Source organism: Leucoraja erinacea, chromosome 25 (genome assembly GCF_028641065.1).
Source record: "Leucoraja erinacea ecotype New England chromosome 25, Leri_hhj_1, whole genome shotgun sequence".
NCBI lineage: Eukaryota > Metazoa > Chordata > Chondrichthyes > Rajiformes > Rajidae > Leucoraja > Leucoraja erinaceus.
The window spans coordinates 32,168,955-32,240,491 of record NC_073401.1 but is presented as its reverse complement, the minus strand read 5'-3'; the positions used below and the strand labels follow the sequence as shown (position 1 = coordinate 32,240,491).

The 71,537-nt window shown below is 52.2% G+C and overlaps 1 protein-coding gene across 1 annotated transcript; it reads right to left on the bottom strand.

Moving 5' to 3' along the window:
- Positions 1 to 32,611: 32,611 nt before the first annotated feature.
- On the bottom strand, positions 32,612 to 63,796 carry galnt9 (polypeptide N-acetylgalactosaminyltransferase 9). Its single transcript, XM_055655519.1, has 9 exons — positions 63,715 to 63,796; positions 63,101 to 63,277; positions 62,022 to 62,219; positions 58,710 to 58,827; positions 51,162 to 51,347; positions 49,987 to 50,124; positions 49,432 to 49,527; positions 34,412 to 34,579; positions 32,612 to 33,094 (listed from the first exon to the last, which is right to left on the bottom strand). The coding sequence occupies exons 3-9, from the start codon at positions 62,078 to 62,080 to the stop codon at positions 32,948 to 32,950; spliced, it is 912 nt and encodes a 303-aa protein (XP_055511494.1). The 5' UTR covers positions 62,081 to 62,219; positions 63,101 to 63,277; positions 63,715 to 63,796; the 3' UTR covers positions 32,612 to 32,947.
- Between the last annotated feature and the right edge of the window lie 7,741 nt (positions 63,797 to 71,537).

Genomic DNA, 71,537 nt, shown 5'->3' with positions numbered 1-71,537 from the left:
ACAGCTCCACTATGCTGCTGCAAGTAAGAACTTCATTGATCTGTTATCGATACATATCACAATGAAACACTTTTGACATTTTATATAGTTTAATTTGGAGAGACAGTGTGAAAACAGGCCCTTGGATCCCGGCAACATTCAACGTTCAACGTTTGTTCACCCGCACACTAGCTCCATCCTACACTCACCAGGGACAATTTACACAAAGCCAATTAAGCTACAGACCTGCACCTCCACACTCCTCTCTAGTGTGTGGGAGGAAACCGGAGCACCCGGAGAAAACCCACGCAGGTCACGGGGAGAACGTACAAACTCTGTACAGACAGCACTCATAGTCGGGATCGAACCTGAGTCTCTGGAGGCAGCAAAAAACCTTGTCACTGTATCTACAATATACTACACTCAAACTCAACCCTCGGATGAGGGTGAGGTAGTTGGTGAATATTTGTCTCTAAACTAACCTGAACTGAACCAAACTGAGTTGAGTTGAGCTGAGCTGAGCTGAGCTGAGTTGGTGCAAGCGGTTCCCTGTCTCAGTGACCATAGACACAGTAGTTGCCGTTCCGGGGCCGTGTGTGTGTGTGTGTGTGTGTGTGTGTGTGTGTGTGTGTGTGTGTGTGTGTGTGTGTGTGTGTGTGTGTGTGTGTGTGTGTGTGTGTGTGTGTGTGTGTGTGTGTGTGTGTGTGTGTGTGTGTGTGTGTGTGTGTGTGTGTGTGTGTGTGTGCCGTGTGGGGTGTGTGTGTGTGTGTGTGTGTGTGTGTGTGCGCGCTGTGGAGGAGGTTCTACTGATGGACACAGTCTAGCAGACACATATAAAGAACAGCAAACACATGCTTGTCTTCCACAGAAGGGCTGCCACAAATGATTCTGACGGACTGCTGTAGATCTCGGCTGAGTGCCATTGATTAAATGCTGGGACTGACGGAAGTAATTACAGTGTCAGGTTTGTAATGTCGACGGGTTCACCACAGCTTGTCTGTCACACTCCACTGAGTGACACGTTGATAACATATGCAAACTGTTACCTGCTTGGTGTGCCGGAGTGTGCCGACTCTCACCTGTACCCAGGTACAATGAAAAGCTTCGAAAAGACCGCATGCTGCGCAAATAGGTGGTGGGGCAGGTAGTGTAGAGAAAGCAGGGGCTCTGTAGAAGGACGGACAGGTTGGGAGAGTGGCTAGAGAAGTGGCAGATGGAATACAGTGCAGCAAAGTGTGGAGTCGGGCTTTTTGGTCGTAGGAATAAAGGCGCAGACTATTTTATAAATGGGGAGAGAATCCAGAAATCGGAGATGAAAAGGGACTTGGGAGCTGGTGCAGGATTCCCAAAATGTTAAATTGCAAGTTGATTCGGTGGTAAAGAAAGCAAACGCAATGTCAGCATTTAATTCACGAGGGCTTGTGTACACAAACAGGGATGTAACGCTGAGGCTCTATAAGGCGCTGGTCAGGCTGCATTTGGAATATTGTGAGCAGTTTTGCACCCCATATCTGAGGAAGGATGTGCTGGCTCTGGAGAGGATCCAGAGGAGGTTTACAAGAATGATCTCAGGAATGAGTGGGTTAACCTATGATGAGCGTTTTGTCGGCACTGGGTCTGCACTCGCTGGAGTTTAGAAGAATGAGGGGGGACCTCATTGAAACGTACAAAATAGTGAAAGGCCCGGATAGAGTGGATGTGGAGAGGATGTTTCCACTAGTGGGAGAGTCTAGGACTAGAGGTCACAGCCTCAGAATTAAAGAATCCTTCTTCAGATGGATTATCTACTTAAGACAAAGGGTCTTGACCCAAAAAGTCACCAATTCGTTCTCTCCAGGGATGCTGCCTGGCCCGCTGAGTTACTCCAGCACTTTGTGTGCTTTTTTGTTAACCAGCATCTGCAATTCCTTGTGTCTACCTACATCTGACGTTTGGGGTTGGGGACCATGCTCTAGGGATGTGATTACGTCGGGCCAAGAGGGGAGGGGGGGCAGAGGGGAGAAGTGTTGGAGAGATACAGAGACCATCGTGGGGTGGAGAGTCTGTGGGGGGAATGTAAAGACTAGATGCAGGAGGAGGCCATTCGGCCCTTCGAGCCAGTACCGCCATTCAATGTGATCATGGCTGATCATCCCCAATCAGTACCCCGTTCCTACCTTCTCCCCATATCCCCCGACTGCACTATCTTTAAGAGCCCTATCTAGCTCTCTCTTGAAAGTATCTAGAGAAACGGCCTCTGAGGCAGAGAATTCCACAGACTCACAACTCTCTGTGAGAAAAATTGTTTCCTCGTCTCCGTTCTAAATGGCTTACTCCCTTATTCTTAAGACTTGCGACCATTGGGATATTGAATGGTGGAGACTTCATCTAATCCAGTTATGGAGGTCAGACAAGATAACGAGCCTATTATTATGAAATTAAACAGTCTTATATTCTTCCATTTAAGATAAAGAGGTGAGTGGATCCATTAAATCTTGGACTGTGAGACTGTGTTAAACCGTTAATAATATAGCACTTATCACAGCGTTAAGTGGATATTTTCTGACTGCTCATCCAGGCAAGTCCAGCTGAACACCGACTCTCTTTGTTCTCCCATTTCATATCATTATTTCTCATATTTCTTACACGCTCAATAAAATTACCTTGTTCTTAAAAATGGTTTATTGATAAAGGGCAAGGAACATGATAAGATTATTGAGATTCTTGAGACATGCGATAAATCTTGTCCCCATCGCAATGCGGTCTCCAGCTCTTCACTGGAGGTCCAGGGGTCCCACCCACCTCTGTGTCTAGATCTCAGTGGCACCTTCTGCTGTTTCAGAGCGGTTATCTAACAGCGGCGAACATTATTCACAAGTACAGGACAATCTGTGGGGGGCACGGTGGCGCAGCGGTAGACATGTTGCGTCCCAGCGCCAGAGACTCGCGTTCCATCAATATCCCCCTCACCTGCATCTGGCTATTACCTGCCACGCTTTGTCCTGCCCCTCCTCTCACCACCTTTCTTCCCCTGCTGTCAACAATCAGTCTGTAGAAACTCACCTATCCATGTTCTCCACAGATGCTGCCTGACCCACTGAGTTATGGTGCAACAGCATCTATGGAGCTAAGGAAATAGGCAACGTTTTGGGCCGAAATCCTTCTGGAAATAGGTAACGTTTCGGGCCGAAACCCTTACGGGTTTCGGCCCAAAACATTGCCTATTTCCTTAGCGCCATAGATGCTGCTGCACCCGCTGAATTACTCCAGCACTCTGTGAAACGTCACCTATCCATGTTCTCCACAGATGCTGCCTGACCCGCTGAATTACTCCAGCACTCTGTGAAACGTCACCTATCCATGTTCTCCACAGATGCTGCCTGACCCGCTGAGTTACTCCAGCACTCTGTGAAACGTCACCTATCCATGTTCTCCACAGATGCTGCCTGACCTGCTGAGTTACTCCAGCACATTGTGGCAATTTTCATGTATAAACCAGCATCCACAGTTCCTTCCTATGCATTTTGTCTGTACTGTTCGATCAATGTTTGATACTCTATGAAACACAATCTCACCAGCTAGGAGAAGCTTTGTGTTGTGTGTTAGTGTGCGGAACAAATAGCCACCTAGTGTGAGTGTGTGACAGTTAAACAAGTGTGCGGGTTTGGCTGACGTTGTAAACGAGTGTAGCTCTGTTTGTGAAGCCTCTACTGATTAGGAATGAAATGATCCTGCGTCTTCCAGATTATGCCGATACATTCCTGCCATTGCTGTTCCACTGTCATCCTCAAAAAATTCCAGAAGATTAGTCAAGCATGATTTCTGTTTCATAAATCCCCATTTTCTCTCTCGCTCATTTCTTGAAAAGTGGGATAACATTAGCTATCCTCCAATCCACAGGAACTGATCCTGCATATATTGAACATTGGAAAATGATCACCAATGCGTCCACTATTTCTAGAGCCACCTCCCTGAGGACCCTGGGATGCAGACCATCAGGCCCAGGGGATTTATCATCCTTCAGTCCCATTAGCCTACCTAATACTATTTCTCGCCTAATGAAAATTTCTTGCAGTTCCTCTACTCCCTTAGGTCCTCTGTCCTCCAGTACATCTGGGAGATTGTTTGTGTCTTCCTTAGCGAAAACAGATCCGAAGTACCTATTCAACTCTTCTGCCATTTCCTTGTTGCCCATAATAATTTCACCTGTGTCTGCCTTCAAGGGACCCACATTTGACTTTGCTACTCTTTTTCCCTTAACATATCTAAAGAAGATTTCACTGTCCTTTATATTCAAGGCCAGCTTCCCTTCGTACTTCATCTTTTCAGCCCGTATTGCCCGTTTTGTTTCCTTTTGTTCTCCTATGAAAGTTTCCCAATCCTCTGGCTTCCAAGTTCAAGTTCAAGTGAGTTTATTGTCATGTGTCCCTGTATAGGACTATGAAATTCTTGCTTTGCTTCAGCACAACAGAACATAGTAGGCATTGACTACAAAACAGATCAGTGTGTCCATATACCATTATATAAATATATACACACATGAATAAATAACTGGTAAAGTGCAAATAACAGAAAATGGTTATTAATAATCAGAGTTTTGTCCGAGCCAGGTTTAATAGCCTGATGGCTGTGGGGAAGTAGCTATTCCTGAACCTGGTTGTTGCAGTCTCCAGGCTCCTGTACCTTCTACCTGAAGGTAGCAGGGAGACGAGTGTGTGGTCAGGATGGTGTGGGTCTTTGATGATACTGCCAGCCTTTTTGAGGCAACGACTGCGATAAATCCCCTCGATGGAAGGAAGGTCAGAGCCGATGATGGACTGGGCAGTGTTTACTACTTTTTGTAGTTTTTTCCTCTCCAGGGCGCTCAAGTTGCCGAACCAAGCCACGATGCAACCGGTCAGCATGCTCTCTACTGTGTACCTGTAGAAGTTAGAGAGATTCTTCCTTGACAAATCGACTCTCCGTAATCTTCTCAGGAAGTAGAGGCGCTGATGAGCTTTTTTGATAATTGTGTTAGTGTTCTCGGACCAGGAAAGATCTTCAGAGAAGTGCACGCCCATGAATTTGAAGCTCTTGACCCTTTCAACCATCGACCCGTTGATATAAATGGGGCTGTGGGTCCCCCTCCTACTCCTTCCAAAGTCCACAATCAGTTCCTTGGTTTTGCTGGTGTTGAGGGCCAGGTTATTGTGCTGGCACCATATGGACAGTTGCTCGATCTCCCTTCTGTATTCTGACTCATCCCCATCAGTGATACGCCCCTACTCTTCCGGCTACTCTTTGCTGTGTTATACACCTTTTCTTCTAGTTTTATTCTATCCCTAACTTCTCTTGTCAGCCACGGTTGCCTCCTACTCCCCTTAGAATCTTTCTTCCTTTTTGGAATGAAATGATCCTGAGTCTTCCGGATTATGCCCAGAAATTCCTGCCATTGCTGTTCCACCGTCATTCCTGCTAGGATCCCTTTCCAGTCTACCTTGGCCAGCTCCTCCCTCATGCCTTCATAGTCCCATTTGTTCAACTGCATCACTGACACTTCCAATTTAACCTTCTCCTTCTCAAATTGTAGATTAAAACTAATCATATTATGATCACTACCTCCAAGCGGTTCCTTTACCTCGAGTTCTCTTATTATATCTGGTTCATTGGACAACACTAAATCCAGAATTGCCTTTTCTCTGGTCGGTTCCATTACAAGCTGCTCTAAGGATCCATCTCGGAGGCATTCTACAAACTCTCTTTCTTGGGGTCCTGATCCGACCTGATTTTCCCAATCTAAATCCCCCATCACCACAGTGGCATTACTTTTGTTACATGCCAGTTTTAACTCCTGCTGCAACTTACACCCTACATCCGGGCTACTATTTGGGGGTCTGTAGATAACACCAATTAGTGTCTTCTTGCCTTTACAATTCCTCAACTCAATCCACAGTGACTCTACCTCGTCAGTCCCTATGTCTCCCTTCGCAAGGGACTGAATTCCATCCCTCACCAGCAGAGCTACCCCCCTCCCCCCCTCCTCCTTGAAACAAGAGATATAGCCAGTGATGTAGAGAGATATAGAACAAACAAATGAAAGATATGGAAATAAAGTAACAATGATAAAGTAACCAGCTTGTTGTTAACTCACGGTGAGAATGAGTTACAGACAATGAAACTCCGCAGGACGACGGTGGGTGGGGGTGGGAGGGAGAGAGAGGGGACGCAAGGGTTACTTGAAACATAGAAACAGAAAAGAGGTGCAGGAGTAGGCCATTCGGCCCTTCAAGCCAGCACCGCCATTCATGGCTGATCATCCACAATCAGTTCCCCCGTTCCTGCCTTCTCCCCATATCCCTTGGTTCCGTTAGCTCTAAGAGCTAAATCTAACTCTTGAAAACATCCAGTGAATTGGCCTCCACTGCCTTCTGTGGCAGAGAATTCCACAGATTCACAACTCTCTGTGTGAAAACGTTTTTCCTCATCACAGTCCTACATGGCCGACCCCTTATTCTTAAACTGTGACCCCTGGTTCTGGACTCCCCCATTAAGAATTTTATATAGAACTAACGTGAATCTATTGCAGAAGTTAGAGAAATCAATGTTCATCCCGCTGGGTTGAAAGTTACTCAAGCAGAGAGTCAGATACACACAAGACTCATTGCCTGATGCTACACAACACTGGACTCAAGGTTCCTGTCTCGAGCAGTTACTATAATATACATCACTTGGAGGCAGCTGAGTTAGTTTGATTACAATGAAGGATAAAGTTGAGTAGCCACCTCTGGTCAGAGGTATTTGCACAGTTTTCTTCCTCTTGAGCGGCAGCTGAGAAAAACTAGTGTCACATTTCTGAAACGTTTTAGACTGGCGACATTTCAAACTCAAGACTATATCAACGTGTCACAAATTAGTTGTAACAATGAGTCACTTCTGCAAAGAGGTTGAAAAGCTGGTCTGACTGAGCAGCAGGAAATAGTCAGTGCCATTGAGTCAGTTCACCAGGTTGATTCCCGGGATGGCGGGACTGTCATATGCTGAGAGAATGGAGCGGCTGGGCTTGTACACTCTGGAGTTTAGAAGGATGAGAGGGCATCTCATTGAAACATATAAGATTATTAAAGGGTTTGGACACGCTAGAGGCAGGAAACATGTTCCCGATGTTGGGGGAGTCCAGAACCGGGGGCCACAAAGTTTAAGAATAAGGGGTAAGCCATTTAGACAAGGAAACACTTTTTCACACAGAGTTGTGAGTCTGTGGAATTCTCTGCCTCAGAGGGTGGTGGAGGCCGGTTCTCTGAATACTTTCAAGAGAGAGCTAGATAGGGCTCTTAAAGATAGCGGAGTCAGGGGATATGGGGAGAAGGCAGGAACGGGGTACTGATTGGGGATGATCAGCCATGATCACATTGAATAGCGGTGCTAGCTTGAAGGGCCGAATGGCCTACTCCTGCACCTATTGTCTATTGTTCTCAAATGTTATGAGAAAGAACTGCAGATGCTGGATAAAATCGAAGGTAGACACAAAATGCTGGGGCAACTCAGCGGGTGAGGCACTGACCTCCTTTGGACATTAAAGTAACGCATAATCGTTTAACTAGCAGCATAATACGATACCTCTGACAGACCTGCTAATAACTGTAGCAGGATGATTCTATACGCTGTCATTAATCACTGCTGGAGAGCTAGAGTTTGGGCAAGGCTTGGCTTTTCCCCGACACCCAATGCCATGGATATAAAAGCCGATTGCTCGACTGGGCCTTTCCCGGGATTGCGAGCAGATGTAATGTCCGCAGGCCGCGCGTGTTTTGAGCGATCCCAGGCAAGAGATCGGCTCTGATGTTAAGTCCACGCCCCGCAGAGGGGGCTAAAGGTCAGTCCAAGGAGGCCTCCAGCTCCATCGATAGTAGGCCGCAGATCGGCCGGAGATGCGACCCAGACAACAAACGCATGTTCGGCAAGATAAGAAACTGAAAAAAAGATTCCCCCAATCCTCCCCCCCCCCCCCCCCCCCCCCCAAACAACCGGGAACATTTACACCAACTAACTACACACTAAACATTAAACAGACAGACTGTTGGCGGGGCTGCCAATCGCACGGCACCCCCTGGTGGTGATAGTGCACAGAGTAGCAGAGGTAGCAGAGTAGAGATACAGTGGTGAAACGGGGCTTGCTGTCTCTCCCTTCGAGGGAATGCGACTTTTTTGTCGTATCCCCCTTCTCTGCCTCTGTCTGCGCTGAGGCCTAATGGCGGAGCTGGGGGCCTCGAGACTCCGGAGCCAGTCAGGACTTGCCCTGGGCTCGCTCCCGTGGGGGCTGTGACGCTCCCGTGGGGGCTGTGACGCTCCCGTGGGGGCGGCCCAGCTCGAGGGTAACGGCGCTCGCGTCGGGGCGGCCTGACGCGGGGCTGAGACGCTCCCGTGAGGGTGACCCAGCTCGAGGCTGGAACGGTGCTCCGGTGGCTGAGACGGCGTTCTGGCGTCTATGACCTGAGTCCGGGGTTCAGCCGCGGGCCAGTGGACGACGTCGTCAACAGCTGTGTCCGCTGGACTGGAGGGCGGCAGCTTCGACCACCCCGGGCCGCGGTGTTTGAACCGGCCCGTTTGCGGGGTTCGGTGAGCCGCGGGACTGTCTGTACCATCGCCCGGTGGGGAATCGCCTCAGCGCAGAGGGAGAAGAGGAGGGAAGAGACTGCAGCCCTAAGATGTTTGCCTCCATCACAGTGAGGAGGTGCTTGGTGGACTCACTGTGGTGGATGTTAATTTGTGTTTACTGTCTGTTCTGTTGTTTATTATTGTATGTATGACTGCAAGCACGAAATTTCGTTCAGACTGTGGGGTCTGAATGACAATAAAGGTAATTCTAATTCTAATTCTAATTCTAATTCTCTTCTAATTCTCCACAGATGCTGCCTGACCCGCTGAGTTACTCCAGCACTCTGTGAAACGTCACCTATCCATGTTCTCCACAGATGCTGCCTGACCCGCTGAGTTACTCCAGCACTCTGTATCTTTTATCCATTGAGAAAATGGCTGGGCTGTTAAATGTGTGACAAGGCTGACCTCTGCTGGCGAGCGGCAGAGTTGCAGCCTCTTCAGGACGTTCCCAGGTCCCAGGCAAACAAGACTAAATGATGTTTAAAGTCTCACTGCATGGAAACAGGCCCTTCGGCCCAACTTGCCCATGCCGGCCAACATGTCCCATCTACACTAGTCCCACCTGCCTGATATCCCTCCACACCTTTCTATCCAAGTACAGTACCTGTCTACAAGTTTCTTAAACTTTCTTATAGTTCCTGCCTCGTCTGAAGAAGGGTCTCGACCCGAACCGCCACCCATTCCTTCTCTCTAGTGATGCTGTCTGGCCCGTTGAATTACTCCAGCATTCTGTGTCTACCTCCTCTGGCAGCTCGTTCCATGCAGCCACCACTCACTGTGAGAAAAGGTTGCCTCTCAAGTTCCTATTGAAACGTTCCCCTCTCACCTTAAACCTACATCCTCTGGTTCACTGATTCCCCGACTCTGGATAAGTAAGTAAGTATGTAAGTAAGTTTATTGGCCAAGTATTCACATACAAGGAATTTGCCTTGGTGCTCCACCCACAAGTAACGACATGACACACAGTGACAGTTACGAATGACTCAGAAAACACTAAACATTAATAATAATAAAACATTAATGATAAAACACCATTGAATGCATTTCGTTGTCTCTGTACTGTACACTGACAATGACAATTAAAAATTGAATCTGAATTGATCATGCATGTGAACCAACAAAATACCAGATCAAAAGAAGGCTACACATTTTTGGTTATTGAGTAGAGCTACTGCTCGTGGAAAAAAGCTGTTTATGTCTGGCTGTGGCAGCTTTGACAGTCCAGAGTCGCCTTCCAGAGGGAAGTGATTCAAAGAGTTTGTGGCCAGGGTGAGAGGGGTCAGAGATGATCTTGCCCGCTCGCTTCCTGGCCCTTGCAGTGTACAGTTCATCAATGGAGGGAAGGTTGCAGCCAATAACCTTTTCAGCTGATTGGACGATTCGCTGCAGCCTCCGGATGTCGTGCTTTGTGGCTGGGCCAAACCAGACCATGATGGAGAAGGTGAGGACAGACTCTACGATGGCCGTATAGAATTGGACCATCATTGCCTGTGGCAGATTGTGCTTCCTCAGCTGTCGCACGAAGTACATCCTCTGTTGTCCAGGTTAGCCGGGAAGTGGTGTTGGGTAAATTGAATGGATTAAAGGCCGATAAATCCCCAGGGCCAGATAGGCTGCATCCCAGAGTACTTAAGGAAGTAGCTCCAGAAATAGTGGATGCATTAGTAATAATCTTTCAAAACTCTTTAGATTCTGGAGTAGTTCCTGATGATTGGCGGGTAGCAAACGTAACCCCACTTTTTAAGAAGGGAGGGAGAGAGAAAATGGGGAATTACAGACCAGTTAGCCTAACATCGGTAGTGGGGAAATTGCTAGAGTCAGTTATTAAAGATGGGATAGCAGCACATTTGGAAAGTGGTGAAATCATTGGACAAAGTCAGCATGGATTTACGAAAGGTAAATCATGTCTGACGAATCTTATAGAATTTTTCGAGGATGTAACTAGTAGCGTGGATAGGGAAGAACCAGTGGATGTGGTGTATCTGGACTTCCAGAAGGCTTTCGACAAGGTCCCACATAAGAAATTAGTATACAAACTTAAAGCACAAGGCATTGGGGGTTCAGTATTGATGTGGATAGAGAACTGGCTGGCAAACAGGAAGCAAAGAGTAGGAGTAAACGGGTCCTTTTCACAATGGCAGGCAGTGACTAGTGGGGTACCCCAAGGCTCAGTACTGGGACCCCAGCTATTTACAATATATATTAATGATCTGGATGAGGGAATTGAAGGCAATATCTCCAAGTTTGCAGATGACACTAAGCTGGGGGACAGTGTTAGCTGTGAGGAGGATGCTAGGAGACTGCAGGGTGACTTGGATAGGCTGGGTGAGTGGGCAAATGTTTGGCAGATGCAGTATAATGTGGATAAATGTGAAGTTATCCATTTTGGTGGCAAAAAACAGGAAAGCAGACTATTATCTAAATGGTGACCGATTGGGAAAGGGGGAGATGCAGCAAGACCTGGGTGTCATGGTACACCAGTCATTGAATGTAGGCATGCAGGTGCAGCAGGCAGTAAAGAAAGCGAATGGTTGTTAGCTTTCATTGCAAAAGGATTTGAGTATAGGAGCAGAGAAGTTCTACTGCAGTTGTACAGGGTCTTGGTGAGACCACACCTGGAGTATTGCGTACAGTTTTGGTCTCCAAATCTGAGGAAGGACATTATTGCCATAGAGGGAGTGCAGAGACGGTTCACCAGACTGATTCCTGGGATGTCAGGACTGTCTTATGAAGAAAGACTGGATAGACTTGGTTTATACTCTCTAGAATTTAGAAGATTGAGAGGGGATCTTATAGAAACTTACAAAATTCTTAAGGGGATTGGACAGGCTAGATGCAGGAAGATTGTTCCCGATGTTGGGGAGGTCCAGGACAAGGGGTCACAGCTTATGGATAAAGGGGAAATCCTTTAAAACCGAGATGAGAAGAACTTTTTTTTCACGCAGAGAGTGGTGAATCCCTGAAACTCTCTGCCACAGAGGGTAGTTGAGGCCAGTTCATTGGCTATATTTAAGAGGGAGTTAGATGTGGCCCTTGTGGCTAAGGGGATCAGGGGGTATGGAGAGAAGGCAGGTACGGGATACTGAGTTGGATGATCAGCCATGATCATATTGAATGGCGGTGCAGGCTCGAAGGGCCGAATGGCCTGTCCTGCACCTAATTTCTATGTTTCTATGTTGTGCCTTTTTGACTGGAGTCAATGGTGGTCTCCCATCTAAGGTCCTTGGAGATGATGGTTCCCAGGAACTTAGACTCCACAGATGTGACTGTGGTGTTGTTGATGGTGAGGGGGAGCTCTCCTCAAGTCTACAATCAATTCCACTGCCTGAAGAGCATTGAGCTCCAGGTTGTTGCGATGGCACCAAGACGCCAGCTGTGTCACTTCCTGTCTGTAGGCAGATTCCTCCCCATCCTGGATCAGTCCAATCAGGATTGTGTCGTCCGCAAACTTGAGAAGCTTGACAGAGGTGTCTGTGGAGGTGCAGTCATTGGTGTAGAGAGAGTAGAGGAGAGGAGAGAGTACGCAGCCTTGCGGTGCTCCTATGCTGAGGGTTTGCGGGTCCGAGATGTGCTTTCCCAGCCTCACATGCTGCTTCCTGTCTGTCAGGAAGCTGGTGATCCACCGACAGAGGGGTTCAGGCACAGTCAACTCAGAAAGTTTGGAGTGTAGTAGCTCTGGCACAATGGTGTTGAATGCAGAGCTCAAATCAACAAACAGGATCTTCGCACGGGTCCCCTGGCGGTCTAGGTGCTGCTGGATGAAGTGCAGGCCCAGGTTGGCTGCATCATCCACAGATCTATTGGCCCCGATATGCAAACTGCAGAGGGTCCAGCAGGGGGTTTGTGATATTTTTCAGCTTGGCCAGCACAAGCCTTTTGAGTGTCACCATGACTACAGAGGTCAGTGCGACAGGCCTGTAGTCATTAAGACCAGTAATCCTTGCATTATTGGGTACAGGGACAATAGTGGAGACTTTGAAGCCGGCAGGGACAGTACATGTTTGCAGGGACTGGTTAAAAATGTCTGTATAGACCGGTTCGGGCAAGCTGTTTGGCACAGAGCTTAATAGTAAAGGATTCTGGTCATTCACCCTATCTATTCCCCGCATGATTTTATACATCTTTAGTTTAGTTTAGAGATACAGCACGGAAACAGGCCCTTCGGCCCATCGAGTCCGTGCCGGCCAGCGATCCCCGCACACTAACACTATCCTACACACACTGGGGACAATTTACAATTATACAGAGCCGTTTAATCTACAAATCTGATGAAGGGTCCCGACCCGAAACGTCGCCTATTTCCTTCGCTCCATAGATGCTGCCGCACCCGCTGAGTTTCTCCAGCATTTTTGTCGACCTTCGATTTTCCAGCATCTGCAGTTCCTTCTTAAACAATTAATCTACAAACCTGTCCGTGTTTGGAGTGTGGGAGGAAACCGGAGCACCCGGAGAAAACCCACGCAGGTCACAGGGAGAGAACGTGCAAACTCCGTACAGACAGCACCCGTGGTCAGGAAGGGCAGCTGGGTCTCTGGCCACTGGAGTTACTCCAGTACATGGTGCTGTGTACAGGGCGGGTCAGACCGGTTGTGAGTGGCTGGCGAATAGCCGCCAGCGTCCACAATGACCCACCAACGCAAACCCCCTCTGGTGCTTTGAAATACGGGGACGTTCTTAACAAAGAGAAGAACATTTGTAATTTGTGCTGGGCCGTCTAGACAGGATGGGGAAGGACAGGGGCTGTGAAATGATTCACTACAAACAGCCCCAGGGACAAGGAGCCTGCCAAATCAATGCCGCAATCGCTTCAAGATGTGTAATAAATACACAGAGCTGCCGACACTCTCAGCGGTGGAGATCGGACAGGCTCTAACGTTGCCCCTCCCTCCCCAGCTGCCGACTGACCCGAGCACCAAGCTAGCGTTTGTAGACTTCCCTGGGATTGAACTGGTACAGAAGTGTGAAAACCAACGCACACCTCCAGATTCACCGCCAGCTGCTCCCCGGCTGTTGTCAGGCAACTGAGCTGTCCTCTCACCAACTAGCAGCAGCAGCAGCCATCACAGGCCATCACACACACACACACACACACACACACACACACACACACACACACACACACACACACACACACACACACAACACACACACACACACACACACACACACACACACCACACACACACACACACACACACCCACACACACACACACACACACACACACACACACACACACACACACACACACACACACACACACACACACACACACACACACACACACACACACACACACACACACACACACCACACACACACACACACACACCCACACACACACAACGCACACGCACACCACACACACACACACATCTACACACCCACACACACGTACACACCCACACCCACACCCACATACACACACACACCCACACACACACACACACACACACACACACACACACACACACACACACACACACACACACACACACACACACACACACACACACACACACACAAACCAACCTCCCTTCCATCGCCTCCATCTACACCCCACGCTGCCTCGGCAAGGCCAGCAGCATCATCAAGGACCAGTCTCACACCCTGGTCACTCCCTCTTCTCCCCTCTCCCATCGGGCAAGAGGTACAGAAGTGTGAAAACACACACACACACATCTCCAGATTCAGGGACAGTTTCTTCCCGGCTGTTATCTGAACTAACTAGAGAGCGGTCCTGACCTCCCATCCACCTCATTGGTGACCCTCAGACACCAATCTTTGATCGGACTTTACTTGCTTGACCTTGCACTAAACATTATTCCCTTTATCCTGTATCTGTACACTGTGGACGGCTCGATTGTAATCATGTGTTGTCTTTCCGCTGACTGGTTAGCGCGCAACAGAAGCTTTTCACTGGACCTCGGTACACGGGACAATAAACTCAACTAACCTTGCAGCCTTCTCAGGTTTTAGCTCAGGTGTGCAGCATAGAAACATAGACAATAGGTGCAGGAGTAGAGGCCATTCGGCCATTCGAGCCTGCACCGCCATTCAATATGATCACGGCTGATCATCCACAATCCCGCTTTCTCCCCATATCCCCTGATTCCGTTAGCCCCAAGAGCTAAATCTAACTCTCTCTTGAAAACATCCAGTGAATTGGCCTCCACTGCCCTCTGTGGCAGAGAATTCCACAGATTCACAACTCTCTGGGTGGAAAAGCTTTTCCTCATTTCATTTAGAAATGGGACCACAAGTGCTAGACTCTCCCACTAGTAGAAGCATCCTCTCCACATCCACTTTATCCAAGCCTTTCACTATTTGGGATGGTTTCAATGAAGTCCCCCCCTCATTCTTCTAAACTCCAGCGAGTACAGGCCCAGTGCCGACAAACGCTAACTCACTCAGTCCTGGTATCTGTGGACCCTCTCCACAGCCAGCACATCCTTCCTCAGATATGGGGCCCATTAACTGTGGTCTCTCTGTCTCCATGGTGAAAGAACTCTTTGTTCCTTCCTGTTCTAGACGGCCGTTGGCATTTCCAGTCTTGGACGGAGGGAATTTAAACCATCAAAGGGAACATACACATTGGCACCAATTGCACAGTTGGGTCGGGGAGGGAGCCCTGGGGAGAGGAGTTGATGAAATGCCATGCTTATGGTTATGGTTTACATGTGTTATCCATTCCCCTGGTTACGACACTGCCTCATATTTAATATAGACACTAAATGCTGGAGTAACTCAGCGGGACAGGCAGCATCTCTGGAGAGAAGGAATGGGTGACGTTTCGGGTCGAGACCCTTCTTCAGACCCCTTTTAGTTTAGTTTAGTTTAGCACTAGAGCGCAGAGACAGGCCATTCGGCCCATCTAGTCCGTGCAGGCACTGGGCCTGTACTCGCTGGAGTTTAGAAGAATGAGGGGGGAACCTCATTGAAACCATCCCGAATAGTGAAAGGCCTGGATAGAGTGGATGTGGAGAGGATGTTTCCACTAGTGGGAGAGTCTAGGATCAGAGGTCACATTTAGGACTGAGATGAGGAAAAGCTTTTACACTCAGAGAATTGTGAATCTGTGGAATTCTCTGCCACAGAAGGCAGTGGAGGCCGATTCACTGGATGTTTTCAAGAGAGAGTTAGATTCAGCTCTTAGGGCTAACGGACTCAAGGGGTATGGGGAGAAAGCAGGAACGGGGTACTGATTGGGGATGGTCATATTGAATGGTGGTGCAGGCTCAATGGGCCGAATGGCCTCTACTCCTGCACCTATTGTCGATGTTTCTATGACGTACCCAGGGCTGGGGCAACACACGGTTCCACCGACCCGACACAACAGACTCGTGTCCTGATTGTGAGAGACAGGCCAAGTAATTCCATCAGCAACCTGTCAGCATCAATAACATCACGTTTATCTCAGATAGACCGACCCAGCTCGCTGGCCCACAGTCAATGTCTGCTGTCACAGCTCACAGATCACCAATCCACTCAGAAACCTGTCCAACCATCCTGCTTACACAATATAGCTCCCTCTCTTCCCCTCTCTCTCTCGCTCTGTCCCTCCCTCTCTGCTGTCCTCTCTCTCCACTCTCTCTCTCTTTCCTCTCTGCCTACCTCTCCCTACTCTCTCTCTCTCTTTTTCTCTCCCTCTATCTCTCCCTCTCTCTGTCTCTCTCTCTCTCTCTCTCTCTCTCTCTCTCTCTCTCTCTCTCTCTCTCTCTCTCTCTCTCTCTATCTCTCTCTCTCTCTCTCTCTCTCTCTCTCTCTCTCTCTCTCTCTCTCTCCTCTCTCTCTCTCTCTCCCTCTCTCTCCCTCTCTCTCTCTCCCTCTCTCTCTGTCTCTCTCTCTCCCTCTCCCTCTCCCTCTCTCTCTCTCTAGCAGGTTTAGTCTCTACCCCGGGCTCTCTAGGGGCAGGAACGTTAGTTCGGATGGAGGGAGGTAACCAGGGGGTCACGTTGTTGCTTCTCCAGGGGCCAGAGGGCAGAGGTCGACAAGTTCATGATTAGAGCGGTTGTCGAGGGTTACGGGGAGAAGGCAGGAAAATGGGATTAGGAGGCAGAGATAGATCAGCCATGATAGAATGGCTGATGGGCCGAATGGCCAAATTCTTGTCAACGTGCGACTGAATTGAATTGATTGAAAGGTATAGCATGGAAACAGGCCCTTCGGCCCACCGAGTCCGTGCCGACCAGCGATCCCCGCACACTAACACTATCCTACACACACTGGGGACAATTTTAAATTGATACAAACATGGGCAGGCGGGACTGGCTTAGATGGGGCATGTTGGTCGGCATGGGCAAGTTGGGCCGAAGGGCCTGTTTCCGTGCTGTATCTCTAAACTAAACTAGTGTGTGATGGGCACGGACTCGGTGGGACTCCAAACTACCTGACCATTCTTAACCAATCTCTCCGCCCAGTTAAGTTCTTCTAAAAAAGTCTCCACTTATTAACACAAGAAAATTCTAAACCATTATGAAATTAAACCTCCTTATGTGACAAACGCAGACATATCTAGCAAAGGGGTCGGGCAAACTGGGATTGGAGCTTGGAGAATGTGGCAGAGATCAGGGAGGTTAATATAACTCCCCACAAACTATATTGTTATTGGAGACTGCCACCTTCAGTAACAACATATAACATGACAGGGCTCGTTGGCACAATGAACCACTACATGATGTCCCGTAGACTCATGTTCCTGCTGTATAAACCTTCAATCTCCACACCTTCATTTCATCTTGACGTTAATAATAAAACTACCTCTTTGCACAGATACAAAGCCCATGTAGCAGAATCATCCGTTAAAGGCAGCCCCACAATCTCAATGTGAATTGGAGTCATAGTCACAAGGTCATACGTGATAGCAGCAGAATTAGGCCATTCGGCCCATCAAGTCTACTCCACCATTCAATCATGGCTGATCTATCTCTCCCTCTTAACCCCATTCTCCTGCCTTCTCCCCATAACCCCCGACACCCGCACTAATCAACAATCTATTTATCTCAGCCTTAACAATATCCACTGACTTGGCCTCCACAAATTCACTTCCTGTTTATCGAGGATCAAGGGCGGCTGACAGATGTTGACTGCTGGCACCTCTGGCCAGCTGCTGGTTGTCGAGCATCTGTACACAATAGGTGCAGGAGTAGAGGCCATTCGGCCCTTCGAGCCAGCACCACCATTCAATGTGATCATGGCTGATCATCCCCAATCAGTACCCTGTTCCTGCCTTCTCCCCATATCCCCTGACTCCACTATCTTTAAGAGCCCTATCTAGCTCTCTCTTGAAAGTTTCCAGAGAACCGGCCTCCACCGCCCTCTGAGGCAGAGAATTCCACAGACTCACCACTCTCTGTGAGAAAAAGTGTTTCCTCGTCTCCGTTCTAAATGGCCGACCCCTTATTCCTTATTCACTCACCAACATTGTGTAGCTCCATGCATGATACGTGGGGAGAGATGTATTGGAAGCCAAGGTTGGTGGGGTGACCAGCAGGGACCAGCGCAACTCTGTCATCGATCCTAACCACACAAGGTTTCACACCTGAGAGACTTTGCCAGGATCTGGACCCATTCCCCGGGACAAATAATCCCAGCAATCCTTGAAAGGAAATTTGGGAAAAGTCGAATGTTTTTTGAATGTGGGAGAATTACCCCCTCATAAATGTTCTGTGTAAATTAATCCCATCGACATGTGGATTTAACTGTCTATCCGAGTTATAAATTAGTCAGCGCTGAGTGTGTTTTGTTAAACGCTCATTTTACATTTTTAATGAACCTGTCTCTCTCGGGGCTACAAGAGAGGCTCGCTGGTTAAAATCCACCCAGGCCTTCCCTCCGTTTGTTATGAAGCAGCGAAGGTTGACGATGTCTCTCTGGTATTTTCAGTTTGAAAGTCGTGTTTGTGTTTTATCTTCCTTCATGTCCGCTCAGTAACAGAAACGGAACGGCTGGTGGCACGGTGGTGCAGCGGGTAGAGCTGCTGCCTCACAGCGTCAGGGACCTGGGTTCAATCCTGACTACGGGTGCTGTCTGTACGGAGTTTGCACGTTCTACCCGTGACCCACGCGTGGGTTTTCTCCGGGCGCTCCGGTTTCCTCCCACATCCCAAAGACGTGCCGGTTCGTAGGTTTCAAGTGTGCAGGATAGTGCTAATGGGTGGGTGATCGCTGGTCGGCACAGACTCGATGGGCAGAAGGGCCTTTCGAGAGTAGGGGAATCGAGGACCAGAGGACACAGGTTCAAGGTGAAGGGGGAAAGATTTAATCGGAATCGGAGGGGCAATATTTTCACACAAAGGGTGGTGGGTGTATGGAACTAGCTGCCAGAGGAGGTAGTTGAGGCTGGGACTATCCCAACGTTCAACAAACAGTTAGACAGGTACATGGATAGGACAGGTTTGGAGGGATATGGACCAAGTGCAGGCAGATTGGACTAGTGTAGCTGGGACATGTTGACCGGTGTGGGCAGGTTGGGCTGAAGGGCCTGTTTCCGTGCTGTATCACTCTGTGACACTGTGGATCGTTGGTGATCGATGTCATGTTATAGATCAATGTAGCAATGAGTTAGTCCGTCAATGAAAGTGTAGAGGTTGAGAATGTGACAGCATCTTTAGAGGATTCGAACTTCATTAGATTGTTTACACAATGCAGGGTCCGGACTGTACAGATGCGTTTCTGCTGCCCTGACCCAAGGCTGGACATTCAAGAGAGTGTTTTCCCCGCAGAAAGTGGGATAACATTAAAGTAATGAGAATGGGTAACCGATGGCCGGCAAGGACACGATGGGCCGAAGGGCCTGTTTCCATGTCGTTTCACTAAACTAAACACTACACCAAACTAATCTAAATTAAACTAAACTAAACTAAAATTGTTCTGTGGATTTAAAAAAGGGTGGCACAGTGGTGCAGCGGGTAGAGTTGCTGCCTCACAGCGCCAGAGACCCGGGTTCCATCCTGACCACGGGTGCTATCTATACGGAGTTTGCACGTTCTCCCCGTGACCTGCGTGGGTTTCCTCCCACATCCCAAAGACGTGCAGGTTTGTGGGTTAATTGGCTTGGGATGAATGTAAGATTGCCCCTCGTGGGTGTGTGGGATAGTGTTAGTGCGCGGGGATCGCTGGTCGGCACGGACTCGATGGGCCGAAGGGCCTGTTTCCGCGCTGTATCTAAACTAAACTAAATTAAAATAAACTAGAATATGTGGGAAATCTGGGAGTGAAAAGTCATTCCCAAAACCGCTGCGATACTGATCCATGTGATGCTGCTCACTAGAGTGGGTGGACTGAGCTTGTACTCGCTGGTAGTTTGAAGGGTGAAAGCAGCATCTGCAGTTACTTGCTACATAGATAGATTCTTGATTAGTCATAGACTCATAGAGTGCTAGTGATATCGTGCTATTGGGGGAGTGCAGCGTAGGTTCACCAGGTTAAATCCCCAGGATGGTGGGACTGACATTGGGTCGGCTGGGCCTTGGATTCACTGGAATTTAGAAGGATGAGAGGATATCTTATAGAAACATCTAAAATTCTTAAGGGATTGGTCAGGCTAGATGCAGGAAAAATGTTCCCCATGTTGGGGGAGTCCAGAACCAGGGGTCACACAGTTTAAGAATAAGGGGTCGGCCATTTAGAACTGAGATGAAGAAAAACATTTCCACCCAGAGAGTTGTGAATCTGTGGGATTCTCTGTCACAGACGGCAGTGGAGGCCAATTCACTGGATGTTTTCAATAGAGAGTTAGATTTAGCTCTTGGGGCTAACGGAATCAGGGGATACAGGGAGAAAGCAGGAACGGGGCCTTGAAGCGCCGAATGGCCTCCTGCTGCATCTAGTTCCTGTGTTTCTCACAGGGCAACAGAACAGGAATAAAACATTACTCCTGCACTTTGTGTCTTTGTTTTAAACCAGCATCTGCAGTTCATTGTTTCTCAAGTGGTCCAACACTGGCACCTGCTGGTGGGAGACACACACTGCAGCGGCTCGGACAGTCAGAGCTGGTCTTGCCCTCTCTGCTCTCATCTCCCTGCTCTACAGGGCCGGCTCTACAGGGAACTGTTCAGGCAGGTGGAAGTGTCCCGGCCAACTGCGCACACAACTGTCCCATAGATCAGCTGGGCAGAGGGAAACGCAGGAAACTTCCCCTGCTTCAGGGAGAAAGAAGCTGGTACAGGCTCGATGGGCCGAACTGCCTCTTTCTATGCTGTGGGATCATAAGATCATGAGATCCTAAGTGATAGGAGCAGAATTAGGCCATTCCCCCAACCCCATTCTCCTGCCTTCTCCCCATAACCCCTGACACCCGCACTAATCAACAATCTATCTATCTCTGCCTTAAAAATATCCACTGACTTGTGGCCTCCACAGCCGTCTGTGGCAAAGAATTCCACAGATTCACCACCCTCTGGCTAAAGAAATTCCTCCTCATCTCCTTCCTAAATGAACGTCCTTTAATTCTGAGGCTGTGACCTCTAGTCCTAGACTCTCCCACTAGTGGAAACATCCTCTCCACATCCACTCTATCCGGGCCTTTCACTATTCTGTACGTTTCAATGAGGTCCCCCCCCTCATTCTTCTAAACTCCAGCGAGTACAGGCCCAGTGCATCATAGGTCAAGTCAAGTCAAGTTTATTTGTCACATACACATACGAGATGTGCAGTGAAATGAAAGTGGCAATGCTCGCGGACTTTTGTGCAAAAGACAAACAACAAAACAACCAAACAAATTATAAACGCAATCATAACACACATATTCTTTTACATAATAAATAATGGAAGGAAAAACGATCTGTAGAGTTAGTCCCTGGTTAACCCACTCATTCCTGGGATCATTCTTGTCAACCTCCACTGGACCCTGCCCAGAGCCGGCACATCCATCCTCAGATGTGGGTAGTGTTGCCGACTTCCTCACTCCCAAATAAGGGACAAAAGGTCGAAATACGGGACAAATTCCCAACGGCAATTCATTGACCGACTGGGCCGTGTCTGGGTGAATGATGAGTTGTCCCGGGTGCTGGACTGTACACAAAGCCCAGACGGCCAGCGGGCTGGTGAGGAGTTTTGTCTCCAGGCCGTGGGACGTCCCGCGCAAAGTCCAGCGCCCCGTCCAACTCACGGACCGATGATGATCGGCCGTGAGAAGGAACGGGCGGTGGTGATGTCGGCGGTCAGCGAAGGTCTGAAGGTCGGACAGCTGGCCGGGCTGGAGACTGACCGACGGGGCCACGGGCGAGGAGCTGCTGCTGCTGCTGCTGCACTCCATGGGCTGCACTACGTCAGGACGGGTGAGGCTGGGGCCGGACGTGGCGCTCCAACACGACAGTCCCCTCGACCCGAGTAGTAGCGGTCAAATACGGGACAAGGGCGGTCCCGTACGGGACAAACCAATTTAGCCCAATATACGGGATGTCCCGGCTAATATGGGACAGTTGGCCACCCTAGATATGGGTCCAAAATTGCTCTCAGTTCTCCACATGTGGCTTGACCAGCACCTTATTGAACCTCAGCGTTACATCCCTGCTTTTGTATTCTAGTCCTTGTGAAATAAATGCTAGTATTGAGTTTGCTTTCTTTACTACTGATTCAACTTGCAGATTGACGTTTTGGGAATCCTGCACCAGCATTCACAAGTCCCTTTGCAGGTCTGAATTCTGGATTCTCTCCCCATTTAGAAAATAGTCTACGCCATTATTCCTACGACCATATTGCATGACTCCACACTTAGCTTCACTATATTCCATCTGCCACTTCTCTGCCCACTCTCCCAACCTGTCCATGTACTTCTGCAGAGTCCCTGCATTCTCTACACTCCCTGCCCTTCCACCTATTTTCATATAATCCACCTCCCCTTCATAAAGCCATGAACTTTGTAATCTCATCCTTTATAGTGGATTCTAAAATCTTACCAACCATCAAAGTCAGACTAAGCGGCCGATAGTTCCCACTATTCTGCCTTGCTCCCTTCTTGTGCAGCGGGGAATGTTGGCAATTTTCCATTCATCTGGGACCTCTCCTGACTCTAGTGATTGTTGAAACATCACTATCATTGCCTCCACAATGTCTAACGCCACCACTAGTGTGCAGTCCATCAGGACCAGGTGACATCCACCTTCAGCCCTGTCAGCTTCCCAAGTACCTTGTCCCCAGTAATAGCGGCTCCACAAACCTCCACCCCCTGGCGCTCCTGTTGCTGGTGTCTTCCACTGTGAAGACTGATGCAAAAAAAGTTATTCAACTCCTCTGCCATTTCTTTATTCCCCATTATTCTCCTGCATCATTCTACAAACTCTTTCTTTAGTCTTTAGAGATACAGTGCGGAAACAGGCCCTTCGGCCCACCTAGTCCATGCCGACCGGCGATCATCGCATACACTAACCTACACACACTACGGACAATTTAAATAATTTCAAAATCAATTAATGTACAAAGCCGCACATCTTTGGAGTGTGGGAGGATTCTGATCTATTTGGATAGCGTGCAGAACCTCTGTACACCTGACAATAATACACATAAATCTAATATCATTTTTAGTTTAGTTTAGTTTAGAGATACAGCGCAGAAACAGGCCCTTCGGCCCACCTAGTCCGTGCCGACCAGCGATCCCCGCACACTAACACTATCCTACACACACTGGGGGACAATTTACATTTACACCAAGCCGATTAACCTACAAACCTGCACGACTTTGGAGTGTGGGAGGAAACCGAAGATCTCGGAGAAATCCCACGCAGGTCACGGGGAGAACGTGCAAACTCCGTAGAGACAGCACCCGAGGTCAGGATGGAACCCGGGTCTCTGGCGCTGTGAGGCAGCAGCTCCACCCGCTGCACCACCGTGCCACATTAATTGTACGATCGCTCCGATTTTCTATAAGTGATTAGTCACCTCCTTTTCGCTCTCCCCCCCCCCCCACCCCCCCCCCACACCCCCCCCCACCCCCTCCCCCACACCCCCCCACCCCATTCCCCCCCACATATTCCCCACTCCTCCCCTCATTGCGATTATCAACTTTATCACCTACCTCCGACAAAGGGATTTCACTCCGAAGCTTAAAGTTGAAGCATCGAGGGTTTTCAGGAAATTGATCTGAGTATTTTGGGCACTGATAGAAGTTTATAAAATGACGAGATTATAGACGGGGTAGACAGTCAGAACCTTCTCTTGTTCCAGACTGGAGGGCATAGTTTCAAGGTGAGGGGGCAAAGTTCAAAGGAGCAGGTGTTTTTCACACAGAGGGTGGTGGAGGCAGATACGATCGCGGTGTTTAGAAACTTGTAAGGGGAGGCCATTCGGCCCTTCGTGCCAGCACCGACATTCATGGCTGATCATCCCCAATCAGTAGCCGGTTCCTGCTTTCTCCCCATATCCCTTGATTCCATTGGCCCTAAGAGCTGAATCTAACTCACATGTGGGAATGGAGGGATCTGGATCACGTCAGTTTAACGGCGTCATGTCCAGCACGGACACTGTGGGCTGAAGGGCCTGTTCCTGTGCTTTCCCCTTCAACAGAATGTCCCAGATTTTTGTCGCAGTTCTCCCTTAATGCCACCAGATGGAGAAGTTGCTTCACTTTGCAGATGAATCGTAGCTCTATGTTTGTTTGTTTGTAATCACATCGTCTCGAAAATACGACGCGCTAACGGCAACATTTGTACATATTCCGGTGGAGATTTTCCCCCCGGCGGCAGAAATCCCCGTGTCTGAAAAATCCAATTTATTTCTCCAGTTTTTAATGAAAATGTTCAAGAATCTGAAAATACTTTGGCAAAAAACCGGCTGTCCTCTAGTTCGTGCAGCAAGTGACGTCACCCCCCCCGACCGCCCACGCCCCCCCCCCCCCCCCCTCCCGTACTTGCCCCTGTCTGGGGCCTGGAGTCTGGGGTCTGGAGCCTGGGGTCTGGAGTCTGGGGCCTGGAGTCTGGAGTCTGGAGCCTGGGGCCTGGAGTCTGGAGTCCTGGAGCCTGGGGCCTGGAGTCTGGGGCCTGGAGTCTGGAGTCTGGAGGCTGGAGTCTGGAGTCTGGGGCCTGGGTCCTGGAGTCTGGAGTCTGGGGCCTGGGGCCTGGAGTCTGGGGTCTGGAGCCGGCCTCCTGTGGGGGGCTGGAGTCTGGAGTCTGGGCGTTGGAGTCAGCTGGAAGTCTGGGGCCTGGAGTCTGGAGTCTGGGCGTTCGGGAACCAGCCTGGACCCTGGAGACGCCACCCCCCAGTCTGGAGTCCCACCCCCTCTCTACCCCCCCCCCCCCCCTGCCCCCCCATTCCCTCTCTATCTGGAGCCTGGAGTCTGGGGCCCCCCCCCCAATCCCTCTACCCCTGGAGCACAGGCACATCGTTGACGAGCAAACACTCTGTATCAAACACTCAAACACGTGTTGTTCAGCTGACACAAAGGGCTGGAGTAAAAGTCACAGAGTGATGGGTGTGGAAACAGGCCCTTCAGCCCCTGGAGTACCCATACTGGCCAACATGGGGCCTGGAGTCTGGGGCCTGGAGCCTGGGGTCATAGAAACATGGGGCCTAGAAATTAGGAGTCTGGAGCTGGATTCGGGGCCTCGAGCCTGGGGCCTGGAGTCTGGAGTATGATCTGGATCTGGGGTCTGGATCATCCAACTCAGTATCCCGTACCTGCCTTCTCTCCATACCCTCTGGGCCCCTTAGCCACAAGGGCCACATCTGGGGCCTGGGGCCTCTTAAATGGAGCCAATGAACTGGCCTCAAGTCTGGGGTCTGGGGCCTGAGAGTTCCAGAGATTGGACTCTCTGTGTGGGGTTCTTCTCATCTCAGTTTGGGGCCTTTCCCCTGGAGTCTGGAGCTGTGACCCCTTGTCCTGGACTTCCCCCTCCTGTCGGGGGCTAATGTTCCTGCAAGGGTAGCCTGTGCGTTGGGGTTAAGAATTTTGTAAGTTTCTATAAGATCCCCTGTCAATCACCTAAATTATAGAGAGTATAAACCCAGTCTATCCCTCTTTCTTCTAAGACAGTCCCCATCCCTCTGAACCCCCCCCTTCACTCCCTCTACCCCCCCATAACAGACACCTCAGATTTGGAGACCAAAACTGTACGCAAACACTCCAACACGTGTTGGTCAGCTGACACAAACCCTGGAGTAAAAGTGCACAGAGTGATACCCTGTGGAAACACCCTCAAGCCCAACTTGCAATGACCGGCCAACATACCCCAGCTTTCTTTCCTGCCTGCCAGCATGTGGCCCAGTTCCTTCCAAACCTGTCCTACCCATGTACCTGTCTAAATGTTTCTTAAACATTGCGATAGTCCCAGCCTCAACTACCTCCTCCAGCAGCTCGTTCCACACACCTTTTATGAAAAGGGTTGCTGCTCAGATCCCTATTAAATCTTTCCCCTTCACCTTAAACCTATATCCTCTGGTCCTCGATTCCCCTACTCTGGGGGTAGTTGAGGCTGGGACTATCCCAACATTTAATACACACTTGGACAGGTAAATGGATAGGACAGGTTTGGAGGGATTTGGGCCAAAGGCAGGCAGGTGGGACTAGTGTAGCTGGGACATGTTGGCCGGCATGGTCAAGTTGGGCCGAAGGGCCTGTTTCCACACTGTATCACTCTGTGACTTATTCTGTGTTTTAGATGGCTGCATTGAAAATGTGCCGTTGCCGGGCCACGGGGACGGGGGGGGGGAATAGTTAAAGTGACTAAACCAGGATTCCGTGCAGCAGATACGAGTAGGTCTTAGCACGGACGCTGTGGGCCAAAGGGCCTGTTCCTGTGCTGTACTGTTAGTTTAGTTTAATTTACAGATACAGCACGGAAACAGGCCCTTCGGCCCAGCGGGTCGGTGCCGACCAGCGATCCCCGCACACTAACACTATCCTACACACACCGGGGACAATTTTTATTTTTACCGAAGCTAATTAACCTACAAACATGTTCGTCTTTGGAGTGTGGGAGGAAACCGGAGCGCCCGGAGAAAACCCACGCGGGTCACGGGGAGAACGTGCAAACTCCACACAGACAGCACCCGTAGTCAGGATCGAACCCGGGTCTCTGGCGCCGTGGGGCAGCAGCTCTACCCGCTGCGGCACCGTGTTCTATTGTTCTGTGATGTGTCTCTCCTGCAGAAGAGACAGTCTAACCATTACCCACACCTCTGTAACACTCTCTCTCCCTCTTTGTATCTCTCCCTTTCTCTCTCTCTCTCTTGCTCCCACGCTCTCGCTCCCACGCTCTCTCTGTCTGTATCTCTGTATCTCTCTCTCTCTCTCTCGCCTGCTTGTGAAGATTAATTGCCTTGCTTTGAATTGGTGCAATCAGCAGTTTGCGATGATATAACTGGCCAGTGATTGCAGTCTGCAAGGTCAGATCCTGCAGGGAAACGACAGAACAGAACCATCGACGCTGGGACAATGTTCACCGCCCCCAACGTGCTGATGTCAGCATTATCCACAAACCAGTCGCTACCGATCTCGGCGCTCACTGCTCCTCTGCCGACCTTGACAGATGATGTACGGATGGGTGGACTGGGCTTGTATTCACTGGAGTTCAGAAGGATGAGAGGGCATCTTATAGAGTCATATAACATTTTTAAGTGGTTGGACACGCTAGATGCAGGAAAAATTGAATCAGTGGGTATGGGGAGAAGGCAGGAACGGGGTACTGATTCTGGGTGATCAGCCATGCTGTCGTGAAGGGCCGAATGGCCTACTCCTGCACATATATTCTATGTTTCTGTTTCCAAAGGGCGGGCACAGTGGTGCAGCGGTAGAGTTGCTGCCTCCCAGCGCCAGAGACCCGGGTTCTATCCTGACTACTTGTGCTGTCTGTATGGTGTTTGCACGTTCTCCCCGTGACCTGCGGGGGTTTTCTCCGAGATCTTCGGTTTCCTCCAAAGACGTGTGTGTTAGTCGATTAATTGGCTTGGTGTAAATGTAAATAATTGTCCCTAGTGTGTGTAGGATAGTATTAGTGTGCGAGGATCGCTGGTCAGCTGGGACTCGGTGGGCCGAAGGGCCTTTTTCCATTGTATCTCTAAACTAAACAAAACTAAACTAGTCCAGGCAACCTGAGGAAGGGTCTCACACTGAAACGTCACCCAGGAGGTTGAGGGGTGATCTTATAGAGGTTGAGGGGTGATCTTATAGAGGTTGAGGGGTGATCTTATAGAGGGTGTATACAATCAAGAGGGGAATAGGTAGGGTCCTGACACCAACAAATGCAACATGTCTATAGGTCATGGGGTTAGTGGAATCAAGGGATAGGGGGAGAAGGCAGGAACGGGGTACTGATTGGGGATGATCAGCCATGATCACAGTGAATGGCGGTGCTGGCACGAAGGGCCGAATGGCCTACTCCTGCACCTATTGTCTATGTTTCTCTGTCCAAGTTTGGGGCGACACAGTGGCGCAGCGGGTAGAGCTGCTGCCTCCCAGCGCCAGAGGCCCGGGTTCCATCCTGACCTGGGGTGCTGCCTGTACGGAGTTTGCATGTTCTCCCCGTGTGTACTCCAAAGACGTGCGGTTTTGCGGCATGAATTGGCCGGCTGTAAGTTGCCCCCTGGTGTGTGTAGGACAGAGGTCGTGTATGGAGTGGACTTGTTGAGGTCGACACTGTGAGGGGAGGCATCGACACACACTGAGTAATGAGTGATTGAAAACATCTGCTATATGAGGCCGCTCCGTAGCTCGATCACTCGGCTTAGTCGCATTAGTGCATTGACTGCTTTAATTATGGATATTGACTTCCTGCTTTGATTCAAACACTTCACTGCTCCTGAGATCGAATGAACAGTGAGACCTGATAGCAGGTTATAAAATGATGTGGGCATTAGCTACCAGGAGCTACAATCAACAGAGGTTCAGCCTGACACATGTATATAAATTCCTGAGGCACGGCACGGTGGCGCAGCGGGTAGAGTTGCTGCCTCACGGCGCCGGAGACCCGGGTTCGATCCCGACTACGGGCGCTGTCTCTATGGAGTTTGCACGTTCTCCCCGTGACCTGCGTGGGTTTGCTCCGAGATCTGCAGTTTCCTCCCACACGTGCAGGTTTGTGGGTTAATTGGCTTGGTGTAAGTGTAAATTATCCCTAGTGTGTGTGTGCAGTGTGCAGGGATCGCTGGTCGGCACGGACTCGGTGGGCCGAAGGGCCTGTTTCCACTCTGTATCTCCAAACCAAAATAAAACCATGTATAGGTCGACATAGAAATGATAACTTTGCATCGTTGAGTATTTGTCGGGTAGCTACATGAAGAATTTCATTGTCATTTGCCAGACTTTGTCCCGCCCCCACCTGCCTGCCAGCTTTCTCTCCCTCTCCTCAACTACAATCAGTCTGAAGAAGTGTCCCGACCCGAAACATCACCTGTCCTGTCCTCTTCACACCTCACCCTTCCATATCTCTAAACTCCCTCTCCTCCCCTGACTCTCAGTCTGAAGAAGTGTCCCGGCCCGAACCGTCACCAGACATTTCCAAGCTGCTGAGGAGTGTTGACCCGACACCGGAGTTCCATCTCTCCGGCAAGAGGGCCTGAAAACATCGGACTGGCTGCGGAGGCCACAAATAGGCCCTGACATCAGGTGGTCACAGAGGAAGTGGACTGGACTTTCCCCACAGTGGAACATTTAGATTCTGTGTGTGTGTGTGTGTGGGGGGGGAACGTTCTTGTTGAATAATGTGCCGTCTCAGTTTTTATTTTTCTATGGATGTACAGAAACTGAATTATTTCTTCAATCTAAAGCATTTTGGTTTCAACGCGAGTTGATTGAAACCTGCTATATAAATAAAACTTACTCACCCATTCCTTCTCCCCACAGATGCTGCCTGTCCCGCTGAGCTAGTCCAGCATTTTGTGTCTTATTTTTGTAAACCAGCATCTGCAGTTAGTTCCCTGTGTCGACTCTTGATGCTTCATTCACGACGAGCGTCACTGCAGAAGAATTTATCGGCCAATACAACGGTATAACTCCACAATGATAAAACATTAAATGATTGTGAAAGTATAATGTTGTTTCATAGTGCCTCTAGCTGAAGGAGTGAGATTCTTCCTTTTTTCTACCTTTGGGCTCCATGCATGGATTTTTGGAGGAGGCAGGATGGGAGCCTTTTCACCAAGTCAAAGACTATCAGTCGGAGGAAAACAAGGAGTTGTGTAGGAGGAATGTTTGAATCCACGTTTCATTTAAACCTCCCGTTGTTCTGGACCAAAGAGTGACAGAGATGCAATGCAAGGCTAAGAAGTGTTGAGGGGGAGATGGGTCAAAGGCCAGTGGGCAAATGTCCATCACTGTATACGCTGGAGTTTAGAAGGATGAGAGGGCATCTTATCGAAACATATAAGATTATTAAGGGGTTTGGACACGCAAGAGGCAGGAAACACGGGGGAGTCCAGAACCAGGGGACACAGTTTAAGAATAAGGGGTCGGCCATTTAGAACGGAGATGAGGAAACACCTTTTCACCCAGAGTTGTGAGTCTGTGGAATTCTCTGCTTCGGAAGGTGGTGGAGGCCGGTTCTCTGGATGCTTTCAAGAGAGAGCTATTATTATTATTATTATTATTAACATTATACTTATGGGCACCTTTCAAAGACTCTCAACGACGCCTTACAAAATGTAATAAGCAGATTACAAACATTGAACATTCACCACAGTAAGTGAACTCCTACACACTCCTCACTGTGGTGGAAGGTGAAATATAGTTCAAATCCTCGCCCTTGCTCTTCCGCGATCGTACGCCTCGAGCCCCCGTTGACGGGACGATCTTGACTCCCGTAGCCGGTGTACATGCCGTCCGTATCGAGGCGATCCACTCCTGCATCGGGGTGTTGTCGGCTGCCCCACGCCGGGCGAATGAACCTCGTGTCGGGGCTGGTCGAACCTTCCGCGGCATTGGAGCTCCCGACTAGCCTCACCCCGAGACTGCGAGCCCTTGGTGATAACGTGGTCACGGTGGGAGCGATCCCAGGCAAGGGATCCGCTCCGATGTTAAGTCCACGCCCCCACGGTTGGGCTCACAACAGTCTGAGGAGGCTCCCAGCTCCACGATGGTAGGCTGCAGAGCGCGGAGTTTGCGATCCGAAAATCAATCACATCTCCGGGAAGGTAACAACTTGAAAAAAGTTTCCCCTCTCCCTCCCCCCCAACCCAGTGGCACGAACCTCAATTTCTCTAACTTCAAGTAACCCCGGCATTCCCTCTCTCTCCGTCCCTCCCCCACCCAAGCCGCACCAGCTTCTCGTTCTCACCCAACAAACAGCTGACAATGGCCTGTTTAAGGAAGAACTGCAGATGCTGGAAAAATCAAATGTAGACAAAAATGCTGGAGGAACTCAGCGGGTAAGGCAGCATCTATGGAACGAAGGAATAGGTGACGTTTCGGGTCGAGACCCTTCTTCAGACTGAAGACAAAAATGCTGGAGAAACTCAGCGGGTGAGGCAGCATCTATGGAGCGAAGGAATAGGTGACGTTTCGTGTCGAGACCCTTCCGGGTCTCGACCCGAAACGTCACCTAATCCTTCGTGGTCTCGACTCGAAACGTCACCTATTCCTTCAGGGTTGAGACCTGAAACGTCACCTTCTCTCCAGAGATGTTGCCCGACCCGCTGAGTTACTCCAGCGTTTTGTGTCAATTTCTGAACGCATGTGTGACCACACTGTTTACCTTTAACGTCTGTACCAATTCTCCAAGAGAGACTGAAATTCCGTGACTTCTCGTGGCTGCGGCCCCTCATGGCAATTACGTATTTAATTAAATCAGCCACGTTAGCAACACAGCTTTCCCTCGACAGCCAACTGTGAAGCTGATCTACGCAAGAACCAAAATGCTCAACAGTAAGGCAGAACAGCTTCCTCCCACACTGCTGATATCAGCGGTAATTCTTAATTATTCCCCAAGTCTCTTGACAAAACAGAGGAAGGAAAGCTTGTTATTCCAAAGCACCGTCGCGGACCAGTCTCACCCTGCTCACTCCCTCTCTCCCCCCCCCCTCTCCCATCGGGCAAGAGGTACAGAAGTGTGAAAACAAACGCACACCTCCAGATTCAGGGACAGTTTCGTCCCGGCTGTTATCAGGCAACTGAACCGTCCTCTCACCAACTAGAGAGCGGTCCTGACCTCCCATCCACCTCATTGGAGACCCTCGGACTATCCTTCACCGGACTTGACCTTGCACTAAACGTTATTCCCTTTATCCTGTATCTGTACACTGTGGGCGGCTCGATATTAATCATGTATTGTCTTTCCGCTGACTGGTTAACACGCGACACAGAAAGCTTTTCACTGTACCTCGTGACACGGGACAATAAACTCAACTGGACAAATGGGACTCCAAACCAAAGTAACTTTGCAAATGGAACATTGTCACAAACGCTTTGCTGTGAAATGATTGCAAAATGAAATTAAAAGGAGGTTATTTTTTGTGGTTCTGGTTCATTGTCCAGATCCTTTACACAGAGCATACTTTCCACAAGATATTATCTAAATTATGTAGCAACACAAATGGAATAATAATCAATGGCAGGCTCTCTCACAGAGACCGTTTCATGTACTAATAGAACACTCAGCGCTTGGTGAATAACTTCATCACAGTACGTTTGTTCCGATGAGATTGTTAATAATTTAATATAATTCGGGGGGAACAAAGAATATTTTTTCAAGGCAGGAGTTTAAAACCTTTATGATCAATTCTCAGTCATATAATCATAGAGATTAGATAGATGCAGCTTCGACCCACTCAATAGACAGAGAAACATAGACAACAGGTGGAGGAGTAGGCCATTCGGCCCTTTGAGCCAGCACCACCATTCAATGTGATCATGGCTGATCACCCCCAATCAGTACCCCGTTCCTGCCTTCTCCCCATATCCCCTGACTCCGCTATCTTTAAGAGCCCTATCTAGCTCTCTCACAGACTGACCCCCCCCCCCCCCCCCCCACCTTAACCCTACGTTCCCCGGTTCCTGATTGCCCCACCTTGTTGTATCCTCTTCACAAATGTTCGTACATGACTCTTGGAACAGCCTGGCCCGTCACCTCTTCCAAGATCATTAGATCAAAATTGAATAGGTTAAATTAGTTTCAGACTTTATTACTTACAGTACTCTGTCCCGATACAACAGGTCACTCATGCTACCGAGACAGGTATCCAATCAGTAAGTTTATATGTGTGTGGAAAAGGCACATCACTACTGTCCCAGTCAACTCCTCGCAGACGCACGCACGCACGCTCGCTGGCTCGGTGGCTCGGCCAGCGTTGACCAAAGTTACTTCACCAAGACGGAGGGTGCAGCCCCCTCTCCGATCCCCAGGGTCACCTCTGGGCTGTCGGTCAGTCAGTCAGTCGGTTGGCCGTAGGGTAACAAAGGTGGGCAGGGCAGGCTCCTCTGTCCAGCTCTCAGTGTTTGCCCTGCTTGAACCAGTTCCTGATCAGCCACTTCTGGCCAGAGCATCGCTGCAAGGACAGTCTCAGGTCAAAGTTGGCGTCTTTCACCATCTCCACCTCCAGGCAGCGGCCTGAGTCTCTGTTGACGATCGGCCCGTTCTGCACGAGAGAGAGAGGCGTCCACTTTAGTTGAGCCACAGCTCGGGAAACGGGCCCTTCAGCCCATCGTACTGGAGTTTAGAATGATGGGGGTGGGAGGAGGGGGGGGGGGGGGGACACCTCACTGAAACTTACCGGTTAATGAAAGGCCTGGATAGAGTGGATGTGGAGAGGATGTTTCCACTAGTGGGAGAGTCTAGGACTAGAGGGCACAGCCTCAGAATTAAAGGACATTCCTTCAAGAAGGAGATGAGGAGGAATTTCTTTAGTCAGAGGGTGGTGAATCTGTGGGATTCTTTGCCACAGACGGCGGATATTTTTAAGACAGAGATAGATAGATTCTTGATTAGTGCGGGTGTCAGGGGTTATGGGGAGAAGGCAGGAGAATGGGGTTAGGAGGGAGAGATTGATCAGCCATGATTGAATGGTGGAGTAGAGTGGAACGGTCGCTCAGTTATTTAACACTATATTTGATATTGAAGAATATTTGTTTTACTTGTATTAGGGAGGTGGGTTTGGACTTGAATTATTTCGTAGTGTAAATAGTATTGTAAAAACTTCAATAAATCTATTTTTGGTTATTAAATAAAAAAAGAAAAGGAAGGGTTGCTAGGTGACGAAGCCGGTAATGGTTACCATGCCTGTTGCTAGGGAACGGTTGTCGGGTAACAGTTGCCATGCCGGTTGCCATGTAATAGTTACCATGCCTGTTGCTAGGGAACGGTTGCTAGGGAACAGTTGCTGGGTAACGGTTGCCATGCAGGTTGCTAGGGAAACGGTTGCCATGCCAGTTGCCGGGTAACGGTTGCCATGCTGGTTGTTAGGGAACGGTTGCTAGGGAACGGTTGCCATGCCGGTTGCCGGGTAACGGTTGCCATGCGGGTTGCTAGGGAACGGTTGCTATGCCGGTTGTTGTTAGGGAACGGTTGCCATGCCGGTTGCCGGGTAACGTTTGCCATGCGGGTTGCTAGGGAACGGTTGCCATGCTGGTTGCTAGGGAACGGTTGCCATGCTGGTTGCCGGGTAACGGTTGCCATGCCAGTTGCCGGGTAACGGTTGCCATGCTGGTTGCTAGGGAACGGTTGCGATGCTGGTTGCCGGGTAACGGTTGCCATGCCGGTTGTTAGGGAACGGTTGCTAGGGAACGGTTGCCATGACGGTTGCCGGGTAACGGTTGCCATGCGGGTTGCTAGGGAACGGTTGCCATGCCGGTTGTTAGGGAACGGTTGCTAGGGAACGGTTGCCATGCCGGTTGCCATGCGGGTTGCTAGGGAACGGTTGCCATGTGGGTCCCAGCGGTGGGAGGCCTGGGCCTACCTGTGTGAAGTCCCAGAGCCTTTGTCCGGGCCTGTCCACCTCCTCGCATTTCCTCAGCCTGGGGCTCCGGCCCTTGCCATCGTCCACTACACACTTGGTGTCGGGCAGGAAGCGCGTTGACCCCAACGGGCCCAGTTGCAGCAGCCCCTCAGTGGTGTAGCGGACCAACTAGGGGGTACAAGACAGGCCTGCCGTTAACCCCACAGCTCACTGCTCCAGGAGCTGCCGTGATGGGCTCTCACTGCTCCAGGAGCTGCCGTGATGGGCTCTCACTGCTCCAGGAGCTGCCGTGATGGGCTCTCACTGCTCCAGGAGCTGCCGTGATGGGCTCTCACTGCTCCAGGAGCTGCCGTGATGGGCTCTCCACTGCTCCAGGAGCTGCCGTGATGGGCTCTCACTGCTCCAGGAGCTGCCGTGATGGGCTCTCACTGCTCCAGGAGCTGCCGTGATGGGCTCTCACTGCTCCAGGAGCTGCCGTGATGGGCTCTCACTGCTCCAGGAGCTGCCGTGATGGGCTCTCACTGCTCCAGGAGCTGCCGTGATGGGCTCTCACCGCTCCAGGAGCTGCCGTGATGGGCTCTCACCGCTCCAGGAGCTGCCGTGATGGGCTCTCACTGCTCCAGGAGCTGCCGTGATGGGCTCTCACTGCCCCACAACCCAACCAGAGGTCAGACACACACCGTGGAAACAGGCCCTTCGGCCCATCTCACTGGAGTCTAGATGGATGAAACTTGCTGACTAATGTGGATGTGGAGAGGATGTTTTCACTGGTGGGAGAGTTTAGAATTAGAGGTCACAGTCTCAGAATTAAAGGACGTTCCTTTAGGAAGTTGATTCTTGATCATTACGGGTGTCAGAGCTTTTGGGGAGAAGGCAGGAGAATGGGGTTAGGAGTTAGAGATAGATCAGCCATGATTGAATGGCGGAGTAGACTTGATGGGCCGAATGGCCTAATTCTACACCCATCACTTACAGTATGTCATTATGACCCCCTGCTGCCTCTAACGCAACTTGTGCGGACCTAGTCTCACCATCCAATCTTTAACTGTAGGTAGAGAGGGCGGTCAACAAGGCTTTCAGCACATTGGCCTTCATCAGTCAGAGTATTGAGTATAGAAGTTGGGAGGTGATGTTACAGTTGTACAAGACATCGGTGAGGCCGCATTTAGAGCGTTGTGTTCAGTTGTGGGCACCGTGTTATAGGGAAGATGTCGTTAAGATGGAAAGGGTACAGAGAAGATTTACGTGGATGTTGCCAAGACTAGAGGGTGTGAGCTACAGGGAGAGGGTTGGGGCCAGCTGAGATACATTCCTTGGAGCGCAGGAGGATGAGGGGTGATCTTTCAGAGGCGAATAAAAGTCATGAGAGGAATAGATCGGGGTTGATGTACAGAGACTTTTTCCCAGAGTAGGGTAATCGAGAACCAGAGGGCGCAGCTTTAAGGTGAGAGGGGCAAAGTTTAAAGGAGATGTGTGGGGCAGGTTTTATTTACACAGAGGGTGGTGGGTGCCTGGAACGCGCTGCCAGGGGTGGGGGTGGAGGCAGATACGATCGTGGTGTTTAAGAGGCTTTTAGACAGGCACATGGATATGCAGGGAATGGAGGGATAGGGGTCACGTGCAGGCAGAGGGGATTAGTTTAACTTGGTGTCGTGTCCAGCACGGACATTGTGGGCCGAAGGGCCTGTTCCTGTGCTGGACTAATCTGTGTGCTATGGGGTTTCTTTTTCCTGTTTTAATTGGCAGTCTGTTAAATCGGCAAATTATTTCAAAGGTTAACGGCTGTTTTAAGTTATTACATTCTCGGCGCTGCTACCTAAAGTTTAGCAGCAACCTTCCTCTTAATAATTGGAGCCAGCAATTGGTCTTCAGTTAATTAAAACTGGATCTTTCAGCTCTCGAGGCAGCGAGTTTAACTAGAGAGCGGACGGGCAGTGTGTCTGAACCCTCTCTCGCTCTCTGGGTTACACCACAGGTTCCAGCCTCTCAGCTTCAACCAATGATATATATCATGGGTAGACAAAAATGCTGGAGAAACTCAGCGGGTGAGGCAGCATCGATGGAGCGAAGGAATAGGCGACGTTTCGGGTCGAGACCCCGAAGGATTAGGTGACGTTTCGGGTCGAGACCCGGAAGGGTCTCGACCCGAAACGTCACCTATTCCTTCGCTCCATAGATGCTGCCTCACCCGCTGAGTTCCTCCAGCATTTTTGTCATCAGTCTGAAGAAGGGTCTCGACCCGAAACGTCGCCTATTTCCTTCGCTCCATAGATGCTGCCTCACCCGCTGAGTTCCTCCAGCACTTTTGTCTACCTTCGATTTTCCAGCATCTGCAGTTCCTTCTTAAACATAAATAACATGGGGTAAGTTTCAAAAGTTTCGAAACTTTTTTTTGTTAATTCCCCCAAATAATATCCGGGCTCCTCGAGCCCTTCACGAGTAGTTTAGTTTAGTTTAGAGATACAGCGTGCGAACAGGCCCTTCGGCCCACCGGGTCCGTGCCGACCAGCGGTCTCCAGTTCTATCTTACACACTGGGGACAAGGAATCTACAAACCTACATGCCTTTGGAGAGTGGGTGGGAACCGGTGTACCTGAAGAAAACTTCTCTCACCAATAGCACATAGAACAGCACAGCACGAAGGCCCTTCAGCCCAACTTGCCCATGCCGACCACTATGCCCCATCTACGTATTAGATGTGGCCCTTGTGGCTAAAGGGATCAGGGGGTATGGAGAGAAGGCAGGGATGGGATACTGAGTTGGATGATCAGCCATGATCATATTGAATGGCGAATGGCAGTGCAGGCTCGAAGGGCCGAATGGCCTACTCCTGCACCTATTTTTCTATGTTTCTATCTACAGAACATGCCTTCAGAATGGAGATGAGGAGTAATTTCTTTAGCCAGAGGGTGGTGAATCTATGGGATTCGTTGCCACAGACGGCGGTGGAGGCCAAAACATTGGGTATTTTGACAGTCAAGAGTGTTTTATTGTCATATGTCCCAAATGGCACAATTAAATTCTTAATGCCCCGTCCCACTTACGCGACTTTTTCGGCGACTGCCGGCACCCGTCATAGTTGCTACAGGTCGCCGAAAATGTTCAACGTTGAAAATCCAGCGGGGACCAGAACAAGGTACGACTCTTTGGGCGACTACTCACGGCCATACAGGCTTCACCCCGCGACATGTCGCCTGTACGGTCGTGAGTCGTCTCCTCAGTCGCCCAAAGATTCGTCGCGTCTTTCTGGTCGCCGCTGGATTTTCAACACGGTGAACATTTTCGGCGACCTGTAGCAACTATGACGGGTGCCGCAGTCGCCGAAAAAGTCACGTAAGTGGGACGGGCCCTTAACTTGCTGCAGCAGCAAAACAGAATATGTAAAATTAGTACATCACAGGGGAAGTAAAGTAAAAACGGTTCTTGATTAGAAACGGTCAAAGGTCATGAGGACAAGGCAGGAGAATGGGGTTGAGAAGGATAATTACATCAGTCGTGATTGAATGGTGGAGCAGACTCCACGCACGCACACGCACACACACACACATGCACGTATGCACGCACACGCACGTACGCACGCACACGCGCGCACATACGTACACACGCACACACGCACGCACACACACACACACCACCCGTGGCCAGCATGGAACCTGGGTCTCTGATGCTGTGAGGCAGCAACTATTACGTGTGTGTGTGTGTACATGTGTGAACGTGTGTGTGTGTGTGTGTACATGTGTGACGTGTGTGTGTGTGTACGTGTGTACATGTGTGAACGTGTGTGTGTGTGTGTGTGTGTGTGTACATGTACGTGTGTGTGTGTATGTGAGCGTGTGTGTGTGTATGTGAGCGTGTGTGTGTGCGTGGTGCATGTGTGTACATATATGATCCATATATACGTACATTTGTGAGAATGTGTATATCCACACACACACACACACACACTGAACCTATTGTTGTCCCATATGCCACACATTGCCCACCAATGCTCTGGTTTATCACCATGTTTACAGTGCAGTATATACACTGTGTGGTGCAGCTGCAGCAAGTGGGAATGGCAGCCACTGTTGTCTCTGGGACCCACGGCAATGAAACTCTCTGGGCTGTGGTGGACATGACAGTCGGGGGCAGGTGTGCGCAGCGATGTACAGTTCATTACCATCAACAATAGCTTCATAAATTAAAGACTTAAACGCCCACGTCAGAGCAGCAAGGTCTGGTCGATGAAATATTCATAAAGCAGAGAGTGGTGCGTGCTGGATGTGAGCCGTCGTGGCCTTGGTTGAACGGGCCAATGCATCTAACAAGGTCACAGTCCATCAGCGTGTCAGCAGACTGGCAGATCTTTGCAGCAACTCACACAGCCGGCTGGATGAATTATTATCCACAGCCAAGTTGGTATTCCACTTGCCCGGCATTTAACCTTCCACAGCACAATAACAAGCTGTAGTTCGGCTTTTGTGTTTTAGAGCTACAGCGCGGAGAATAGGCCCTTTGGCCCACCTAGTCCGTGCCGACCAGCGATGGCCCCGCACACTAGAACTATCCTACACACACACACACACACACACAGAACCCCATTCACAACCGCCATCATGGAGGTGACCTTTCACCCCCCCCCCCCACCTTCTTCACCCTCACCCTCCCCCCTCTCTCCCTCTTCCCCGCCATCCCCCTCATTCTCTCTCCCTCCCTCCCCCCCAATCCCATTCCCTCTCCCTCCCCCTCTCTCTCTCCCTCCCTCTCTATCTCTCTCCCTCTCTATCTCTCTATCTCTCTCTCTCTCTCTCTCTCTCTCTCTCTCTCTCTCTCTCTCTCTCTCTCTCTCTCTCTCTCCCTCCTCTCTCCCTCCCTCCCCCCCTCTCCCTCTCTCTCTCTCCCCACACATGTTCCAGGCACAAGATGATGCAGATACCGAGAGTTGGATATAGGGAACAAGGGGATATGGGGAGAAGGCAGGAACAGGGTACTGATTGGGGATGATCAGCCATGATCATATTGAATGGCGGTGCTGGGTGGAAGGGCCGAATGGCCGACTCCTGCACCTGTTGTCGATGTAACTATCCTACACACACACACACTGGGGCAATTTGGCAGAGTGCCAATTAACCTACAGACCTGCAGAGTGTTGGAGGAAACCCACACGGTCACAGGGAGAACGTGCAAACTCCACACAGACAGGACAGGACCCCGAGGTCAGGATCGAAGCGGGTTATCTGGCAGTGGTTCTACTATTGCAGCCCGGACACACACACACACAACACACACACACACACCCACACACACACACACACACACACACACACACACACACACACACACACACACACACACACACACACACACACACACACACACACACACACACACACACACACACACACACACACACACACACACACACACACACACACACACACACACACACACACACACACACACACACACACACACACACACACACACACACACACACACACACACACACACACACACACACACCACACCTCCCTTCCATTGACTGCATCTACACCTCACGCTGCCTCCACAAGGCCAGCAGCATCATCAAGGACCAGTCTCACCCCCCGGTCACTCCCTCTCCCATCGGGCAAGAGGCACAGAAGTGTGAAAACACACACACACCTCCAGATTCAGGGACAGTTTCTTCCCGGATGTTCTCAGCATCCTGCCACAACCAGAGAGCAGGGCTGAACTACTATCTGCCTCATTGGTGACCCTCGGACACCTGTCCCGATGAGGTACTCCAGCATGTTGTGTCTCTCTTCAGTTTAAACCTGCATCTGCAGTTCCTTCCTACACATCTTAAGGGAATAATGTTTAGTGCAAGGTAACTCCAGCAAAGTCCGATCAAGGATAGTCCGAAGGTCACCAACGAGGTAGATAGTAGATCAGCGTCCACAAGTTGCTGCAATATCTTGTGGTCTTCCTTCCAATCCGTCGTGGAGCCTGGGATCTCTGCTGGGGATCGCCAGAGAAGAGCTCCGACCGACAGCCTCGCTGCGGTCTATATCATCGTGAAGCCGCCGTCTCCGGTGAGAAGCGGCAGATTCGGGAACGCCAAGCCGCGGAGTGCGTGCTCCATCCGTCCCGACATCGGAGTTCGGATCCATCCCGACGAGAGGGTCTGTACATTGGGCCCTCTGTAGCGGCAACTGCGGAGGGTTCATGGCCTTGACCGCGGGTGAACAAAGGAGGAAGATTGACTGAAGATTATTGCCCCCCGTCACAGTGAGGAATGGGGATTCCACTGTGGTGGATGTTTATGTTAAATTCCATCGTGTGTTTTTACACGTGAGGCTGCATGGTCACTCAAATATCACTCGACCTTCATTGGTGCAGGTGACAAATAAATGTGGACTTGAGCTTCAACATTGAGGGCAAGGTTGTTGTCTCCACACCAGGTCACAACGTTCTCAATCTCCTTCCTGTCCTCAGTCCCATCATCACGATACCTGGCCCACAACAGTGATGTCTTGTAATCGTGATGAGGGGGGATCTTATTGAAACATAGAAGATTATTAAGGGTTTGGACACGCTAGAGGCAGGAAACATGTTCCCGATGTTGGGGTAGTCCAGAACCAGGGGCCACACACACACAGTTTAAGAATAAGGGGTAAGCCATTTAGAACGCAGATGAGGAAACACTTTTTCACACAAAGAGTTATGAGTCTGTGGATTTCTCTGCCTCAGAGGGTGGTGGAGGCCGGTTCTCTGGATGCTTTCAAGAGAGAGCTAGATAGTGCTCTTAAAGATAGCGGAGTCAGGGGATATGGGGAGAATCATAGAAAATAGGTGTAGGAGTAGGCCATTCGGCCCTTCGAGCCTGCACCGCCATTCAATATGATCATGGCTGATCATCCAACTCAGTATCCCGTACGGAGAAGGCAGGAACGGGGTACTGATTGTGGATGATCAGCCATGATCACCTTGAATGGCGGTGCTTGCTCGAAGGGCCGAATGGCCTCTACTCCTGCACCTATTGTTTATTGTCTTCCCGCTGACTGGGGTACAAAAAGGCACAACAAAGGATGTACTTCGTGCGACAGCTGAGGAAGCACAATCTGCCACAGGCAATGATGGTCCAATTCTATACGGCCATCGTAGAGTCTGTCCTCACCTTCTCCATCATGGTCTGGTTTGGCCCAGCCACAAAGCACGACATCCGGAGGCTGCAGCGAATGGTCCAATCAGCTGAAAAGGTTATTGGCTGCAACCTTCCCTCCATTGATGAACTGTACACTGCAAGGGCCAGGAAGCGAGCGGGCAAGATCATCTCTGACCCCTCTCACCCTGGCCACAAACTCTTTGAATCACTTCCCTCTGGAAGGCGACTCTGGACTGTCAAAGCTGCCACAGCCAGACATAAACAGCTTTTTTCCACGAGCAGTAGCTCTACTCAACAGCAAAAAATCTGTAGCCTTCTTTTGATCTGGTATTTTGTTGGTTCACATGCCTGATCAATGGTGTTTTATCATTAATGTTTTATTATTATTAATGTTTAGTGTTTTCTGAGTCATTCGTAGCTGTCACTGTATGTCATGTTGTTACTTGTGGGCGGAGCACCAAGGAAAATTCCTTGTATGTGAATACTTGGCCAATAAACTTACTTACACGTGAACTAAACTGAACTACACGGACCACTTGGACAGGGGAAGTTTTGAGATGTTGTCAGTAATGGGCTCGACGTTATGAATGAACGGCCATGAGTTATTCTGCAACTGGGGATACTCTCGTGGGCCGAGGATGAGTCATTTACGGGGCTCAATATTTTCCCTTCATATTACGATGAATCAATTATCCATTAAGCAATTCAAGAAGAATATTCCGAGCAATCTCTCCGCAAACAAATGTCGATCCTGCCGTGGCGTTTACGCCAGAAATTCAATTTGCCAATCGGGATTTCAAGCGCCTTAATCATCGTTTTCATTGCAATCTCACGTATTAAATATTAAATAAAAGCTCCGTGACTATTTAATAAACACTGCGGCAGATTCTGGGCATTTTTGTTGTTAATTATTATCACTGAAGTATCACTTAATGAGGTTTGATCGGTTGTTTACGATTTCCCGCAGCGATATAAAGCGTTGGATTAATGTTCAATAAAATAGCACCAGCTTCTCACGCTGGTCATGCACGATGTAAACTCAGGGGAGCGTAAAACATACAAGGAAAATGGAAGACAAAAATGCTGGAGGAACTCAGCGGGTGAGGCAGCATCTATGGAGCGATGGAATAGGTGACGTTTCGGGTCGAGACCACGAAGGATTAGGTGACGTCGCCCGGAAGGGTCTCGACCCGAAACGTTCCTTCGCTCCATAGATGCTGCCTCACCCGCTGAGTTTCTCCAGCATTTTTCTCATCAGTCTGAAGAAGGGTCTCGACCCGAAACGTCAACTATTCCTTCGCTCCACAGACACTGCCTCTGGGAAGGGAAAGGGAAGGTCACATTTTTGCTGCTCCAGTTTCCTCCCACGTCCCAGACAATAGACAATAGGTGCAGGAGGAGGCCATTCGGCCCTTCGAGCCAGCACCGCCATTCAATGTGATCATGGCTGATCATCCCCAATCAGTACCCTGTTCCTGCCTTCTCCCCATATCCCCTGACTCCGCTATCTTTAAGACCTCTATCTAACTCTCTCTTGAAAGTATCCAGAGAACCTGCCTAGAGAGAATTCCACAGACTCACCACTCTCTGTGAGAAAAAGTGTTTCGTCATCTCCGTTCTAAATGGCTTACCCTTTATTCTTAAACTGTGTGTGTGTGTGGCCCCTGGTTCTGGACTCCCCCAACATCGGGAACACGTTTCCTGCCTCTAGCGTGTCCAAGCCCTTAACAATCTGACATGTTTCAAAACAGGTTAGTAGGTTAATTGGCTTTGGTAAAAATCACTCCATTCTACACTAGTCCCACCTGCTTGCATTTGGCGCATATACGTCTAACCCTATCCTATCCATGGACCCATCCAAATGTTTTCAAAGTGTTGTAATAGTCCCAGCCTCAACTACCTCCTTCGGCAGCTCGTTCCATACACCCACCACCCTCTGTGTGAAAAGGTTACCCCTCAGATTCCTATTAAATCCCCCCCCCCCTCACCTTAAACATATACGTTCAAAGCAATCGCTGTTCCTCCTAATTCTGCCCAGGTTCACAGTTATTAACCAGGAAATTGGCACAGTGGAAAACATCTAGTATGTGATCCAATCAGATCTGATCATACTAGACATGAATACAATCAAGTAACTCAAGTCCAACAGGTCGAGCAAAGGGGACATAGGCCATTCGGCCCATCGAGTCTACTCCGCCATTGGCAGATCTATCTCTCCCTCCTAACCCCATTCTCCTGCCTTCTCCCCATAACCCCTGACACCCGCACTAATCAAGAATCTATCTACCTCTGTATTAAATATATCCACTGAGTTGGCCTTGATTAGTGCAGGGGTCAGAGTCTATGGGGAGAGGGCAGGAGAATGGGGTTAGACTCTCCCTCTAATGGACACATCCTCTCCACATCCAGGCCTGCTTACTGATGTATTCAAGGGAGAGTTAGATTTAGCTTGAAGGGCCAAATGGCCTACTCCTGCAGTCTTGTACTGAAGTATGATTGAGCCTGTGAGTTGGAAGATTTTTACTGAACTGTATACGTCACGGTGGTGCAGCGGGTAGAGCTGCTGCCTCACAGCGCCAGAGACCCGGGTTCAATCCTGACTACGGGCGCTGTCTGTACGGAGTTTGCACGTTCACCCCGTGACCTGCGTGGGTTTTCTCCGGGTGCTCCGGTTTCCTCCCACACTCCAAAGACGTGCAGGTTTGCAGGTTAATTGGCTTTGGTAAATGTAAAACCCCTGTCCCACGGTACGAGTTCATTCCAAGAGCTCTCCCGAGTTTGCCCCGATTCGAACGCGGAGATTTACGGTAACGGCCACTCGTCGGTACTCGAGGCTCTCGTGGACATTTTCCATCATGTTGAAAAATCTTCACGAGTCTTCCCGAGTACCTGCCGTTAGCACTAAGAGACGTCCCCGAGCTCCGACGTACCCGCTACGTTCATTCTCCGCGCTTACCACGAGTTTGATTTTTTTTAAAACTCGGGAGAGCTCTTGGAATGAACTCGCACCATGGGACAGGGCTATTAATTGTCCCTAGTGTGTGTAGGATAGTGTTAGTGTGCGGGGATCGCTGGTCGGCACGGACTCGGTGGGCCGAAGGGCCTGTTTCCACTCTGTATGTCTAAACTAGACTAACAGACAAAAGAAACTTACAAAATTCTTAAGGGGTTGGACAGACTAGATGCAGGAAGATTGTTCCGATGTTGGGGAAGTCCAGAATACGGGGTCACAGCTTAAGGATAAGGGGGAAATCTTTTAGGACTGAGATGAGAAAAAAAAATTTCACACAGAGAGTGGTGAATCTCTGGAACTCTCTGCCACAGAAGGTAGTTGAGGCCAGATCATTGGCTATATTTAAGAGGGAGTTAGATGTGGCCTTTGTGGCTAAAGGGATCAGGGGGTATGGAGAGAAGGCAGGTACAGGATACTGAGTTGCATGATCAGCCATGATCATATTGAATGGTGGTGCAGGCTCGAAGGGCCGAATGGCCTCCTCCTGCACCTATTGTCTACGTTGCTATGTAACAGGATTGTCACTGCATAGTACACGTGGCCAGAATATAGCATTGAAGGGTTGAACACAGGAGATAAAGGCAGGTGGTGGGAGCAGAATCCGTAAACAGAGGGGATGGAATTGAGTTTTGAAGCACAGATTTTGAAGAGAATCTCTCTCTGACTGAGCGTGCAGGGATAATCCTGCCAGAAATTATTCTCCGCAGCAAACCACTGAACAATAATCCCGTGAACCAAATCCAGATTTAAATCATCATCTTTTTGAAGAAAAATAAATTGCTTTATGAATAAAGATTAAAATGCTTTCAACATATGCTCCACGTCCCAATAGCCCAGGGATAACACCACAAAGTCTGCAGGATTACTGAAATGGCAGCCGGCATTCAAGCCTCAGCCTCTTGCTACTGAGGGAGTGCAGCGTAGGTTCACCAGGTTAATTCCCGGGATGGCGGGACTGTCATATGCTGAGAGAATGGAGCGGCTGGGCTTGTACACTCTGGAGTTTAGAAGGATGAGAGGGGATCTTATTGAACCATATCAGATTATTAAGGGTTTGGAGGCAGGAAACATGTTCTCGAATGTTCAAGAAGGAACTGCAGATGCCGGAAAATCGAAGGTAGACAAAAGTGCTGGAGAAACTCAGCGGGTGCAGCAGCATCTACGGAGCGAAGGAAATAGGCAACGTTTCCTATTTCCTTCGCTCCAAACATGTTCCTGATGTTGGGGGAGTCCAGAACCAGGGGCCACACACAGTGTAAGAATAAGGGAGTAAGCCATTTAGAATGGAGATGAGGAAACATTTTTTCACACAGAGGGTTGTGAGTCTGTGGAATTCTCTGCCTCAGAGGGCGGTGGAGGCCGGTTCTCTAGAAACTTTCAAGAGAGAGTTGGATAGGGTTCTTGAAGATAGTGGAGTCAGGGGATATGGGGAGAAGGCAGGAACGGGGTACTGATTGGGGATGATCAGCCATGATCACATTAAATGACGGTGCTGGCTCGAAGGGCTGAATGGCCTACTCCTGCACCTATTGTCTATTGTCAATTGTCTACAGCCCAGGAACAGGCCCTTCGGCCTGCAATGTCTGTGCTGGACATGATGCCAAGACAAACTCCAATCTGCCCACACGTGATCCCTCCATTCCCTGCATATCTATGTGCCTGTCTAAAAGCCTCTTAAACACCACGATCGTATCTGCCTCCACCCCCACCCCTGGCAGCGCGTTCCAGGCACCCACCACCCTCTGTGTAAAAAAAACCTGCCCCACACATCTCCTTTACACTTTGCCCCTCTCACCTTAAAGCTGCGCCCTCTAGTCTTTGACACTCCCACCCCGGGGGAAGGTTCTGACTGTCTACCCTCTCTACGTCTCTTATCATTTTATTATTTTTGTTACTTTTATACTGGGATTCAGTACAAAGTACTCCAGAGATTTGTAGCCACTATTCTGAGCTTTTACATTCCAGATTTTCATTAGTCACAACGTGATACGGCACTGAAACTGGCCCTTCGGCCCACAATGTCCGTGCCGACCAGCGATCCCCGCACACTAACACTATCCTACACACACACACACACACACACACACAATTTGGGGACAATTTATGCTTAAACCAAGTTATTTAACCTACAAACCTGCACGTCTTTGGAGTGTGGAAGATCTCGGAGAAAACTCCGCGCTGTGTCTCTAAACTAACCATTGATTGAAGATAAACATAAATGCTGGAGAAACTCAGCTGTTGAGTTCCATAGAGTTCCATGGAACTTCGCTCCATAGATGCTGCCTCACCCGCTGAGTTTCTCCAGCACTTTTGTCTACCTTTGATTTTCCAGCATCTGCAGTTCCTTCTTAAACACATCGGAGAAAACCCACGCAGGCCACGGGGAGAACGTACAAACCCCGTACAGACAGCGCCCGTAGTCAGGATCGAACCCGGGTCCCTGGCGCTGTGAGGCGGCAACTCTACCGCTGCGCCACCGTGCAGTGTTTGGAGGGATATGGACCAAACGCAGGCAGGTGGGACATGTTGGCTGGTGTGGGCAAGTTGGGCCGAAGGGCCTGTTTCCATGCTGTATCACTCTGTGACTCCATAATAGTGGTACATAGTACCATAGTAGTACAGACACAGTGGGCTGAAGGGCCTGTTCCTGTGCTATTCTAGTCCTTACTGAATGGCAGAGAAGACAAGAAGGGCTTTCAGTTTTGGTTCTCTCCTTATGCATAATAAATAAAAAGGACTGCTGAGTTCTGAAGACACTTGTCCAATATTCGATGTCGATGTAATATTCTGCAGCAAATCAGTGAGCCGACTGATTTAGATTCCTTTCACAGCGAGTAATCAGACGCTGGAATAATGAGAGATGCGATTCTCAGGAGGTGACTGCACCAGGCCTGATTGTTCACCTGGTTTGATGGAATTGATTTAACAAATCAAGGATAAAGTTCAAAACATGTTTGAAAGCCGATGAGGATTTTGGAAATTGATTTTGGCAAAGTGTCTTTATTTTAATTCCGGATTGGCTAAATGTTTTTGGTGTGCAGGCACAGAGTGCTGGATATTATTCCCAAGTGTCGGAGTTATCGCCAGAGAGAAGTCACAGCAGAGAAACAGGCCCTTCGGCCCAACTCATCCATGCCCGACCATCATGCCCCATCTACACTAGTCCCACCCCGACCAACTACACTGCCCCCCCGACCAACATCTACACTAGTCCGACCCCGACCAACATGCCCCATCTACACTTGTCCCTCCGCGACAAACATGCCCCATCTACACTAGTCCCACCCCGACCAACATGCCCCATCTACACTAGTCCCACCCCGACCAACATGCCCCATCTACACTAGTCCCACCCCGACCAACATGCCCCATCTACACTGCCCACCCGACCAACATGACCAACTATCTACCACTAGTCCCTGCCCCATCTACACACCCCCGACCAACATGCCCCATCTACACTAGTCCCACCTGCCCCCCATCTACATTTGGCCCTGCCCATTTGTGTTCCTCTAAACCTTTTCTATCCATGTACCTGTCCAAATGTCTATATTGTACCTTCCGATTATGCCTGCCTTCAGCATCAGCTGTTCCATACACCCACCACCCTCTGTGTGAAAAAGTTGCCCCTCAGGTTCCTATTAAATCTTTCCCCCCCCTCACCCTAATCCTGGGTCCCCTGGTTTGTCATTCCCCTACTCACGGCAAAATACTTCATTCATTTTATCTGTTCCCCTCATGAACTTATACACGCTGGTGCAGCGGGTAGAGCTGCCCTCACAGCGCCGGAGACCCGGGTTCCATCCCGACTACGGGCGCTGTCTGTACGGAGTTTGCACGTTCTCCCCGTAACCTGCGTGGGTTTTCTCTAAGATCTTCGGTTTCCTCCCACACTCCAAAGACGTGCAGGTTTGTAGCTTAATTGGCTCGCTGTAAGTGTAAATTGTCCCTAGTGTGTGTGGGATAGTGTTAGTGTGCGGGGATCGCTGGTCGGCACGGACTCGGTGGGCCGAAGGGCCTGTTTCCTTATCACTAAATTAATCCTCATCCCCGTGTGCTCCAAGGAATAAAGACCCAGCTGCCATCCTCTCCCTGTAGCTCAGGCCCCTCGAGTCCTGGCAACATCCTCCTAAAGATGTTTGTACAAGGATAACTGCAAGGCCCGGAATATTCCAGGCACATTAATATTTAATGCTCAATCTACTCATTTCATTCCCTGCATGCATTTAAATATTTTAGAAGAATTTTACTGACAGTGATGTCTTTATACATCCAGCGTTGGTGTTAGATGCAAGGTAATACAGAGATACAGCGTGGAAACAGGCCCTTCGGCCCACCGTGTCCGTGCCGACCAGCGATCCCCGACCAGCGACTCTACCACTGCGCCACCGTGATGTGGGAGGATACAGGAATTATACATTAAATCAGTGATAGTGGGCAGTGCGTTCCTGGAATACACTGTTGCCCAGGGCAGTGTTCACGGCCATATGTGATAGCAGCAGAATTAGACCATTCGGCCAGTCAAGTCTACTCCGCCATTCAATCGTGGCTGATCTATCTCTCCCTCCTAACCCCATTCTCCTGCCTTCTCCCCATAACCCCTGACACCCGCACTAATCAACAATCTATCTATCTCTGCCTTAAAAATATCCCCTGACTTGTGGCCTCCACAGCCGTCTGTGGCAAAGAATCCCACAGAGTGTCTAACTTCATTCAATGTTTAAGAAGGAACTGCAGATGCTGGAACAATAGAAGGTTGACAAAAATGCTGGAGAAACTCAGCGGGTGAGGCAGCATCTATGGAGCGAAGGAATAGGTAACGTTTCTGGTCGAGACCGTTCCGGGTCCCGTGGGGGGGGAGCAGAAGCACCGTGGTCCTACCTGAGATGTCATTCCATGACAGGGGTAGAGGATAGCCATGTCATCTTCCTCCTGGCCCTGGTCCAGGCAGTAGCCGCTCACCTTGCTGTTCCGCACCTGTGGCATTAAACAGTGGCAACTAACTGCACATCCAGTGTAACGGTGAAAGGCCTGGACAGAGTGGATGTGGAGAGTCTAGGACTAGAGGGCACAGCCTCAGATTTAAAGCACGTTCCTTTAGGAAATAGACGAGGAGGAATTTCTGTGATGTTCTGCAAGAGAGAGTCGTCCACCTTAGTTGAGATACAGCGCAGGAAACAGGCCCTTCAGCCCATCTGGCTGGTGTTGTGGCAATGAATTCCACAGATTCACCACCCTCCGACTAAAGAAATTCCTCCTCATCTCCTTCCTAAAGGAACATCCTTTAATTCTGAGGCTGTGACCTCTAGTCCTAGACTCTCCCACTAGTGGAAACATCCTCTCCACATCCACTCTATCGAGGCCTTTCAATGGGGTCCCCCCTCAATATTTTAAACAGCGGTGATCACGGGCGCGGTCCGTGTGTAACGCGCTCACCTCTCCGTAGGTCAGGGTGTTGTTGTACATTCTCATCTCTGGGTAGACGTTGTCTCGGTACCACTGGAAACTCCGGCAGTTCAGCCTCTTGCGTAACGCCACACGCTCCGACACGTTCCCAAAGTCAACCCCCGGGTTCTGGAGAGGGCGAACAGGGAGGGTTAACGGAGCCCGGAGCACCCCCTGAGGCCATTCCCCCCCCCCGTCCGTCCCATCACCCGGTCTAGCCCGTTCCCTCCGCAGCCCTCGCCGACGGTCAAAAGCTTGAAAGCTCACGCCACTAGATGCAGGAACAGCTTCTTCCCCGCTGCCATCAGACCATTGAACACTGGGGTGTGCTCCCAATCCTCCAACCCACCTCATTGCGGGCCTTGCACTTTTATTTTTTAAATCTGCACTTTCTCTGTATAATGTTAAAACAAAATATTCTACACTAAATAATGTACTTGTGTAGAGCATGTTCTCACCTGGGCTCTACATCAGAGATTATACATATGTATAACAATTATCTGACTAGCATTTCACTGTTCCTTGGTACACATTGGTCAAGAAACCTACTCTGGGTAAAAGACTCTGTGCATCTACCCGATCTATTCCCCTTTTATATACCTCTATAAGATCTCCCCCCTCATCCTCCTGCGCTCCAGAGAATAGAGACCCAGCCAGGTCAACCTCTCTGTCTAGCTCAGACACTTGAGTCTAGGCAACATCCTCGTGAATCTTCTCTGCACCCTCTCCAACTTGACAAGGTCATTGTTTTAATGTGGAGCCCAGAACTGAACACAATACTGTAAATGTATCTGCAACGTGTCCTCCCAACTTCTGAACTCAAGACTCAGTCGAGTTCAGTTTAGTTTAGAGATACAGCGCGGAAACTGACCCTTCGGCCCGAATCTTCACTGACCAGTGACCCCCGCACACTAACACTGTCCTACACACACTGGGGACAATTTCACATTTACACAGCGGCAATTAACCTACAAACCTGCACGTCTTTGGAGTGTGGGAGGAAACCGGAGCACCCGGAGAAAACCCACGCATGTCATGGGGAGAACGTGCAAACTGCGTACAGACAGCGCCCGTAGTCGGGATGGAACCCGGGTCTCTGGCGCTGTGAGGCAGCAGCTCTACCCGCTGCGCCACCGTGCCGCGCTTCTCGTCTCGGTTGGACTCACGTTGATGGGGATGTTCCAAGCCATGTAGACGTGGGACTTGAACTCGTCCATCCAGACCTCAGCGGCGCGGAGCGCGTTACGCTTGGCGTAGTAATCGATGTCGTTGTTGTACGGCTTCTTGGTGCGTTCAATGTGGGCGACACGTGAGCACGGCAACACCTCCATGCTACCCCCGCACTGCCACACCTGAAACACACACAACAGGTACAGGAGTAGGCCACTCGGCCCTTCCACACAGCACCGCCATTCACCCCACCAGCCGTCACATACAAAAAGTAATCCTCCGTCAGTTTCGCCACCTCCAACGTGACCCCACCACTCGCCACATCTTCCCATCTCCCCCCCATATCTGCCTTCCGCAAAGACCGCTCCCTCCATAACTCCCTTGTCAATTCTTCCCTTCCCTCTCGGTCCACCCCCTCCCCGGGCACTTTCCCTTGCAACCGCAAGAGATGCAACACTTGTCCCTTTACCTCCCCCCTCGACTCCGTTCAAGGACCCAAGCAGTCGTTCCAGGTGCGACAGAGGTTTACCTGCATCTCTTCCAACCTCATCTATTGCGTCCGCTGCTCTAGATGTCAACAGATCTATATCGGTGAGACCAAGCGGAGGTTGGGCGATCGTTTCGCCGAACACCTCCGCTCGGTCCGCAATAACCAAGCTGACCTCCCGGTGGCTCAGCACTTCAACTCCCCCTCCAACTCCGTCTCCGACCTCTCTGTCCTGGGTCTCCTCCATGGCCACAGCGAGCAGCACCGGAAATTGGAGGAACAGCACCTCATATTCCGTTTGGGGAGTCTGCACCCCGGGGGCATGAACATCGAATTCTCCCAATTTTGTTAGTCCTTGCTGTCTCCTCCCCTTCCTCAGCTCCCCTGCTGTCTCCTCCCATCCCCCAGCCTTCCGGCTACTCCTCCTTTTCCCTTTCTTGTCCCCGCCCACCCCCGCCACCGATCAGTCTGAAGAAGGGTTTCGGCCCGAAACGTTGCCTATTTCCTTCGCTCCATAGATGCTGCTGCACCCGCTGAGTTTCTCCAGCTTTTTTGTGTACCTTCGATTCTCCAGCATCTGCAGTTCCTTCTTAAACACAGGTGCAGGAGTAGGCCACTCGGCCCTTCCACACAGCACCGCCATTCAATATGATCATGGCTGATCATCGGTACCCCGTTCCTGCCCTCTCCCCACACATACATCCTCTAGATTAGTGTCACTCATACTCTTACTCTGCCCATAGGCTTATTAGAGAGCTCTCTCTCTCTCTCTCTCTCTCCCCCTGGCAGACTTGTAATTTGCATGTGGAGATGAAAGCACCTTGTGTTTCCTCTGCAGTTGCTAATAAAAGACTATGGATTCTAATCGCTATTCCTGAGTCTGATCATTTCCAACACATCCGTCCACAGATATCGGGCTGAAAATTGCTCGCAGTATTCCCCATGTGACAGGCAGTCACGGTAGGTGCCCCGTACAGCTTTAGTTTTAGAGATACAGCGCGGAAACAGGTTCCACAGCCCACTGGGTCTGTGCTGACCAGTGACCACTGGGTCTGTGCTGACCAGTGACCACTGGGTCTGTGCTGACCAGTGACCACTGGGTCTGTGCTGACCAGTGACCACTGGGTCTGTGCTTGACCAGCGGTCACCCTCACACTAGTTCTATCCCACACATTAGTGGCAATTTACAGAAGGCCAGTTAACCTACAAACCTGCACGTCTTTGGGATGTGGGAGGAAACCGGAGCACCCGGAGAAAACCCACACGGCCACAGGGAGAGAACGTGCAAACTCCACCCACACAGACACCGCCCGCAGTCAGGATCGAACCCGTGTCTCTGGCGCTGTGAGGCAGCAACTCTACTGCTGCGCCACCGTGCCGCCCTTAATGAAGGCGGATTTTGGCACACTGGCCTTCACTGCACAGAGAATTGAGTTGACACAAGGAACTGCAGATGCTGGTTAACAAAAAAACACACAGAGTGCTGGAGTAACTCAGCGGGTCAGGCAGCATCTGTGGAGAACATGGATAGGTGACATTTCACAGAGTGCTGGAGTAACTCAGCGGGTGCAGCAGCATCTATGGAGCTAAGGAAATAGGCAACGTTTCGGGCCGAAACCCTTCCGGGTTTCGGCCCGAAACATTGCCTATTTCCAGAAGGGTTTCGGCCTGAAACGTTGCCTATTTCCTTCGCTCCATAGATGCTGCTGCACCATAACTCAGTGGGTCAGGCAGCATCTGTGGAGAACATGGATAGGTGACGTTTCACAGAGTGCTGGAGTAACTCAGCGGGTGCAGCAGCATCTATGGAGCTAAGGAAATAGGCAACGTTTCGGGCCGAAACCCTTCCGGGTTTCGGCCCGAAACATTGCCTATTTCCAGAAGGGTTTCGGCCTGAAACGTTGCCTATTTCCTTCGCTCCATAGATGCTGCTGCACCATAACTCAGTGGGTCAGGCAGCATCTGTGGAGAACATGGATAGGTGACGTTTCACAGAGTGCTGGAGTAACTCAGTGGGTCAGGCAGCATCTGCGGAGAACATGGATAGGTGATTCTTGTAATTTCTTTGGACCAATCTAAAGAAGGGTCCTGACCCAAAACGTCACCTATCCATGTTCTCCACAGATGCTGCCTGGCCCGCTGAGTTACTCCAGCACTCTGTGTGTTTTTTCTGCGTTCACCAGCATGTGCAGTTCCATGTGTGTACGTTTTGAGTGAGGAGCTGACAGACAGTGGGTTAGGGTTTGACATTAAACTGCTGGTGAGCTGCGGAGCGGAGCTGTCAGCTTGAGTGTGAGGCAACAAGGACAGCTGACAGGCTGAACCAGATGAGACATTCATTCAACAGCAAACCTGTTCACCTGTAAATGCCGCGCTGGGCTGAGCTCTCCACACCAATTAAGAGTCAAGAGTGTTTAAACATCATTAGCACTCGGCCCAGAACAAAGCGATTCCTACTTACAGCAGCCTGGCAGACACAATAGATTAGTTTTAGAACTAAACAGGCCCTTCGGCCCACCGGGTCCGTGCTGGCCAGCGATCCCTGCACACTAATACTATCCCACACACACCAGGGACAATTCACACTTACACCGAGTCAATTAACCAACAAACCTGCACGTCTTTGTAGTGTGGGAGGAAACCGGAGCACCTGGAGAAAACCCACGCGGGTCACGGTGAGAACTTGCAAACTCCACACAGACAGCACCTGTAGTCGGGATCGAACCCGGGTCTCTGGTGCTGCAAGGCAGCAAGCTAGCAACTCTACCGCTGCGCCACCGTGACTGCCCACTAACCGCACAACAAACAGGGCAGAGGGTCCCAGAGGGTCTCCACCCGAAACGTCGCCAATTCCTTCTCTCCATAGATGCTGCCATGCCTCCCTCTTTGCAGTTAAACAATCACCTGTGTCAGGTGTACACTGGCCCTATCCAACAGCTCGTTCCATACACCCACCACCCTCTGTCTGAAAAAGTTACCCCTCAGATTCCTAATAAATCTTTTCCCCTTCATCTTTAACCCATGTCCTCTGGTCCTCGATTCCCCAAATCAGGGCAAGAGACTCTGTGCATCTACCCGATCTATTCCCCTTGCGATCTTATATATAGTACCTCTATAAGATCACCCCTCATCCTTCTGCGCTCCAAGGAATAGAGACCCAGCCTACTCAACCTCTCCCTGTAGCTCACACCCTCTAGTCCTGGCAACATCCTCGTAAATCTTCTCTGCACCCTCCCCAGCTCGACAACATCTTCCCTGTAACATGGTGCCCAGAACTGAACACAATATTCTAAATACGGCCTCACCAACGTCTTATACAAGTGAAACGTGACCTATACTCAATACTCATGAATGATACACAGCAGATAATAAGTGCAGGAGTAGGCCATTCGGCCCTTCGTGCCAGCACCTGGCAATGTGCCAACAGCCTTTTTGACCACACGATCTACCTGCAGCTTGTCCTGCAAGGAACCTGCATTATCCAGACTGTTACATTTCTAAATGTTAATCACCTCTCCCAGCTTTAGGCAAGATCTTGGTGCTTTAAACATCACAGGCTTACAATTGGCACCTATTATTTTCACTTCATTATTTCAACTGTCAATTTATTTTCTAAGCTAACACTTTGCACACTGGTTTATTAAAATGCCTTCTCTTTGAAATTCAGGATGGTGAATTCCTAAAGACTCTCTCTCTCTCTCTCTGTCTCTGTCTCAGCAGCTTTGTGAGACAGGGAGTCACAGAGATCCCGCTGAAAGAGAAATACATCTGTAGCAACAAGGAAATGCAGATGCTGGTTTAAACCTGAGACAGACACAGAGTGCTGGAGTAACTCAGCGGGTCAGGCAGCATCTGTGGAGAACATGGATCACCCTATCCATTCAGGTTCAAGAAGGGTCCTGACCCTAAACATCGTCAACCCATGTTCTCCACAGATGCTGGAGTTTAGAAGGATGAGAGGGTATCTCATTGAAAAAGATTGTTAAGGGCTTGGACACGCTAGAGGCAGGAAACATATTCCCGATGTTGGGGGAGTCCAGAACCAGGGGCCACAGTTTAAGAATAAGGAGTAAGCCATTTAGAACGGAGATGTGGAAACACTTTTTCTCACAGAGAGTTGTGAGTCTGTGGAATTCTCTGCCACAGAGGGCGGTGGAGGCCGATTCTCTGGATACTTTCAAGAGAGAGCTAGATAGGGCTCTTAAAGATAGCGGAGTCAGGGGATATGGGGAGAGGGCAGGAATGGGGAACTGATTGGGGATGATCAGCCATGATCACAGTGAATGGTGGTGCTGGCTCGAAGGGCCGAATGGCCTCCTCCTGCACCTACTGTGTATTGTCTATTGTCCCTAGTGTGCGCAGGGTCGAGTTAGTGTGCGGGGATCGCTGGTCGGCACGGACTCGGTGGGCCGAAGGGCCTGTTTCCACGCCGTGTCTTTCAATCAATCAAATTTAATTTGCAGCAAGGGTCTCAATCAGAGAGGTCTGCCCACCTGCCTGCCCGCCTGCCTGCCTGCCCGCCCACCCGCCCACCCGCCCCCGCCCCCCACCCACCCCCACCCGCCCACCCCCACCCACCTGCCCCACCTGCCCACCTGCCCACCTGCCCACCTGCCCACCCCACTGCCCACCTGCCCACCCACCCACCTGCCCGCCTGCCCACCCGCAGTGATTATATTACGACAACAATTAACTGGAAATGTTTCTCTATCAATCAGCAACACAGATGTGAATATTTAATTAGCACAAACCAAATTACATTTTGGTCATTTAAAAAAAAATTAGATTTGCCCTGGAATGTTTAGAGCAGCTCTCGAGTAACCTAGCACGGAAACAGGCCCTTCGGCCCAGCTCATCCATGCTCAACAAGATGGCCTATCTAAGCTAGTCCCATATCCCTCCAACCCTGTCCTATCGAGACCCATCTTCAGACTGGGCACAGGAGGATTTAAATTGTGTTTATTTTAGTTTAGGTCAGAGACACAGCATGGAGACAGGCCCTTCGGCCCACCGAGTCCGTGCTGGCCAGCGATCCCCACACACTAACACTACCCTACACACACTAGGGACAATTTACATTTATATGGAAACCAATTAACCCACAAACCCGCTGGTCTTTGGAGTGTGGGAGGAAACCGAAGATCTCGGAGGAAACCCACGCAGGTCATGGGGAGAACGTGCAAACTCCGTACAGACAGCGCCCGTAGTCGGGATCGAACCCGGGTCTCCGGCGGTGAGGCAGCAACTCTACTGCTGCGCCACCATGCCGCTCCAAAGGATCCATTTGTTTGGTTGATGGTCTGAAGCACGCGATGGCCACCCAGGGGGCAACACAGGTGCCCGTCTACAGAGCCCAGCGTACTGGAACAACTCTGAGCTGCCGTGTGAGACGGCCGCCATTAATACAGACTAGCGCCCGGCCCCGTGTCAGCGCCCGGGCCCCGTGTTAGCGCAGGTAACGAGCAGCGCCCGGCCCCGTGTTAGCGCCCGGGCCCCGTGTTAGTGCCCGGCCCCGTGTTAGTGCCCGGCCCCGTGTTAGCGCCCGGGCCCCGTGTTAGCGCAGGTAACGAGCAGCGCCCGGCCCCGTGTTAGCGCCCGGGCCCCGTGTTAGCGCCCGGGCCCCGTGTTAGCGCCCGTGTTAGCGCCCGTGTTAGCGCCCGGCCCCGTGTTAGCGCCCGGCCCCGTGTTAGCGCAGGTAACGAGCAGCGCCCGGCCCCGTGTTTAGCGCCCGGGCCCCGTGTTAGCGCCCGGGCCCCGTGTTAGCGCCCGGCCCCGTGTTAGCGCAGGTAACGAGCAGCGCCAGGCCCCGTGTTAGCGCCCGGCCCCGTGTTAGCGCCCAGCCCCGTGTTAGCGCAGGTAACGAGCAGCGCCAGGCCCCGTGTTAGCGCCCGGGCCCCGTGTTAGCGCAGGTAACGAGCAGCGCCAGGCCCCGTGTTAGCGCCCGGCTCCGTGTTAGCGCCTGGCCCCGTGTTAGCGCCAGGCCCCGTGTTAGCGCCAGGCCCCGTGTTAGCGCCCGGCCCCGTGTCAGCGCCCGGCCCCGTGTCAGCGCCCGGCCCCGTGTTAGCGCAGGTAACGAGCAGCGCCCGGGCCCCGTGTCAGCGCAGGTAACGAGCAGCGCATGGTTCTTTGATCTCTGCCTCACTGCCTGGATCTGGAAGGAATTTAATTAGTGCACAGTATCTGTCCTCACCACCAGCCACTGCCGTCATGGATCAATGCTCTCACACAGATGGAAGGATTTAAATCTATACTTTACATTCATATTTATTCTCCAGGACGGTTGCTGCGATGAATTTTAAAGTCTGCAGGATCCTGACTGACTGAGGGAAGGGGACATTCTGCTGGGAACAAGCGGGAGATTTCGGATCCAATCCTATCCCAGGCCAGAGAAGCACAGAGGGTCTCAGAGACGTACAGTGTGAAAACAGGCCCTTCAGCCCAGCTTGCCCACCCCGACCAACATGCCCCATCTACACTAGTCCCACCTGCCCACAGACCAACATGCCCCATCTACACTAGTCCCACCTGCCCACCCCGACCAACATGCCCCATCTACACTAGTCCCACCTGCCCACAGACCAACGTGCCCCATCTACACTAGTCCCACCCACACGCGTTTTTAGTTCAGTTCACAAGACAGAGATGAAATGCTGGAGTAACTCAGCGGGTCAGGCAGCATCTGTGGAGAACATGGATAGGTGACGTTTCACACAGTGCTGGAGTAACTCAGCGGGTCAGACAGCATCTGTGGAGAACATGGATAGGTGACGTTTCACACAGTGCTGGAGTAACTCAGCGGGTCAGACAGCATCTGTGGAGAACATGGATAGGTGACGTTTCGGATTGAGACCCTTCTTCAGACTTGATCTTTAGGAGTGTCTAGGTGGCAAGGAACCGTTTGATGATGGCGTGCAACCGGCGTAGAAGTTGGGGTCCATTGTGAAGAAGGGTCTCGACACGTCACCTATCCATGTTCTCCACAGATGCTGCCTGACCCGCTGAGTTACTCCAGCACTCTGTGTGTGTGGGGAAGGTGCCATGTGGGTGCGGTACTCACCCTCATGCCCAGCTCAATGTTCTCGCCGCCGTAGACTTCCATCCCCGGGTCAAGGAGGCCGATCTCACCAAAATACTCCCGGTCCACCACAAAGGAGCAGCCAATCATTGCCGGCGTCCTGTCATGCACAGAGAGAGGCAGAAAACAGCACAGAGGCTCAGTCCCTGGCACATTGGGTCGCACAAGGGCCCAGTGAGGAGAACAAGGGCCCAGTGAGGAGAACAAGGGCCCAGTGAGGGAACCAGGGCCCAGTGAGGAGAACAAGGGCCCAGTGAGGGAACCAGGGCCCAGTGAGGAGATCCAGGGCCCAGTGAGGAGATCCAGGGCCTAGTGAGGAGAACCAGGGCCCAGTGAGGAGAACAAGGGCCCAGTGAGGAGAACCAGGGCCCAGTGAGGAGAACCAGGGCCCAGTGAGGAGATCCAGGGCCCAGTGAGGGAACCAGGGCCCAGTGAGGGAACCAGGGCCCAGTGAGGGAACCAGGGCCCAGTGTGGGAACCAGGGCCCAGTGTGGGAACCAGGGCCCAGTGAGGGAACCAGGGCCCAGTGAGGGAACCAGGGCCCAGTGAGGAGAACCAGGGCCCAGTGAGGAGATCCAGGGCCCAGTGAGGAGATCCAGGGCCCAGTGAGGGAACCAGGGCCCAGTGAGGGAACCAGGGCCCAGTGAGGGAACCAGGGCCCAGTGTGGGAACCAGGGCCCAGTGAGGGAACCAGGGCCCAGTGTGGGGAACCAGGGCCCAGTGAGGGGAACCAGGGCCCAGTGAGGGGAACCAGGGCCCAGTGAGGAGAACCAGGGCCCAGTGAGGGAACCAGGGCCCAGTGTGGGAACCAGGGCCCAGTGAGGGAACCAGGGCCCAGTGTGGGGAACCAGGGCCCAGTGTGGGGAACCAGGGCCCAGTGAGGGGACAAGGGCCCAGTGAGGGAACCAGGGCCCAGTGTGGGGAACCAGGGCCCAGTGTGGGGAACCAGGGCCCAGTGAGGGGACAAGGGCCCAGTGAGGGAACCAGGGCCCAGTGAGGAGAACCAGGGCCCAGTGTGGGGAACCAGGGCCCAGTGAGGGAACCAGGGCCCAGTGAGGGAACCAGGGCCCAGTGAGGGAACCAGGGCCCAGTGAGGGGACAGTGAGGGAACCAGGGCCCAGTGAGGGAACCAGGGCCCAGTGAGGGGACAAGGGCCCAGTGAGGGAACCAGGGCCCAGTGTGGGGAACCAGGGCCCAGTGAGGGAAACCAGGGCCTGTGGGGACTGGGGACAACTGGGGGTGGGGGGGCGATCTGGAGAACCAGGGCCCACTGGGCAGTACAAGGTTCACCATTGGGGAGACCAAAGGGTGACCACAGATTAGTACAAGGTACGACCCCCAAAGTTCTGAGAAAACGGTTAAACATGGAACATGAATGCTGCATGGCCACGTTCCTGTCTAAAAGCCTCATCAACCCCACTATCATCTCTGCCTCCACCACCAGACTCGGGACAATTTACAATTTTTACCGAAGCCAATTGACCTTGGCGCGTGGGAGGAAACCGGAGCACCCGGAGAAAACCCACGCAGTTCACGGGGAGAACATGCAAACTCCGTACAGACAGCGCCCGTGGTCAGGATGAAACCCGTGTCTCCGGCGCTGCATTCGCTGTCAGGCAGCAACTCTACCGCTGTGCCACCGTGACTGCGAGAGGCAATCTGCACGGGGCATTTTTAATCTGCTTTGATCGTTAGATGGAACATTGCGTTTAGCGGAGGTGGGACAACACGAGAAGTCTCCTTTCCAGTTGTTGCCGCCGTCATCCCAGGAGTTCCCACATCACCGGCCCTTTCATCTTTCTGACTGCGCTTTGTGGAGAATATCAAACGTCAGGCCTTTTGATGTGGTTTTAATTTCATTCATGAGCAGCTTGGGGAAAGATTCATGAAGATGTCTCCAGCCACGAGATGGCGGGACAGAATGGGTCGGCTGGGCTTGTATTCACTGGACCTTAGACGGGCGAGAGGGGATCTTAGAGAAACACATAGAATTCTTTAGGGATTGGACAGGCTAGATGCAGGAAAACTGTTCCCGATGTTGGGGGGAGTCCAGAACCAGGGGCCACACAGTTTAAGAATAAGGGGTCGACCATTTAGGACTGAGATGAGGAAAAACCTTTTCACCCAGAGAGTTGTGAGTCTGTGGAATTCTCTGCCACAGAAGGCAGTGGAGGCCAATTCTCTGGATGTTTTCAAGAGAGAGATAGATTTAGCTCTTTGGGCTAATGAAATCAAGGGATATGGGGAGAAGGCAGGAACAGGGTACTGATTGGGGATGATCAGCCGTGATCACAGTGAATGGCGGTGCAGGCTCGAAGGGCCGAATGGTCTCTACTCCTGCACCTATTGTCTGTGTTTCTATGTAATGATCAGGAAAGAATGGGTATAAAAAAAGAACTGCAGATGCCGGTTAATACCCAAAAGGGCAGGAGAGGAATAGATCGGGTAGAGTCTCTTGCCCAGAGTGGGGGAATCGAAGACCAGAGGACATGGATTTAAGGTGAAGGGGAAAAGATTCAATAGGAATCTGAGGGGAAACTTTTTCATACGAAGGGTGGTGGGCGCTGTCTGTGTGGAGTTTGCACGAGCTCCCAGAGACCTGCGTGGGTTTTCTCCGGGCGCTCCGGTTTCCTCCCACATTCCAAAGACGTGCAGGTTTGTAGGTTAATTGGCCCCCATGAAATTTATAAATTGTCCCTAGTGTGTGTAGGGTAGTGTTAGTATGCGGGGATCGCTGGTCGGCACGGACTAGGTGGGCCGAAGGGCCTGTTTCCACACTGTATCTCAAAACTAAACTAAAATCAGGAGGTAATTCAGCCCACTTCAGAAATCCAGACTTGATGGCACCGTTTAGATCACATGGACCTCCTGCACCTGGTGTCCCTTTGTCACCTCAGCAAAGCTTGACCTTTTTCACAGAGGCCTGCTATATCCAAAGTACACAAACCCCTAAATATTAACAGTATGAACATTGAATTCCCCAATGAAGCTGCTCCACACTGAACCAGGTACACACGCATGTACACAGGCATATACAGAGACATGCACACACACACACACTCACGCACACACACACGCACACGCAGCCAAAAACTCTCACACACACATGTTCACAGACACACGCACACATACAGATACACGCACACGCACACACACACACACAGACACACACACACACACACAGACACAAACACACACACACAGACACACACACACACACACACACACACACCACAGACACACACACCTCTCTCTTGCCCTCCCTTCCCCCGTCTCCCCGTGCCCCGCGCTCACCGTATGGGTGCGGCCTGGTCATCCTGCTGCAGCCATGCATGTGGGGGCAGGATGTACATGCACCACAGCCCCCAGTTGTAGCCATGGGCAGCGCTGGCGTATTGCTGCACCTCAAACGTGTTGTACTTGATGTTGTCGATGGCCGGCAGCACGATGCGGCTGCGATCCTCACTGATCCGGCTCAGGACCGGCTGCACCCTGCAACGGGGACAGTGGAGGGGTCAAGGGTCAGTGGAGGGGTCAAGGGTCAGTGGAGGGGGGGGTCAAGGGTCAGCGGGGGGTCAAGGGTCGGTCAAGGGTCAGCAGAGGGGGGTCAAGGGTCAGCGGGGGGGTGTCAAGGGGAGGCGAGAGGGGGAGGGGGAGAGAGTGGGGGAGGGGGAGGGGGGGCAGAGTGGGGGAGGGGGAGAGTGGGGGGTGGGAGGGGGGGGGAGAGTGGGGGAGGGGGAGAGTGGGGGAGGGGGAGAGTGGGGGAGGGGGAGGGGGATGAGTGGGGGAGGGGGAGAGAGTGGGGGTCAGGGGGAGGGGGAGAGTGGGGGGGGGGGAGAGTGGGGAGAGGGGAGGGGGAGAGTGGGGGAGGGGGAGGGGGAGAGTGGGGGAGGGGGAGAGTGGGGGAGGGGGAGGGGGAGAGTGGGGGAGGGGGAGAGTGGGGGAGGGGGAGGGGGAGAGTGGGGGAGGGGGAGAGTGGGGGAGGGGGAGAGTGGGGGAGGGGGAGAGTGGGGAGAGTGGGGGAGGGGGAGAGGGGGAGAGTGGGGGGCCATGGAGAGTGGGGGAGGGGGAGGGAGGGGGAGAGTGGGGGAGGGGGAGGGGGAGAGTGGGGGAGGGGGGAGAGTGGGGGAGGGGGAGAGTGGGGGAGAGTGGGGGGAGTGGGAGGGGGGAGGGGGAGAGTGGGGGGGAGGGGGGAGAGTGGGGGAGGGGGGGAGAGTGGGGGGGGGGGGGAGTGGGGGAGAGGGAGAGTGAGGGGGGGGAGAGTGGGGAGGGGGGGGGGGAGTGGGGGAGGGGGGGAGAGTGAGGGAGGGGGGAGGGGGAGAGAGTGGCGGGGAGGGGGGGTTCAGGGCGGGGTAAGGTCATCGTCCACTCACCAGCCGACGTTGAACTCAACGTGAGAATCGAAGAAGCCGATGACGGGGGGCGCTGGACACTCTCCACCCCTGGAGCCGGGCGAGGATCAGCCCCTCCCTCTTGTGGTTCCGCACGATCTTCACCAGCCCGGGTTAGCGGTGGCCCAGGGTACCGCTCCATGCCCACGCCCAGATCCACTGTGGGACACAGCAATGGGTACCACGTCACCACACCGAGCAGGACTCTCACCCCCAACACTGACCCCTCAACCCCACCCCCCCAGAACACTGACCCCTCACCCCCCAACTCTCACCACCACCCCAACACTGACCCCCCCCACTGTGGGGACACGTGCTCCACCATCAACACACGATGCACCATCGACACCCCACACCTCGCCCCCCAACACTGACCCCTCACCCCCCAACTCTCACCCTCACCCACCAGCTGATCATACGACCCGCTCCACCACCCACCCGCCCCTTCCCCCATCCACACACAGGACGCTGCGTGGCCTCAGGAAGTGCCCACCTCAACCACCCACGTTGACCACTGGTCATAACACCAAGGGCGGGGGGCGGGGGGTGGATTCATCGAGGGAGGGGGGGGTTGGGGGGGGAAGTGCGTGACTCACCGCTGTCACTGTTGTCGTTGACTAGTATGATCTCACTTGAGCAGGTGTGGGGGTGTGTGATTCGACCACACTGTGTACGGAGCGGGAGGATTGACGACAGAGCCTCGTTGACAAAGATGAAGACCACGGCGATCTGTGGTATGGAATGAGAGAGGGACGAGGACGAGTTCTGGGAGCCAGAGAGAGACGGGAGTGGGGGGGAGAAAGCATGGCAATTAGTGGGAATTGGAAAGAGAGTTCTTGAATTTGTTCATAAGCCAGGGAGGGGGCAAAGAGTAGGAGACGGTGAGAGGGCCAGAGAGGGCGTAAACTCGGGGATGCGATAACGGATAGGAGCCGTCCGGGCCAGCCAGTTGCGGGGAAGAGATGGGAGGGAGAGCAGAGCAGCAGGGGGCGCATTAGGATGCGATCACGATGGAGATGGCAGAGGGGGAGAGTGGAGACAGTCCACGCGGGCCACGTGGGACGAGTCAAACCCCATCATGTCTGGAATACGACACGAGTTTCGGCATGACCCCCAGAGGGGAACTCTAGAGTCTAGCCGAGCGAGTGTCTGAGATGGTTGAGAATTTTCTCGTGAGGGACGGAGGGGGAGGGAAAGGTGAGGAGGTAGAGCAGGACCGGGGGGTAAAAAACCTGAGAGAGGAAGACCCGAGGAGACAGAGGGATGGGAGGGAGGAAAGGAAACGAGTAAAAGAGGACGAGCGAAAGAGAGAGAGGTAGGTAGAAAAATACAAGGGGGAGCCCCCAGAGAGAGAGGGGAGGCGGAGCGAGGAGCGAGGAGAGCAGAGGGAACCCAGGGGGGGAGGGATCAGAGAAGACAAGAGAGGAGAGGAGAGGGAGGGGCAGAGGGAGAGGAGAGGAGAGAAAGAAGGAAGGAGAGGATGAGAAGAGAGAAGAGAGAGGAGAGCGAAAAGGAGAAAGGAGAGAAGGAAGGCGGAGGAAAAAGAGGAGGGTGGAGGGGAGGGAGAGGGAGAGGAAAGAGGGAGGGAAGAGGAGAGGAGAAGGAGGAGAGAGGGAAAGGGGGGGAGGGGGAGGAAAGAGAGAGAGGAGAGGGAGAGGAAGGGAAAGAGAGGGAGAAACAGGAGAGGAGAAGGAGGAAGAACGGAGAGGAAAAGGGGGTGAGAGGGGAGAGGAGAAAGAGAGAGGGGGGAGGGGAGAGGAAGAATAGAGAAAAGGAGAGAGAGGGAGAGGAGGTGAAGAGAGTGGGGGAGAGCGAGAGGAAAGGAAGGAACGGAGAAGAGGGGAGAAAGGGGGGAGAGAAGGAGTGGAGAGGAAAGGGAAGCGACAGAGGAGGAATGGAAAGGTAGGGGAGAGGAAAGGAAGAGTGGGGGGGAAAAGCAGGGGGGATGAGAGAGGGGAGCGAGGAGGAGGAGGAGAGGGAGAGGAGGAAGAGGAAGGAGAGAAAGGTGAAGGAGAGGAGAGAAGGAGGACGAGACAGCGGAGAGGGGAGGGGTAGGGAGTGAAATCGGGGAGACCGAGAGAAGAAAGGGGAGAGGAGAGGAAGGGGGGAGAGGGAAGGAGAGGCGAAGAAGGGAAAAAAAAGGGGGGGGGAAGCAAGGGAGAAAACGGAAGGGGAATAGAAGACTACAAAGAAATTGGAGATGGAGAGGGAGACGAGGGAAGGGAAAAAAGAAACAGGAAGGGAGGGGGGGGGGGAAATAGGAGGATGAGGAAAGAGGAAGAAGGAGAAAGGGAGGAGAAAAAAGAAGAAGCAAGGAAGTGAAAGTCAGAGCTGGCCGAGGGAGGAGGCAGATAGGAAAGAGGAGAGGGAGAGGGATAGAGGAGAGGAGGAGAGGGAGGAGGGCGGAAGAGAGGGACGGGCGAAAGGGGATAGGAGGGGGAGGGGAGGGGAGAGGAGAGGACAAGAGGAAGGAGAGAGAAGGAGAAAAGGGAGGGAGGAGGATGGGGGAGAAAAGAGGGAGAAGAGGAGAGGGAAGGGTGAGACGGAGAAGGAAGAGAGAAGGGAGAAGAAGGAAGGAGGGAGAGGAGAGGGGAAGGGGAGGGGAGGAGAAAGAGGAGAAAAAAAGGGAAGGAGGGGGAGGGAGGGAGGGGGGAGGAAAAGAGGAGGGGAGAAGAGAGGGAAGAGGAGAGAGAAGGGGGGAGGAAAGGAAGAGAGGAGGAGAGGGAGGAGAGGAGAAGAGTGAGAAAAGGGAGGAGGAAAGGGGGGAAAAATGGAAAGGGAGAGGAGGAGCAGGGGTAAAAGAAAGAAAAGGAGAGACAAAAGGGGAGAGGAGAGGAGGGGAGAAGAGAGGAGAAAGGGGGAGGACATGGAGGAGAAAAAGGGCGAGGGGGGGGGAGAGGGAGGAAGCACAAGAAAGAGTAAAGAGCAGAGGAGAAAAAAACGAAGAAAGGGTGGGAGGGGAGGGGATGGGAAAAAGAGAAGAAGAAGAAAAGGGCAGGAGAGGGATGGGGGGGGAGGGGAGGGAAGGAGAGGAGAGAGAGAGGAGAGAAGAAGAGGGAGGAAGAAAAATGGGGAGAGGAAAGGGAAGAGGAAAGGGGAGGGAAGAAAGAGAAGAAAGGAGCAAGAGGAAAAAGGAGGAGAAAGGAGGAAAAAGATCGAGGGAGGGAAGGAAAGGGAGAGAGGGGGAGGGGGGGAACAAGAGAGGAAAGAGAGGAGAAGGAAGAAGAAGAGGAGTAGGAAAGGGAAAGGACAGAAGGGAAGGACGAGGGGGAGAAGGACAAGGAGGAGAAAAAAAAAGTAGAGAAGAAATAGAGGACCTAGGAGGAAGAGAGAAGAAGAAGGGGCGAAGAGAGGGGGGGGGAACAGAGGGAGCGGGGGAAGGTAGAAAAAGAGAACGAGGAAAAAGGGGAGAAACAGGGCGAGAGAGAGATGAAAGGAAAGGAAGAGGGTGGAGGGAAAAACAGAGAAATGGGGACAGACATAGGAATAGCAGGGACGGACAGAGAAAAGGGAGAATAGTGTTTGAGGGAGAAAGGGCCAGTTCGGAGAGCGAGGGAGCAGAAGAGAAGCCTGCAGAGGAACGAGGGTGGGATAGGGAATAGCCCAGGAGGGGGTTTGGTGTACCCGAGTGGGGTGTCTTGAGGAGGGGAAAGGCTGCTGAAATAAAAAGGGCAGGGTGGGGGGGGAAGAGAGGGCAGAAAGGTCGGGACACATGCGGAGCGCTACCCCGAGGGAGGGGAGTAAGTGAAACGCAGAGTCAAGGGAAGGGCAGGATGAGGCCAGAGGCAACTCACCGAGGGGAGAAGGAAGGACAGGGGTGGTATGTGAGCGGAGGACGGGCCAGCCATCACACAGGGAGGGGGACCCCGAGCCGTCAGCAACTCAGGACACAGTGTGGAGGAGGAGAGCCACTGAGAAAAGGGAAGAGACAGACACGGGGAGAAGGTAACACAGGCCACAGGAGGGAAGACAAAGGCAGCTCTGCGGAGGAAGACAAAAGCGGAAGCACGCCGAAATGGCAGAGAGACCGGGGCAGAACAGCAAAAGATGGGCAGAGCACGCAACGAGCCAAGGAGGACCCAAGCTGGCCCCAAGGGCAGAGAGGAAGAGGCAAAAGAAAGGCCGCAGCCGAGGGAGGTACCAAGGAGAAAGGGCAGGGGAAGGACAAGGGAAGGTTCGATAGTCAAAAGGAGGACAGGGCGAACCCGAGGACAAAGAGGCAGTGAAGCCAGAGAAGGGGGACGAAAAAGGGGGATGGGGGGGGGGACTGCAGCATTATGAAGAAGGAAGAGAGATAGGGGAGGAGGGGAAACAAGAGGAGGGAGGGGTTCCAGAGAGGGAGGAGGAGAAAGAACAACCAAGAGGACGGAGCGGGAGTGGAGAACAAAAGAGCAAGGACGGGTGGAAGGGAGAAAGGAGAAGAGAGAAGGGGGTCAAGAGAGAAAAAAAAGGGAAAAAAAAGAAAAAGAGGAGGAGAGGAGAGGAGGAGGGAGGAGAGGGAGAGAGAGGGAGGGAGAGGGGAGGAGAGGGAGGGGGGGGGGAGGAGAGGAGAGGAGAGAGGAGGAGAGAGGGAGAGGAGAGGGGAGGAGAGGGAGGAGAGAGGAGAGGAGGAGAGAGGGGGGAGAGAGGGACGGAGAGAGAGAGGGAGGGAGAGAGAGGGGGAGGAGAGAGGGGGAGGGGGGAGGAGGAAGAGGAGAGGAGAGGAGAGGAGAGGAGGAGAGGAGAGGGAAGGAGAGAGCAGGAGGAGAGGAGGAGGAGGGGAGGGAGAGGGAGGAGGAGGAGGGGAGGGAGAGAGGGGGAGGGGAGAGGGAGAGAGGGGAGGAGAGAGAGAGAGAGGGATAGAGAGGGGGAGGGGAGGGAGAGAGAGGGGGAGGGAGAGGGAGAGGAGAGGGAAGGAGAGAGAGAGGGGAGGAGAGAGGGAAGGAGAGGAAGGGAAGGAGAGAGGGAGGGGAGAGGAGATAGGAGGGAGAGGAGGGGGGAGGGAGAGGAGGGAGAGAGGGGAGGAGAGGGAAGAGAGGGGAGGAGAGGGAGGGGGAGGAGATCCATGTCTCAGAGTGGGAGGGAGTGAGGGAGAGAGAGGAGGGAGAGAGAGACGGTGTAGAGAGAGAGGGGGAGGAGAGAGGGAGGGGAGGGGAGAAGAGGAGAGGGGAGGGGGAGAGAGGGAGAGGGGGGAGGAGGAGGGGAGGGAGAGGGGAGGAGGAGAGGGAGGGAGGAGAGAGAGGAGGAGGGGAGAGAGGAGGAGGAGGAGGAGAGAGAGAGGGGGTGAGGAGAGAGAGGAGGGGGAGAGAGAGGAGGGAGAGGGAGGAGGGGAAGGGGGGAGAGGGGAGGGAGGGGACGGAGGAGAGGAGGGGGGAGGAGGAGGAGAGGGAGAGGAGGAGGAGAGGAGGGGAGGAGGGGGGGGGAGGAGGGGAGAGAGGGAGAGGAGGAGAGGGGAAGAGAAAGAGAGGGAAAGAGAGAGGGGGAGAGAGGGGAGGAGGAGAGGGATAGGAGAGGGAGGAAGAGGAGAGGAGAGGGAGGGAGGGGAAGAGAGAGGGGGAGGAGAGAGGGGAAGAGAGGGAGAGAGGGAGAGAGAGAGAGAGACAGACGCAGAGAGGAGGGAGAGAGGGAGAGGAGGAGAGGGGAGGAGGAGAGAGGGAGGAGAGGAGGGAGAGGAGAGGAGAGGAGAGGAGAGGGGAGGAGGAGGAGGAGGGGGAGAGGGGAGAGAGAGAGGAGAGGGGAGGCGAGAGGAAGAGAGAGGGAGAGGGAGAGGAGAGGAGGAGGGAGAGAGGGAGAGAGGGGGAGGAGGAGAGAGGAGGGAGAGAGAGGGGGAGAGAGAGGAGAGGGAGAGAGGGAGGAGAGGGGAGAGGGGAGGGGAGGAGGGGAGAGGGGAAGAGGGGAGGAGGAGAGGAGGAGAAGAGCGGGAGAGGAGGAGAGAGGAGGAGAGAGAGAGAGAGAGGGGAGAGGAAAGAAGGAAGAGGGGAGAGAGAGGAGAGGAGAGAGAGGGGAGAGAGGAGAAGAGGAGAGAGAGAGGAGGAGAGGAGGGAGGAAGAGAGAGAGGAGGAGAGAGGAGGGAGGGGGAGAGGAGGAGAAGAGGGGAGGGAGAGGGAGAGAGGAGGGGATAAAGAGGGAGGAGGGGAGTGCGAGAGAGAGAGAGAGGGGGAGATGAGAGGAGGGAGAGAGTGGAGAGGGAGAGAGGGGGAGAGGGAGGAGAGAGAGAGTGGAGGAGAGGTGGAGGAGGGGGGAGAGGAGAGGGGAGAGGAGGAGGAGGGGAGGAGGAGGGGAGGGGGAGAGAGGGGAGAGGAGAGGGGAGGAGAGGAGAGGAGAGAGGGAGGAGAGGGAGAGAGAGAGAGGAGGAGGCAGAGAGAGGAGAGGAGAGGGAGAGGGAGGAGAGGCGGAGGAGGAGGAGAGGAGAGGAGGAGAGAGGAGAGGGGAGAGGAGGGAGGAGAGAGAGGGGGAGGAGAGAAGAGAGGAGGAGAGGAGGAGAGAGAGAGGGAGGAGGAGAGGAGGGGGAGGAAGAGAGAGGAGAGGGGAGGAGAGAGAGAGAGGAGGAGAGGAGAGGCGAGGAGAGGGAGGAGAGGAGGGAGAGAGGGGGGGGGAGAGGAGGAGGAGGAGGGAGAGGAGAGAGACGGGAGGAGAGAGAGGAGAGAGAGAGAGGAGAGAGGGGAGGGAGGGGAGAGGGAGAGAGAGAGAGAGAGGAGAGAGAGAGAGGGGGAGAGAGGAGAGAGGGGAGGAGAGAGGAGGAGGAGGAGGAGGAGGAGGAGGAGAGAGAAGAGGGGAGGGAGGGAGAGGAGGGAGGAGAGAGGGGGAGGAGAGGGAGGAGGGAGGAGGAGGAGAGAGAGGGGGGGGGAGGAGGGAGAGGAGGAGGAGAGGGGGAGGAGAGGAGGAGAGGGGAGGGAGGAGAGAGGAGGAGGAGGAGAAGGAGAGAAGGGGGGAGAGAGGAGAGAGGGGGGGAGGAGGAGGGAGGAGGGAGGGAGGAGGGGGAGAGGGGAGGGGGGAGAGGGAGAGGGGAGGAGAGAGAGAAGGAGAAAGGGGAGGAGGGAGGAGAGAGAGAGGAGGAGGAGAGGAGAGGGGAAGAGAGGACAGGAGAGCAGAGCAGAGCAGACAGAGCAGAGGAGGAGCAGAGGAGGAGCAGAGGAGAGCAGAGGAGAGCAGAGGAGAGGAGAGGAGAGGAGAGGAGAGGAGAGTAGAGGAGAGGAGAGGAGAAAAGAGGAGAGAGGAGAAGAGAGGAGAGGAGAGGAGAGGAAAGGAGAAGAGAGCAGAGGAGAAGGAGGGGGAGGAGAGAGGAGGGGGAGAGGAGAGGAGAGGAGAGGAGAGGAGAGGAGAGGAGGGGGAGACGAGAGGGGAGAGAGAGGGAGGGGAGAGGAAAGGAGATAGAGGGGGAGAGGAGAGGAGACGAGAGGGGAGGTGAGGAGAGGAGAGGGGAGGAGAGGAGAGGGAGGATGAGAGGGAACATACAATGTAGTAAATTAGTAGATGTTATCAAAAAAACATGATGAAATTAAGAGGAGGGGAGAGGAGAGGGGAAGGAGAGGAGTGGAGAGTAGAGGAGAGGAGAGGAGAGGAGAGGAGAGGGGAGGAGGAGAGAGGAGGAGAGAGGAGAGGAGAGAGGAGAGGAGAGAGAGAGGGAGGAGAGGAGAGGAGAGGAGAGGGGGAGGAAAAGGAGGAGGGAGATAGGAGGGAGGAGAGGAGGAGGAGGGGAGGGAGAGGGGGAGGAGAGGGAGGGAGGGGAGAGGAAGAGAAAGGGGGAGAGGAGAGGAAGGGGAGGGAGAAGAGGAGGAAGAGAGGAGAGTGTAGGAGAGGGGGGGAGGGGAGAGAGGGAGAGAGAGGGGGAGGAGAGAGGGAGAGAGGGAGAGAGGAGAGATGAGAGGGTAGGAGAGGAGGGGAGGAGAGGGAGGAGGAGGCGAGGAGGAGGGAGGAGGGGAGAGGAAGAGGGGAGAGGGGGGGGGAGGGGAGGAGAGGGAGAGGAGGGGGGAGGGAGGGGGGGGAGGGAGGGGGAGGGGGGGTAAGAAAGGGAGGGAGAGAGACAGAGAGAGGAAGAGACAGAGAGAGACAGAGAGAGAGAGATAGAGAGAGACAGAGAGAGGGAGAGGGAGAGAGAGAGGGAGGAGAGAGGGCGAGAGGGGAGAAGGAGGGCGAGAGAGAGAGAGAGGGAGAGAGGGAGGGGAGGTAGGGGGGAGAAAGCGCAGGGAGAGAGAGGCGATGAGAGAGAGACAGGGGAGAGGAGAAGGAGAGATAGAGAGAGGGAGAGGGGGGGAGGGAGAGAGAAGAGTAGGGAGAGACAGTCAGAGAGAGAGAGGGGGAGGGGGAGGAGAGGAGAGGGGAGGAGGGAGAGAGAAGGGGAGAGGGAGGAGGGGAGAGGGGAGAGAGAGGAGAGAGAGAGGGGAGAGAGAAGAGGAGGCAGGCAGAGGGAGATAGAGGCAGAGGGAGAGAAGAGGAGAGG

Excerpts from the sequence above, each read along its gene's own strand:
- galnt9 (XM_055655519.1), bottom strand. The coding sequence starts at position 62,080 with ATGTACATCCTGCCCCCACATGCATGGCTGCAGCAGGATGACCAGGCC. Across the intron at positions 51,348-58,709 it reads ACATTGAGCTGGGCATGAGG|GTGTGGCAGTGCGGGGGTAG; the intron begins GTGAGTACCGCA and ends TGTGTGTTTCAG. Across the intron at positions 33,095-34,411 it reads GGCTCTGGGACTTCACACAG|AACGGGCCGATCGTCAACAG; the intron begins GTAGGCCCAGGC and ends TCTCTCGTGCAG.